We start from the raw sequence: 72,089 nt of genomic DNA on the forward strand, positions 1-72,089 counted from the left end.
GGGATGAGGCGATGCGCCTCTGGAGATTGAGAGCAGTGAGAGGACTGAGTGCTGAGGGTTGGAAATGACGAAATGAGGAGACTGAGAGCAGGGTTGTTTAAACCCTAGGCAGAAACGGCGCCGTTTGGCTTATGCCAAATGGTGTCGTTCCCTTCTTTTTTTTTTTTTTTTTTAAACTGCATAAGCAAAACGATGCCGTTTCACAAAACAGCGAAAAGAAGGAAAAGCCGAAGCTGACTGAAGAAGAAGAGAAAGAAGAGAATGGAGGAATGGAAGAATAAATTGCATAATAATTAAATTATGCAAGCACAAAATATATAGGCGGTTAAACCAGTCATATGCATGTATGAATATGCAAAATTAATTGTAAGAACATATAAGTTTTATTAAAATTAACAAGCTTAAAGTAATTACAGGTGCAAGGTAGTGCAGATTTGTACTTACAGAAATCAGGGTAAATAAGGAGACTCAAGAACAAGGTAGAGAGGATCAGAAGTGTTTCTCTCGAATGAGTTCTGATTTGAGTTCTGCCTCAGCTCAGAATAAAGTTCTCATTTTATAGCATAAAGAGTTCCTGTTTACAATCATTAAAGTAAAACAGTGAATCAATCCGTGAGTGAACAGTGGGAACTGTTTAGGCACGGGGCTCAGAGTATCATCATTGTGTCTCTCCAGCTGTCTTTGTGGGCTGCTGCTTTGGGCACAAGATGACAAAATAGCATTCGGTCATCTCTGTGTCTTCCAGCTGTCTCTGCAGGCGGCTGCTTTAGGCACAAAGTGACAAATATCTCAAAGAAGTTTAAACGGCGTCGTTTTAGAATGGATTTTATATATAAAAAAATAAAAAATAAATAAAATAAATAAAAAATTGGTTTAAGACGTCGGCCGGTTCAGCAGTTTTCTACTGGTTCGAGCCGAGACCGAACCGGCCGACGTCGGTTTTAATAAAATTCCATCGTTCGCCGACCGGTTCTCTGCCGGTTTCGATCGGTTCCGAGATCGACTGGCCGGTCTGAGTCGGTCTCGATCGGTTCTTCGGTTTCTTGTACAGCCCTAGAAGCAAGAGTTTCTATTGTAATTTTAGAGTTATGATACATACAGTTATTTTTACATATTTTTTATGCACTTCACTGATGTAATTGGCCAAAGTAGTTATTTTTTATTAAAAAAAAGTGAACATTAGTGGAGTGCACAAAAAGTACACAAAAGTGACTGCACATAAATTTTTTATAAAAGTAATGTTATTCATCATCTTTTGAGTTTTGCTACGTACAACCGGCATGCACAAACAGGATGTAACGGGTTGTACATGGCAAAGCTTATGTGGAAGAAAAAAAATAAAAAGAAAGCAAAAAGGCTACAAGTAGGGGTGTAAATTTAAACCGAGAAACTGGAAAACTGGTCCGGACCGGACCGATTGGGGAAAAAAATAAAAATTAATATTTTATATATAAGTTTTATATAAAATTAATATTATACAAAATATTTTATATATATAAGTTTTATATATAATATATAATTATATGTGAAATTCTTATATATAATTATATATCATATATGAAATAATTTCATATTATAATTTATAAAATAAAAGTTTAATCTTAAAGATGAAAATTTAATTGATCTTATGCTTTAAACATAAAATATATATACTAAATTATATTATATATGGTCTAATATATTATATAGCTATACTGATATATAAGTTTATAACTAATACTAATAGTCTAATATAGATTATAGTTATACTAATATAGCTATACTAAATCACTCTAAGTTTATAACTAATACTAATATATATCTATACTAATAGTATAATATTAATACTATTATATAGTCTAATATATTATATAGCTATATTAATATATAAGTTTATAACTAATACTAATAGTCTAATATACAATATAGTTATACTTATACTAATATATAACTAATACTAATCATTATAACTAAATCACTATAGTCTATTAAATGTATTACAAATTTTAGTAGTGCAGATTTTGTATTACAGATTTTAGTATTACAAATTTTGTATTACAGATTTTAGTATTGTAGATTTTGTAATAGGAACAGATTTTTAGAACAGTTTTTTTTTATTAACAGATTTTTATTTTTTAATGACTAACTTACATTTTAAAAAATTGGAAAACCGGACCGGACCAGACCGAAAACCGGTAAAATCGGAGATACCGGTTTATGAGGGTAACCGGTGTGTAATCGGTTTTAGAAAATGCAAAATCGATACATACCGGTTCGGTCCTAAATTTTATCCAAAATCAGACCGGATCGGACCGGTTACACCGTAGCTACAAGATTGGAGGTCCTGCAAAAAACAAAAAGGCTACGAGAGAGAGAGCATTGGAGCAGCTAGCAGACATCGATTCAAAAGATAATGGAAGAAAAACAGTACAAGATAGAGAGCTATAACCAAAGCAGTGAATTTCAAATCTCCACGCATCTTCTTTTATCATAAAACACACAACTTTCCTAGCTTTTCTTTATCCCTTTTGTTTTTTCTTTTTAACAATTATGTGTTGCTTCTCATATCCTGAAGGACCTCAACCCCAGTCTTGAGATCCTCACACTAGGACTCATGACCATGGAACTCAGTCTTGAAAACCCATTGACTAATTTCCACGAACCCAACTCCGACACAATCGCTTATCTCTTCCTTCTTGAATGAGATCACATGCATTAGAAAACTACTTTCAGAATCTCCAAACCAACTGTTTTTATATTTCTGTTCAACATGAAATCATTGCTGAAATTTCAAAGGTGTTCATTCTTTTGCTCGTGTTAATTTATTGGGATATTTTTACCTTTTTATTGAAAGAGAAAAGGAAAACATATGATGAAGGATTCGTGGAGACCATATTTGGGTGGAGAAGAGAAGGGGTTGCTTTGAGTGGAGATGATAAAGGGAGCTTCGATGGTGGCTTCACAGAGACCAGGTCTGGAGTGGGGAAGATGAAGGGAATGGTTTGGCTTTGTGGAGAAGACGTGCATTTTGAGAATTCAAATGAAACGGTGCGTTTCATCACCACGTGGGCACCAGTTCCCCATCGATTCCCCAAGGGCAATTGCACACAACATTTTTGTCATTTTTTTTACCATCATCCTCTTATCATTTTATGATGTGGTATTAAATGATTAAAAAATATTTATTATGTTTCATTTGTGAGCATATCATTTACTGTCATATCAAGAGATATTGAGAGGCCAACAGCCTAATGACCTAATGACATATGATTCAGTTCTCTAAATGAAAATTTTGGGTTTGAAACTCTCTACCCCATTGTATAAAAAAAAAGATATTGAGAGGATGATGATAAATAAATTCTGACTAAGTAATTTTTTTATTAATCATTTGAATTAAAATGTTGTCATTTGAAATGTATCGAATTATCGAATGTAACCGAGCATGAAATAATTTTAAATGGAGAAGAACAAAATTAACTATACTTTAAATTATAGATATTTTTAGTATGATTGATTTAAAATTTTAAACAATTAGTCCATGGGTAAAGACTTAGGACCGACCATACATGCCTTTAAATTGTAACACTTTGGATGTAAATTATACCATTTCTTTTATATTCATGTTTTTAAAGGATTATGATTATAATATTAATTTCTTTTATAATATATAAGTCAAATATCAATTAGGGGTTCTAGGCATGTGCCGACATCCACTCAGGGGTGTGCAACAGAGTCGGATTTTTTCTAATCCGGTCCGGAACCTGAAAATCCGGGTGAAATAACTGCCCGGATTGAACCCAAACAGGTAAGATGAAACTGGATATGGCATGGACCGGTTACGGATCTGATTATGTAACCGGTTATCCTTAATCGGATCTTATTTATTTAAAAAAAAAACACAGAAATATTTTTTTTTTCAAATTTTAAACAAAAATAATATACAAAAATGATATTCTAAAGAAATTATTTTGGTTTGTATGGAGCACATAAGGATCAATCGAACTTAAGCTTTTTTTTCCTCCTGTTTTGGATTCAAAAGCAAAAAAGAAAAAGAAATGATGTCTTTTTTCATTGTGCATGGAATGCAAGGGACAAGATCAGCATTAATATAAAAATCATATATGCCTGGTACATACGTACTGCAATAATATTAATGGATGGAAAAGATCAACATTAATAACATCTTGATATGATTATGATGTATTATTATTTATTTTGTCCTCTGTAAATTAATGTGCATGGAGATGTAAACAACAATGTAATATGTAGTGTGCATGTATTGTGTGTTGATGTATTATTATTTATTTTGTATAAAACAAATAAAAAAAATAAAGGCCTAAAAAAAAAAAACTCTTTGGAATTGTTAAAAAGATTTAAAAAAAAAACCTTTTAAAAAGTGTTTAAAATAGTTTTTTAAGAAAAATTGGGTATTAAACATGGTATCTGAATTTTTAAAAAAATAGTATTATAAAAACATTTTTTAAAGTTTTAAAATGTCTTAAAAAAAAGCAAAAAAAAAAAAAAAGTAATAAACCCGAAGATACCCGGTTACAACCCGAATATTCGGGTTTACATCCGGTTATCACTCGGATTTTTTTCAAGCTTATCCGGGCGGATAACAGCTCAATTTTTAAAATCCGGAATTGGATCCAGTTATGGCTAAATATCCGAAACTGGTTTTACACCCCTATATCCAGCCCACCCAGCCTCGACATCAAACGAATAGGCGGGTGGATGGTTCTTTAGGAAAAAAATAAATATATAGGTGGGATCGGTATGGATCCCCACTCGCCCGTGTATAAAATGTTGGTGTTAAAAAACTCCCTAAATGACACCTTTTGCACTAAAGATTTTCGATTTCTCTCCCATTCACCTCTCTCTCTTCCCTTTCTCTCTATCCTAGCGATATTGTCCTCACCCAGCACCCCTCCTCCTCTTCCCCTCGTCTCCTTCATCCTCTCCTTGGATCCTCCTCTTTTTTTAAAAAAATTCTCCATGACCTACGGCTCTATCTCCGTGGGTCTTCGTCTCTGTCATGGCGTGGTTGTAAGTTTGTTGAGAAACCCACGACTAGGTCTCGTTTGGATAGTGAAATAATATGAGATGGTTTTAGATGAGTTGAATAAAATATTGTTAGAATATTATTTGTTAATATTATTATTGTTTTGAGATTTGAAAAAATTGAATTGTTTATTATATTTTATATGAGAATTTAGAAAAGTTGTATTGATGAGATGAGATGCGTTGAGAGTGTTTCTGTATCTAAACGGGATCATATCTTCGTGGCCGACGTTGTGAAGTTTTCGTCTCTACCTCACTATATGTCCCTCTCTCGATCTATGCCTTAGGTGGCCAAACGGCCTGTGGGCCTGACTGTCCACCCATCCGATCAGGCTAGGCCACCCTCCTTCACCCTCCTTCATAAGATGAGGACAAGTAGCAAGATAAAAAGAAGCCTCCCACCCATATGAGTGTGGGGGTTGGGATGGCTAGCTACCCACATGCATAGGACGGGTTGTAGGCCTAATATAAACACATTCTCTATTGCTATATTCTCATATTTTAACGTACTTGTTTAAACGCTTACTAGTTACTAGGGATGTTCCCTCCATGTTCAGAATTGGTTGCATATGATGTAACATCAACCCACACAAACAAATATTAACAACTTATTATTCTAAAATACCATTTATGTTGGATATAAATAGAGAGAGTTATGTTATTTGCAATCTTGGTGTGTCAACACACCACTTGTTGTGGGATCTCTTTCAAATATAAAAATAAAGTCAAAACTCTATTTATTAATTCATAAGGCGTGTCTCTATATTATCCATTGGGTTTTGGTGTGTCATAACCATTAAAGATGTTACATCTTAAACTATCAAAACTGCATATTATACCTCAAACTATCAAAAGCCAACATTTTATACCATAATTCAAATAATTCAAAACTCATAATAATTCGAGAGTTTGAAATGTATTTATCCAAAATTATTTTTATACATCAGACTTGGAGTTTAACGGTCACCAAAAGAACAACTCTTCTACGTACAACTATAGTGGGGAACCGCGGTGTAATCATGTCAGACGATACATTAAAAAAAAAAAAAATAGACGAAAGGTTTTTTTCTTTCTTCTCTCCTTCATCGCACCTTCTGCTTGTTTATCCTTCTCTCCGAAGCTTCTCTTATTTTCTTCCACAAAGAAAACTTCATTCCCAATCACCATGGCCTTCATCTTTGTAGCTCCAAAAACTTCATTCCCTTCCTCTTCCTTCTTTGCAATCTATTTGTTTCTGCTTGTTACCCATCTCTCTCTCTCTCTGTTCTTTTGTCTTTTCCACCTTCTTCAACCTCTCGCAAGTGATCACATCAAAACTAATCCAAGCAGACCGCAACAAAATGGGCTCCACCGGAAAAACCCAAATGACTCCAACCCAAGTCTCTGACGAAGAAGCCAACCTCTTCGCCATGCAACTAGCTAGCGCTTCAGTCCTTCCAATGGTACTCAAATCTGCCATAGAGCTCGACCTCTTGGACATCATCGCTAAGGTTGGCCCTAGTGCGTATCTCTCGCCTTTAGATTTTTTCCTTTCCCCTTTTTTAATTCCTTTCCCTTTTTTTCCCCTCTCGTTGGGAAACCATTAATTCATAGGAAATGAGTTTGGATAATTCTATTGACTGCAAAATCTATCGGTGGGAGTCTACTCGACAATTTAGAAGCATTCACTTTTATTTTCATAATCCAATGTGTGAGGGCGAAGTCATATACATTCAAAGTCTTGTCGGTTGTTGACCATTTTCTGCTCAAGAGGATGAAGATGTTCAAGAGTCCACACAGTTGCAAATTTTGTTGGCCTCTTTATTTTATTTATTTTTTTTTTTGGAGGATTTGTTGTAGTCTCTTATTTCCTCGTATTGTAGTTTAATGCGGGAGATTGTGGTCGAGACTAGGAAAGAACACGAGGAAGTGGTTTTCACTACCGATTCAGTGTTGTTTGAATTTATCAATTGGGGTTGGAAGGAATGTGGGAATGAAGAACTAAAAGTGAATGTCTGGGATTCAGGAGAATGGAAAGACGAAGGGAAAAGGGTGGGGAAGAAGGGGATTTAGTGGACTGAACGCGAAACGACCCCGTTTTCAATTTATCCACGTCATCTCCGATTCTCCCTCGGTTCCCCCTCCCGGTTGCCTTCAGCTTTTTTCCCAAAAGAATAAACATCATTTTCAAGCTTTCTTTATTTTCCAGTTTTTGCCCTCAACACAAATTATATTTCTTACACCCCACTTGGAAATATCTCGACTTAACTTTACTATATGCGACTTTTCATACCGTTAGGTTCACATGAATTATGTTCACTAGCCTTAAGATATTTTTTTTTTTGATAATTAGCCTTAAGATATTTTAAACTTAGGGCAAGGATGGGGATGTCTTCTTGTCTGTTCCATTTGATATGTTAACCCTAGAAATGGATGACGTGATGTGATATACTGAAAAAGGCCAATTAAAGGACTTGGGATAGGTAAGTTCATGCATGGAACACAACCATGTGTCATGTCATTACATCATTAATTTTGTTCTTTCTCACTTATGAAATCTAACACATCTATTTTATAACTTTTACATAGTTTTTTTTTTAAATAACTGTGCTTGTATAATTTTGTATTCAATTTAGAGTAATTCTACTCATCATCTCAACTTCTATCATCTTATAATGTGATATTAGGTAATTAAAAATTATTTATTACGTTTTATTTGTAAACCTATCACCTAATGCCATATTATAAGATGATAGAAAGATGATGAAAATTAAGACGATGAATAGATTTATTCTTCAATTTATTCATGATTTTTATGTTTTTTTTAAGGTCGGTTCTAATAGTAGAGAAAAACATGGAGGTCCTTCCTTTTTTGTTTCCTTTCCAATGTAATTAAGGCCCAATATATTTTTTAGAAGTGCTTATATTTTAAAGAAATTCTAAAAAATAAATTTATAAATTAATATAATTTCGTATGTAAAATCTAATTTATAATAAAATTAATTTTATATATTATATTAAACGGCGTTAATTTATAAATTTATTTATATAAAATATTTTTATGAATGAAATTCTTTCTCTATATTTTTTGTAGGCTGACACGACAATATTTGTTTTGCAAATAGCCCCATTTTGGAACGACCCTCTTGAAAAAAATGACTTGATTGTTAAGTACTTTTACAGTTGTAAGACAGAAAATACGCTCTTTTGCCGTGTACGTAAGATTTTAACATGAAATTAGGATTGTGTATAGGTGTCTTTTTATTAGGTAGAAAAGATGAAATAAAAATAAAAGTTAAATGAAATATTATTATAATATAATTTTTATTTTAAAATTATATTATTTATTATATTTTTTATATAAAATTTAAAAAAATTATAATAATTATATAAAATATGACAAGATTACACATCTCGATAACCAGGCCATGAGATCCATCCATGAGGTTCCCACCGTCACTTGCCGAATTGTTGTCCACCCAGGCATTATCCTCTCCACCGGTCATCATTCCATCGACACACCTCGCTCCGATTGCCCTTTCCAGCTTGACACGTGGGCTATACATGTTACCATAACAGTTTGCCTATGCCTATGTATAGTAGCAGGACGTGCAGTCCGGCAGGGATAGTTGTGTACTTCTATATCAGTATTACTTGCGGTACATAATTTTATTTAAAAGGTAAATTTTAAAATTTAAATTTTATAAATTAGAACTTATATTTAAATGATGTGAATTATATATTCTGTATACCGATTTAAAATTATAATAACTCTTAGGATATATTCACGGAGAAGAAGAGGGGCGTGTAAGCCTTTCTCAAAAAGTGGCATACATTTTCTCAAAGAGCCTTTAGTATGAGTCATAACTTAGGGCATGTTTGGAGTTGCAGTATAAGTCTTAAAAAGTATTTAAATAATTTTAAAAGTTATTGAGTATAAGTCTTAAAAAGTATTTAAATAATTTTAAAAGTTATTGAATAGAAAAATTAGATTATTTGAATGTTACATATTAAAATATTTTTAATCACAAATAAGTTAAAAGTATATTTTGATACTTTTTTTTAAACGTACTTTTTCGGATAATGCATAATTTAATTCGAATTTTAAAAAGACTTCTAATAGATGAAAATGTTTATACAATTTTCAGATAATTATAACTTTCAAACTTTCAAGAATAATATCATAATTTTTAAAAATTCAAATAATTATAATTTCAACATTAGAAAGTACTTTTTAAATTTATTTCCAAACAAACGTAATATATTTGAAAGTATTTTAAAGATATAATTACTAAACAACAAATACTTTTTTAATAGTATAACTTATTAATTAAATTATAAGTTATAAATTCTAAGGTTATAAGGTATATTTTCTACCGTAATTCCAATCACTTGGACCCCAACCATACTACAAAATTAAACGGAATTTTATACCAATAATCTTGGGGGAATGAATATATATATATATATATATATTCATATTCAAATTCAAAGACCGAGTACATACAAATCCACTTGAGAGTAACCCAAAGATTATTAAGTCACCTCCTTCATTTTTTCATTTTGAAACCTTTTTATTGATGATATTATCAGATTGAGATATTTTTAAAATAATTTACTGGATGGATTTCTTCAAAGTTGCTTTTGAATCTTGTCATACATAATTTCTTGCAAAAAAGGCCTCAAGTATTTAATTAATTATAGCCTCGTTGCTTACCATATTTAACACATTAAATTTGGAATTTAACAATAATATGAATATTGACGGCTAAAAATTAAAAAAAAAAAAATTATTGTTCGATTCAATTCATCCAATAGAAAAATTATTATCATCAATTACTATTCATCACCTCACACTTTATAAAAAATATCCGGCATCTTATAAAAAAATTATATATATAAGATGTAGAAATGAATAATGATTGTTAGATAACTTTTTTCATCCTAAAAAATCTATCATTCCGTATAGCACACTTGTTCCTTCTACGAAGTCGCCCAACACTTTCGACCATTGCCTGGAAAATTCACTATTAATTTCCTCTGTTTTCATTTATTTTCTTTCAAGCTAAATACAAAAAATAAAAAAGAAAATGGATTAAAATGTCCAAATTTAATTTTTTTAAACCAAATTTGAAAATTCAAAATGAATATACAATTTTTTTTTTTAATTTCTTGATATTAAGTATGAAATGATTTTGGAGGATGAATGATATTCAACTTCAATTTTTTTAAAAAAATTAAAAATATTTATATAAGCATCAATGATAGGATTCTAATATCTAATAGATTTAATAATTAATTATTTTAAGGGGCCGAGGGCCCAAATTGTGAAACTGTTACTTAGTTGTGTTTCATTTCCTGCACCACGAGCGCTCTCTCTCTATTGCTCGTTCGGTCTCTCAGAGCAGTTCCTAGGGTTTTCTCCCCCTCGAAACGCCGTCGTTTCGACCGATTCGTGCTGCCAAGTCGCCGCAATGAAGCTCACCGTGAAGACTCTGAAAGGCAGCCATTTCGAAATCACGGTTCAGCCCTCCGACACCGTGCGTTCTGCTTTCCTTCTTTTCTTTTCGCTTTTAATTTAAATTTTCAAATTTCTTGTGCTTTCATTGTATCTTGTGATTTTATTGTAATCTTGTGCTTTTATTTTAATCTCTTTGGTAACCGTGAAAATGCGGGAAAAATGATTGTGGTATTTCGCTTTCACATTTTGTCAACAACCAAACATTGTATTATCAAGATTGTCACGCACTAGGTCGTTTTGTAATGGAATTTATGTTTTATTTATTACCCGATGTTTTCTGCGTATCAAGGCAATAACTTTAGTTTGAAGGCAATGAGATATACCTGGGAAAATTTTAATGTTGTGCTGTAAACCAATATGGGTTCATTTTGAAGTGAGTTGACTGGAGAGTTGATATTCGTGTGCTTTTGAAAAAAGGTTATGGCTGTCAAGAAGAACATTGAAGATGTACAAGGAAAAGATAATTACCCGTGTGGACAGCAGTTGTTGATTCACAATGGGAAGGTCTTGAAAGATGAAACAACCCTGGCAGAGAATAAGGTCTCTGAGGACGGGTTTCTCGTTGTCATGCTTAGCAAGGTATGTTTTCCCTGTTTCAGTAAGTTTTCTTGAAATGTTGTGCATGTTTATTTCTGTTGTGACTTTATCATTTTTTTTCTGTTATATGCTGGTTAATTGCACTTGAGGATCTGGTGAAGCATGCTAATTCCTAATATTATTATTAGCTTCGTTAGTGTTGTCTGATGTATATGTTTCCTGATAACAGAAATATATAAGGATCTATAAATGATACGTGATTTGGAAACCAAGCTTCTACATTCTAAATTTCGATATTCAATTGATAGATGCTCCATTCAAACCAGTTTTTATTTTTCCCCTTGAAACAATATGAAAGCTCTTTATCAGACACCCATGAACCATAGCATCTTCATATTCATTGTTTTTGATAATGAACTTGTTTTTGTACACTTTTTATTAGACGCCTATGAACCATCTTAGTATTTATTATATTTGATGATGAAACGTTTTGTATACTCTAATCTTATGATTTCAAATATATACATACTTTGTTAGTGGAAACACTAATAGCACCAACTAATTTTTGACCACCTGTATGCCATGATTGGTGGTATTGGTATTTAAAATGTAAAGGTAAGAAAATCGTATCACTTTTCTTTTTTTGAAGATGGTGTCTAATGTATTCAACGAATGCAAAAGCATCTGCCAATCTTGTAAAATTCATATTCTGTTTATTTAAAGGTAACTATGAGTTATTCATGATTAAATTAATATTGAATGATTGATCAAGACGTGGAGTCAAGTGAAGCAAGGATGCAAGGTTGACATGCCTACCATTTTTGGATCATTAGATTACAAAATGGAATCATTGGATCCAATTTTTAGGTGTCAAATAAATATTTTTTTTACACCGTTGGTAATTGTTTTTTTTTTTTCTCCAGCCTTTCTTGAATGCAAGATTTTGGAAAATTTGATCTTATGATTCTTTTTATAATTATGACAATATTTATACATACCTAAAGAGGATGTACCCTGTATATGGGAAGTATTCAATAAATCCTTTGCGAGTTAGATGGATCTCTCTTGTACTTCTTGTGTACTTGGGTTACACCCAAAAGAGGGTATAATACTATTTTGTTTGTTATAATTTTGAGGCTCATGTTTCAAACTGAGGTGTGTATGCTAGTGCATTTTTTATGTTTTAAACGTATCCTGTTGTAGTTAAACGCTCTTCCATTTGCTTTACAAATTGAATTAGCTTTAGGCAATGCACGTTTGCCAGTTATGTGTCGTAAATTTTTTGTTATACATGGTACTATTGGCATTACTGCTGGCTATTTTGCACTATTTCCACGATCCATACATTCAGGCAATTCGCCAGAGAGGATAATCTGTTGATGTGGAAAAAAAGGAATTTCTTTTATCGGTATGTAAGAATTTTATTGATAAGAATGATAGGCATAGCCCTACTGCCCAAGTACATGTGACGAGAAAAAGAAAAAGATACTCCCAACCACAGGTGCAAAATCGAGTAAATGTGGCTACAAGCTTTGATCTTTAAATTGAGTTTGATAACGACTTTTCATTTCAGTATAGTACCGGTATCCAGTTAATATGAGATGGTAGTCCTACCTGTACCAGACCAGCAAAGCAGTCAACTGTTAACTACAAAGGGCTTAGAATAGTGTTACTCAAATAGTCAAATGTAGTCTGTGTCCTCCTGAGGTGTAACTTTTACTGAGAGTGATTTGTTTTGAGCGTAATATATTTATTCAATTACTTATAAAAAAATATATTTATGCAAGACTGATAAAAAAATATGTTTATGCTAGTGTAAAAGGGGTCTCTATTCTCTTTGTTGTAATTTTATTTAATTTTGTTATGGACACTATGATTTGTAAGACACAACTTGGGCGGCATTTGCTGTTATGAGTTGGTGTTTGACGTGTAATTGGAAATTTACATATCTTCATGTGTTGCAATAACATTTTGGGTGGGTTTGTGCCTATAAAATAAAGGATTTTTTTCTGCATGCCTATAAGCATGTGGTACAAACCTATAACCAAAAATCTCGAATAGCTATCACAAAGAATCTGGAGAAGCATCACGTTTTTCTCCAATGTTGCATCAGATGTGAAAGATGAATTCTTGTGTTGATATTTCTTTTCCTGGACTGGTGTTGGCATCATCGTTTTATCCCTTGTGTGTGCCATGGTTAATTTGCTTTTGGAAATGAAGATGTTATTTTTTTTTTATAGTTAATAAGAGAATTTTATTCCAAGTAAATAGGCAAATGAAGATTTGTTATTAATTGGACCAAGACCGGAGCACTCCTGTTTAGAGTACTGGGCGTAACCTAGCAATAACTGCTAAAGAGCAATTGGTCCCCCTACCTATTTCATTACCTCTCTGCATCTATTTTATAAATATTTCTTCAAAATTTGTTTTGGTATTTTTTTGGACAATGGACGTGTTAGTTTTTTTTCTGTGGAAATGATAATTCCAATGCATTCTTTTTTCCTGTATCCAAGTCTGCTAAATGTTTCAAAAAGATTCGTTTTCTTTTATGGTTTAGTTTTTCTGCATAAATTCAGATACTGACTTTCTTTTTATACTGTATGTACCCTAATTCGATTTTATTTCTATGCCTGCAGAGTAAAACATTGGGCTCAGCGGGGGTGTCATCCACTCAGGTATTCTTGCTGACATTTTTTGTTTTAAACAATTACTTCTGGTTTCATGTTTTCTGTATAAGCCACTGGTTCACCTCCATTTCAGCCTGCTCCTATAAATCCACCTACGACTGCACCTGTCTCTAACTCTACTCCTGTACCTGAAGCTTCTGTACAACCGCTGTGAGTCTCTATGGCATGCGTCTTCAATTGTTGTTTTTGTATCAGCTGAATTTGGCTGAATTTGATTGTTGTGTTGCAGGGCCTTGAAGAGCACCTCATCAGCTTCAGACACTGCAACAGCTAGGTACAGGCTCTATTCTATGACATTTCTCTTGATATTTTGTGAGACTATTTTGTGGGAATAAATGACCTTGGTGTTGGTGAACCAAGGTTTCATGATAATCAAGACATGAAAACTGCCTTTGATCAGTTGCCTTGCAGGGGGAGAGGAGATGAGAGGTTCTTTGAATCACGGTGTATAACCTCAATGAAAGATTCAGACTGCAGATAGCAAATGTTTTTATTAGGTTCTTTGAATCACGGTGTATGTAAATTTGTTAAGACTGACTTATTAAAAGAAATGTTAAGATTACATACAAGATGATGATATTTCATTACTACAGTCGACAAATTAACAGCAGAAAACATGGTTTGAACAAGAATGTGTTTTCTCTTTGGGAACTTCCATATTCATATATCTTTTACTAAGTGAGGTTTTTGATTTTATAAAAGTTTATGGGCATGGTACAAGTCATGCAATCAGACATTAAGCTGAATCTACCATGCACACTTGGTAATGCCGACCACTAAGATGCATCTCTTGGGTGTCTATTTCATGGAACACTAAACATTCAATTGTCTAGCTTTTTTCCTAATTCAAGTACTAAAAAACACAAAAATAAAAAAAAATAAAAAAATAAAGAACTAAAACCAGTTCCAGTATAGTTTTTATTGTTAAGTCCAGTAGCTCACGTTTCTCTACTGTCACTTTAGCTGCTTGAAGTGGCTAACATGACCCTTGAGAATATTTATCTTCGTAGCCTGACCGTGACATAATCCTATAGAAAGCATCAATCTGAATCTGCCTATCATTATTATGGAAGATAATATTTTGTGCTTCCTTTTTTTTTCTCCTTTGAATATATAGTTGGCAGGCTAAAAATATGGAAGCTCAGTTAAGCATTATATTGCTTGGAAGAATTCTGATTTCTGCAATCAAAGCTTGAACTCCAATTTATTTGTGGTTGCTCTGTTTGACCTTTTATTTCAAGATATCATAAAGTATGTGCCATACTGCTTGTACATCATAGATATATTTCCAACAATTTGAAATTTGGTGGGGTTGAACTGATGTTCCTTTTGTCCTTCAGTATACATATTTTGAATTTTCTAGGTTCTAGAACAAGAAGTTTTATTTCTTTTGAGATATAGGATAAAATGCTGATACACGTATCATATTATATCATGACAGCGTTCCTACTGATACCTATGGACTAGCTGCTTCAAATTTAGTTGCTGGTAGTAATCTTGAGCAGACTATTCAACAAATAATGGATATGGGTGGTGGCAACTGGGACAGAGAAACAGTTACCCGAGCACTTCGAGCAGCTTACAACAACCCTGAGCGAGCAGTAGATTATCTATATTCTGTATGTTGAAAACTCTAGGTGTTCTGTTGTAACCCTAGTCTTGATTTAGATACTAACGTTGACCTACCTTCAGGGTATTCCAGAAGCAGCAGAAGTTGCAGTACCGGTGGCTCATTTACCTGCAGGTCAGGCAACTGAAACAGGTGCAGCAGCTGCACCTGTGTCTGGAGCACCTAACTCTTCACCCTTGAATATGTTTCCTCAGGTAAACAATTCAGTTGTGTAATGGATACCCATCATCTAAATTCATTATCATGTGTTTCTTAAGTTTAAGTAGATGGATTTTTCCAGGAGACCCTTGCTGCCGCTGCTGCTGGTGGAGGAGGACTTGGATCCCTTGAATTTCTTAGAAACAATCCACAGGTAGGGTTCCTGATTATATTCATATCTTTCTTTTTAATTTAATAAGCCTTTAGTTCTGTGTTTCAGAATCTATGGAGGCTGGAATTTCTCAATAATAGCATCTTTATCTCTTCTTAGTAACTGTAGCTCTAATATAATTATGGTATAGACTAGGAGGAGAAAAAAATTATAAGTATGTGTTTATCTGAAAATGCAAACATCACTCTTGTCATCTGAGCTTTTGCTGGTTGATATGTGAGGAAATTCTATTTTGCATGTTTGATTACATTATTGACCAAACAGTGATGATACCAAATGATGCTGTTTGGTTTGGACCCTGTTTTGCTAATTAAACTTTTACAATGTACTGAATTTCTTTCTTTGCATTTCAGTTCCAAGCATTGCGCTCAATGGTGCAAGCAAATCCACAGATATTACAGGTAGGTAACATCTTATAATATTCAAATCCTATTGGCTTTCCCGTGACTTGGAGTTAAAACTGCTGCTTCCGGTACAGCCCATGCTTCAGGAGCTGGGAAAGCAAAATCCCCAGCTTTTAAGATTAATTCAGGAGCACCATACGGAGTTTCTTCAGTTGATAAATGAACATCTTGAGGGATCTGAAGGGTGAGTACTTTATGGGCATCTTCGGTAAATCTGTAGTTATTAAAAGAGAGAGAGAACAAAAGGGAAATGCTAAAAGATTGCAAGGACATGAATTCTCATAAAAAAAAAGGAATCAAAAGGGAAATGCTGCTTTAAGATATCTTTGATCATTTACATGGAATGGATATCTTAAGCAGTTACAGTCGTCATTCTTACTTTTCTTGTAGCCATCACCTTAATCTGCTTCATTGCTTCTTTTTTCTTGTCATCAGCTTTAGTTAATATTCGTTTCGATGTCAGTACTAAAATTCATTGCCCTGGAGTTTGTGTTAGACTTTGTGGCATTCATTCTAGTAATTGTATAACTTCTGATCTCAAAGCCCTTAAAGATTCAATATATCAACTCTAGATCCTGTGGATTGTATACAGCTTTTTTGTCCTCTGTTTACCTGCCAGAGAGAGAGAGAAAACTGAATGAATGTTGATCACTCAATCCTTTATTACTCATAGTATCTCACCATAACAACTTTAGAAGACAAGTGTGAGAAGTAGCTCTTGGAAACATTGGTATAGCTCTTAGGTTGCACCTCAGAGATTGTACTTTGAAACAGGTTAAACAATCAACATTTTTTTCGCTGCGAAATCATCACGGATGAAATGAGAGGGGAGAAACAACAATTGACACTTTGCTTATATGCACGAAGATATAAGAAGTTTTGTACACTCCAAATGGCAAGTAGCATAAATTTCTTATCTTATTTTCAGGGATGCATTTGATGAGCCTGAGCAAGACATGCCCCATGCCATCAATGTCACCCCGGCTGAGCAAGAGGCCATAGAAAGAGTATGTGTTTTCATATTAACTGATATATGCTCATTTTATTTTTCATTTACAGTTGCTTGTTTCTTTTCTTAAATATTCATAATTATGTATTGATCATTTTGATGTTTCACATTTTATAGCTAGAGGCAATGGGATTTGATAGAGCACTGGTCATCGAAGCCTTTTTGGCATGTGATCGCAATGAGGAATTGGCAGCCAACTACTTGCTGGAGAATGCTGGAGATTTTGAGGATTGAATGGTGAACCTTCATTGGGTTCGTAGTTTTGGTTTCTTGGATTCATTTCGATATTATTTCTTTACTTGGAGTAGTGTTTGGATTAAATTATGTACTTTAATAATGAATTCCGGTAATTAATTCTGTGAAATTGATCTATTTGAGTATAGAGTTTGGCAAAAGTGGCATCTTTTTATTATCATCACTGCGCCACCACCATCCCTCTCTCTCTCATGAATGGCTTTGATACCACCGCTCATGAAGACTTCATGATTTTCACGAGTTTCATACCTCGTTCTTGATCTCATGCCATACTTATCTAAATTAGAAAACGAGACAGGCAACAACAACAAAAAAAGTTCAATTTTTTATTTTTCAAATCGTAAACAAAATCTTGCAAGAAAAAATGGTTGATAAAGCAAAAATCAGTGGTGAGGAAGTAAGCGTTCAGACTTCAGAATGAGTAGATGGTAATATCTTCCTGTCATGAAAATAAACGGACTGATCTCAAATTCTTCGTCACCGTCTCCACAATCCCAATAGACCCTGATTTATACGCAATAACAAAGAAAAGCATTTGTGAATTAAAAAAAAAAAATCATAAAACCACAGTTGAAACCATAAGAAGCATTGGATCAGGATTGTAATTTTGTGTTTTGTTTGAAAGTTTAAAATATTATATTTTAATACTATTATTGTTTTGAGATTTAAAAAAATTAAATTAAAATTTAAAAAAGTTGAACTGTTTATTATATTTTGTATAGAGATTTAAAAAAGGTAGAATGATGAGATGAGATAAAAATTGTGTTTTATCTTGTGCCCCAAACCAGCCACATCTTATCAGATATTTAGCTAACAAAAATGAATATTTATTACCTTTAGAGCCTGTTTGGGATTGAGTTTGAAAGCTTAAAAAGTACTTTTAACTATTTAAAAGCTATTTTAAAGAAAAAATATATGTTTGGTAAATTTATAAAAAGTGCTTTAATCACATAAAAAAACTGAAAGTCTACTTTTTTAAAAAGCACCAAATTGAAGCTTTATAGAAAAGCTCCTGTAGATAATTATATATTTTTAAAAAATTAATATAACTAACTTTAAAAGTGCTTTATGTTTATCAAAATGTAAACAACTTTTGAACTATAGAGCTTATTATTTAAGTTATAAGCTATAAGTCCTAAAGCTATAAATTATATTTCCCACCACAATCCCAAAAATACACTTAATCATGAGATATAATTTAATTTAAAAAAAAATTTTATATTTTAAATCTTTATAAATCAAATCTTACTATTTAAGTGATATGAATGATATACTTATAACCGGTTCTAAAAGAACTTTAGAATGGTTACTTAAAGTCTGGCTACGCCAATTATAGTGGAATTCGTAGGCATTCAAAATCAAATTACTTAATGTGGAACATATCAAATTACTATCTGAGACTTAACACCACAATCTGAGGTCTCAAAGAACATGTTCATCGTTTGGCTTCAAGTCTCATGCGGTTTTCAAGTTCAAGAAGAAATTATTCGAAGAATCAAGTTCAAGAAGAAACGAAGGCATCTCGGTCATGCCACCTCAATGACAAACCATTCTTTTTATACATTAAACAAACATCCTTCCGTGGTGGGTACGAAATAGCACACATGCCATAAGTTCAGTTGGCGATTGCAAATAATCATTCCATATAGACATTGATATCAAACCGTTTCTTTGGAGGTGCTCAGAACTCCCTTTCTGGAAACATAATAGGAGCAACCAGAGACCAGATGTACAGAGCTGCAGTTGCCCACCCCGTCACAATCCTGACCCATACAGACGGCCAGCCAACATCGACCAACTTGCCGCTCTCCCCAACTGAAGTCGACCACCCAGTTAGAAGCATAGCTGAATACATACTAGCAAGGGAGAAAATAATATGGAAGAAGGAATATGAATATGTGACTGGCTTGGCCCTCTCTTTTTCTTCCTGCTCGTCAGGCTTGTTGTCCAATGGAAGCAGCGGCTTCCCTGCACCTTCATCAGGAAACCAGAATGTCAGTTCTTGTGACAATTGAGTTTAGACACGCTTGTTTGCTCTAATTTACTATTAATGTAAACATCAACATAAAAATGTTTTTTTTTTCTTTGTTGACATTAACATCAAAATTAACTTCTTGGTGGCATGGAGCTGATTTCACAGACTACTACAAATTTTGAAACACAGACATCATGTTAAATGATTGCACAAAACACGCATGGCAAAAATCATACACTTTTAAGTAAACTTACCAGCACGAGGTGAACTTGGTTGAGAGAGCAGAGTTGTAGATGATCCAGCACGGACCGCAGAATAGACAACTGACAGAACTGTTGTAAGCAGGCCAAAAGTAAGAGTCCCAGTAGAAATAGATTTTGAATGCTTGTGTAGGCCATTACACTCGTATTCCCTTGGCTCGCTAGCAAGTCCAGTGTAGCAGAGGTATACACAGTACAGAGAAATAACTGAGGCGGGCAAAATGCTTCCACTTATCTGAAAACATAATAACATTGAGACAAGAAACCAAGAGCATCCACGCAATAGGAATGAACTTAGCAAAACTATAACCTATGAAGCCACCTACATGAACTTACTAATAACAAATTATAAATAAAAAAAAAAGCAAAGTAAAAACTATCAAGAAAAGAAGAATATGCAACTAGCAAGACACCCATGAGATATACAAACAGACTTGCATTAGGGGTCGCCTTAATGCATAGTGGGAAAGCGGTGACCCCTAGTTTCTAAGTTCAAATACCCAGATTCTAATTATACGAAACAAATGAAAGATGGTTGCCCTATACTCCAATATTATGTTGATCATGCTTAAAACCATCCTCTTGTTTAATAGTTTCCCCCTCCTCCAAACTCAGAAGCTAAAAGGTTGGAGAAACACCACCCCTCAGACAACTGACCTACATTTTAACTAAGACTTAATGAATGGATTGTGCTACTGCTCTCTGTTAATCCTCCTCAATCTGTTACAATGTAAGCAAATTCCAAGCAAGCTTTTTTCTTTTCAACAGTTTACTATAACAGGAAATAATAAACTACATGCTTACAGCAGGGTGGAGGGCCACTATAGCAAAAACAAACACGAAGATCAAGGTTATAACAATAAAGAAAGTGTTGAGCCCACAGTCTTGTCCAGCTTGAGTGAACCAATGGAAGAGAAGTCCCGAGAAGACAAATGTTGCTACATAACACACAAGTGAAACACTAAACAGGCCGATGTACCTACAGATAGAAAAAAGATAAAAAAAAAAAAAGGTTAAAATTCGGCTGAGGAATGCAAAAATATACTCGAAAAGAAAAACAAAGGGTCATCAAAGGTGACAAAGAGGACATGTTAAGGAAATGAGAAAGCTAAAACTAACCAGAACTGCTCATCATATCCGACCCATTTGTCATTCCATCCATGAACAAAATCTAACAAAAGCACAACTTGAACAAGAAGAAACAATCCAGCACCAAACTTTGATATAGATTCTGCAAAATGCAAAATCTAACAGTCAGCTTGAGTCAACTAAAGAAAATAAATTCATGAAATGAAGTAATTAAAATATCTCAATCATATGATTCCATTATTCTGTTCTTCTTAAAAGGCCATTCGCTGTGGCAACATTTCTGCCATAACATTAGAATGTTGTTACCTCTAGTGGGGTGGAAGCGCTAGGCGCACTTAAATGCAAACACTGTCTAAATACTAGTTGGAAAGTACAAAGCATAAGCACATGCTTGATTGAAGGAAAACACACATTTAAAAAAAAAATGATGTATAATCACACAATACATAAAATAAAATAAAAAAGGTTTAAAAAGCAAGATGATAATATATGTAGAGTATTAACTCAATTTATTAGAGTATTTTTTTTATAAGTAATTTATTAGAGTATCATGCAATACGAAAATCAACTAAACAACTAATTGCATTTTTTTATAGATAAGAAAATTTTATTAAGACAAGTAAAAAGGCATAGCCCAAGTACACAAGAAGTATACAAAGGCTGAAACCTAGTTACAAGTCAAGAACTAGAGAGAGAAACAAGGAAATCATGGACACTAGTTCCATTAAAAACAATGGTCGAAGCCCAAAGAAATAAGGTATTAAAGAAGAAACATCTAAGTTCATTCACTGAGCATTCCTTATCTTCAAAGCACCGATCATTCCTCTCGAACCAAATACACCACCCAAGACATAAAGGGATCATATTCCAAACAACGGCAATTTGAGAGTTACCCCTTAGACATCTCCACCACCCTCCTAGGCATCACCAATGCCACTCCAATCCTATTAAACACCTCATACCATAACTCACTTGCCACCTCACAATGAAGTAACACATGGTCCACCGATTCTCCACATTTTTTACACATCAATCCATAACAATTAATCCACGCTTCCTAAGATTATCCAAGGTCAGAATTTTCTCTGGAGAAGCTGTCCGGCCAAAGAACACGACCTTTGAAGGCACCTTACTCCTCCAAATACAATTCCAAGGAAATGAGTGTACCACATTCGGACTAGTCAACATCTTGTAAATTGAATGAACAGTAAATTCTTATATCCAGAGTGAATCCAGACCATCTGATCCGTCTCAGCCAGGCCAAGATTTGTAGCATACAACAAACCAAACAGATCAGATATTGCATCCATTTCCCAATCATTCACTGCTCTAGAAAAATGTACATTCCATTGAGGTAAACCACTAGAGCAGTCCAAAACATCAGCCACTGAAGCATCCAGATCCTGAGTGATGCGAAAAAAACCTGGAAAAACAGTACTAACTACTAAGGGCCCTACCACCACACTAGGTTCATGCCAAAAACTAATCCCGGAACCAGCACCAACCATGAAACTAACATGTTTGGCGAAATTGTCCCAACCACTCCTAATATTTTTCGACACCCCCGTGCCATGTGTACCTCTAACCTCATTAGAGCACCAACCTCTCCAAGCACTCCCATTTTTGCATCAATCACAGCCCTCCACAAAGACTCACTTTCCTGATGATACCTCCATAACCACTTCCCAAGAAGGGCTTTCTTGAAGGTCCTCAACTTCCGAACCCCCAACCCTCCACACAACATTGGAGTACAAATCTTCTCCCCACTAACCAAATGAAAATTGGTTCCTCCCTAATACCTCCCAAAAAGAAGTCTTGAAACATCTTTTCAATCCGGTTAGCCACGCCAATTGGTAGGGGAAACAATTAAAGAAAGTAGATTAGAAAGAGTGCTTTTGATTAAGGTAATTCTTCCCCCTTTTGACAAGTACAACCTCTTCCATGCCGCCAGCCTGCTCTCTACCTTTTGTCTACCTTCAATCCGGTTAGCCACACCAATTGCATAAAATTTAAATATTCACATTTTACATAATTCTATTGTGATTTACTACATATACATATCTATGATATTTGATAGCCATTGTGGCGCCCCTGACCCTCATGTAAGGAAACATGGGAATCGAGACGCCAGGATGATGACAACACGGTCACACATCCCAACGAAAGTGCCAAGTGTGTACATGCAACAATGTACAATAAACAACGCAACGGATAAATATAAATAAGTCAACTAAGTACCAGAATTTTTAATACAAACTAATATAAGTAAAATGATTTAAAAGACTTATACAATTATCCCAAATAAAATATAACACAAGTCTCAAACCAAATACAAGTGATCTCAATCACTCATCGGGCGGAGCCGAATCCTCAGGCTCACCCTCATCCTCCTCTGAATCAAAATCTGCGTTACCATAGAATGGTACCGCAGGTAAGTGTAAACCAAATAACTACAAGATAAAAACATATTAATGCAACCAACATGCATGCATATGATGGAATATGCGTCAGACCCAAAAATATCATTTTTCCCGAAAGTGGATATTTTTCCAACACATGCCAAAATCTCATTTTGCCCAAAAATAATAATCCGTCATTTTTTTAGAAAATGACCTAAATCAATAAAATATCATTTTCCCAGAAAATGAATCACATAAAAATTCTTTTATTCAACACACGCTATTTTCCTATAAAACAGCCCATTAATCTATTTTATCATATGCACCATGATCTCCCCTAGGGACCATCCGCACGTCCTGGCTTCATAGTGATGTCCAGTTCCGCGCCCAGCGCATTCATGGCCAACCATCATCTACGCAACGAGCGATGCCCAGTTCCACGCCCAACGCGTTCATGGCCAAGCATCCTCTAACCCCCGCCAGCAGAGGGGCCACAAAGTCGACACGAGACCATCTCGTCCGATCCCGTTGTCGCCTAGCGACAACCCAAGGGACGTCACTCAATATATTCCGCTCCCGAGTGACCAGAGGAGCTCCACCGAGATAATGCCTCATCTCGGCTTGGGGTCGTGATACACACGCACCCAAGAATCCTTTAACACATGAAAACCCAGTTTTCAATAAACACATGAACATGAATGCAATTACACGAAAATCCAATTTCATTTACAAACATGATCATGCATGTAAATATGCCATGTACATGAAACGACGCCTTAACCAACAATCATCAACTCACAACACCAACCAAACACACAAACAACTCCGTCCTCCCATCCATCCAACCCCCGTAGTCCTCGGACTCTGTTCGGCATAACCAACCAGATTACAATAAAATGAGTTAGTGCAAAAATATATTTAAATAGTTCTTTGAAAAAATATTTACAGCGCTATATAATAATTTCTGAAAGATCACGGAGATGCAAGAAGTGGCAGCTCAACAACGTAACAGTGCAAAATACACTGTGGCCGTGGGTCTCAAAAACTCACTTTTGAATGGGGACAAACTAAGACCCGAAATTGATAGGGTAGAGCTTAAGATGTCGGTGAAGCTAATGGTGGTGGTGGTTGGCCGTGGGTGGCGGCGTAGAGGGCAGTCGAAGACCACAAAGCCCAAAACGGAGATGGAGATAGATGAGCTTCACCGGCAGTAGATCGGGGCTAAGGATGGGTGCATTGGGTTACTAGGATGTCGAGGATGAAGTGGTGAAGAGATGGTGGCCGGAGGTGACGCGACGGAGGCGCTGGAACAAAGAGAAGGCCGCTGTTTAGTGTTACGCATGGGGGCTCACGGCGGCGCAAAGGAGGCTGAGGTTGAAGAGGGGTGGTCGCCAGAGGGTGGGGAAGGTTGTGGGTTGGGCGGTGAGGTACACTGCGGGGCCGCGGCAACGGGCTGGGCAAGAAGAAGAACGCACAGGGGAGAGAGGGAGAGCGGCCATCGTACGGGAGAGGAGAGAGAGAAAAGAAATGAAGAAGAAAGAAAAGAAAAAAAAAAGGAAAAAATGGAAGGAAAAAAATGAGATCCAATCCTCACATCTTGGGTCACAAAAATGATCCAACGAAAAAGATTTCAAAACAGCAAGTCAATTAAAATAATTTAAACGTAATGATAAAATGAAGAGAAAATAATTAAATCCCACAATAAATTAATTTAAACAAAAAAATAAAGAACAATTTAAAAGCATAACAATAATTAATATTAAGAAACGTATCAAATTTAATTTTTACAATTAAAGATCATAAAATAAACCATTTAAAATCCAACAATTTTAAAACAAGAGAATAAATTTTTTTTGAATTAATAAAAATAATCTTTCAATAAAAATACACTAAAATATGAGGTGTTACAGCCATAATCAAAGTAAAGTACATGGTTGAGTCAAAATGTTCCAAAAATTCCATGACCAAAAAAGCTCAAAGAATTGTAGGGACTGACTTCTATGCTAACATAAACAATCAAATATTAATCCAACTAGAAAGCCAATTGGACTATCATATTGCACTCAAAGCATATACATCAACTATGATAACATGTGGTGCCATGGTACGTAAATTATCTTCAATATCAACTAAATAATTAACAATATTTGTTTACGTCATTTTCCTGGTCTTGAATAGAGATTTATATTTTTTTTTATAAAATAGCAAGCTTTTCTTCACTTAAAACTTACACAAAAGCAACACAAAGCATGCTTAAAGTGCACTTTTGTAAATGCTTCAGCCTTAGTACTTTGCACTTAAGCACACTTTTACCAACACTGCTAGTGACACACTCTAAGAAATGCCAAATAGGTGCATTACCGCTTACCTATAACTAGTCTAGGTCAGGCATAGTAGCAAGGGATTAGAAGCTCAGTTATTGGGAAGTGTTATTTATTGGTAGACATAAGCTTGGTTTTTTCCATTCCCTTTCTTAGAATATCCTTAGATGGAAGTATCCTATCAACTAAAATAGAATGTTTTCAGATTCATAGTACATTTAATTGTATGAGTGTTACTTTTATATAAAGCCTGTACATCAAAGTCTCTCCCTGCAATTTTTCAATAAAATTATATGTGATTATCTAAACTACTTGTAGTCTTTTTTTTTTTCATCGGTAAGGAGGGGTGCAACAAGAACTTGTAGTCCTTAAAAGACTTGAAGTTCCATATATAAACTTTAAAGCCTTACCAATACTGGTCCAAAAAGGTTCCCTAATCCCAAATACATTACAATGTTATCCAAAAAATGAGACCATGTGTTGCAGCCTTATATGCTTAGCATTTCCAAAACAAACAAAATTACTAGAACGGTTTAGCATGGCATATATTATATACCAACTTGGGAAAAAAAAAAACTGCTCACCATAGAAGCTGATAATCTCATTCGGAAGGAAAAACATAAAGATGACCAAAAGAAACCAACTAATAACTTTCATCATCCATCCACCATGGTGCACACTATCACGAGGATCCTTCTGATTTTTGACACCGATCATTAAAATAGCTAGAATGGTGAAAAAGAGAAAATTTCCCAGGCTAACTCGCAGCACAGCATCTGTTTCGAACCACTCCCGGTCAGGTGTCTTATGAAAATGATTAATCCCTGCATTGATGATAAAATTGAGATCAATTTCATCCTTAAACAGTCATTAATGACATGACCAAAAATTAAAGGGTCACATTTAGTTTTGAATCCATCTACTTGCTAAGTGTTATCAAACTCCATATGAAGAGGAATTGATTTGCAGATATTCCACTACCATTATGAATATTCAAATGCTTGAAACACAGAATGAAAGAACATAGAGAATGATGGAACATCCAACACTTGCAGACTTCTGTCAAAAAACTACAGACTACCTGAACAAGGAAAGAAACAAAACACCCAGGAAAAAAAAGGCGATATGGGACCATGGTACCCTCTGATATATTGAATTCCCTATGCTGGAAACTTGGCTGGGAAGATTTTACGAAACAGATGCTTCACTCTCCAGCAGCAATATATTGAATCAGGATGAGGGCTCTCAATGGTACATCCTATGTAAAAGCAGTTAACTATAAAAACTTGGCCATTTTCTTTTCTTTTTTTTTTTTTGATAAGTAAAACTTGGCCATTTTCTTTACTTACCCAGGATAATGAATTCGAGGACACCAGCAAACATCTTACAGGATTCACAACTAAGTAATTTAAGTACAACAATGCAGAGACAATTGACAGTGAAGCAAGTTTTAGCTTCTAAATAGATTGGGAGTAGATTATTTTGCATATTTTAGCTTCTAATATTCACCAGCAGATGGAGGAAGACCACTCTTCAAAACTAAAAAATGAGAAAAAAAAGAAAAAGAAAAAGCAAAAGCGCAAACCCCCTAGAGCATTTTCAGAAGGCTTACAAGGGAGCTTTTCCATTAGAGGTGCGGCAACCTCACGGAGAATCCAGGAAACAATCAGAGAAAGTGCAAACAGGCCACAGTATGCAATCCTTGCAGACCGCCGACTAATTCCAGACACCACCGTCCGGCATGCATCGCATGCACAAGCTGCGCAGCATGAAGCGAGGCAAGAAGCTGCCCACATCTTCCCTTTTCACAATCAACCCACAAGTTTTCAAGTATTCTACAAAAAGAGCACTTATCATCATCAACAAAGAGAAATTAACATTATTAACATATAATGTTAACAAAGAGAAATTAACATTATTAACAAAGAGAACTTAACATTTGTCCTGTGGCCTCTTTGAATAAATTATTACTTATAAAAAAAAAAACAAAGAGAAATTAACATTTATAAACCTGATCAAAGTTCTATTTTTATATAAAAATTAAAAAACTGATAATTGTACGGGAACAAACGAACAAGCCGGTTTGAAATCTGACAAAGAAGGGAAAAAAACTGATAATAAGATACAAAGGAAGAACCTCCGACTCAACTGACTTATAAATTTAATTTCGATTTACTAATTGAAAGTAGGTTATTTACAATAAAAGTATCTAATTAAACCCTAAAGTCAACAATCAATGATTCTCAAGATTTTTTCTTTTACGGATCGCAAAAAAAACTGAAAGAATCCAGATTTCATCGCCTACCCTAATCATCCTTTATAATTCAACATGCTTGTGAAGATGACGATAATTCCCAATCCCCTCGTTCGGTTGCTAAGAAAATAACAGAAAGAAAATTATTTATCTTTTCTTATCTTTCCGATTTCTAGGCACGCAAAAGGGAACAAATCAAAGGGAAGAAAACAAAAAAATTAAATAGCAGATTAGGCGTTTACCTCGATCGAGAGAAGACGAAGACAGAAGAAAGAACCGAGGTTTGCTTCTCAGTGGAGACTCGTATATTTATTTGTTGTGGAGTTAATTGAGCGGTTCGGATGGATATTTTTGACCGGATATTTGGGCGGGTTGAAACCTAAATCGGATTTATTTATTTATTTTATTTTTATTTTTTATTTATATATATATATATATATATATATATATATATATATTAGAAGCGGTTTGGATACAATCGTTTCATCTCATTATTTTAATTTTTTTAAATTTTTATATAAAATATAATAAACAATTCAATTTATTCAAATTCTTAAACAATAATAATATTATAATAATATTTTATTCAAATTTTAACTTTTATATTAACTTATTTCATCTCAACTCACTATACAAACCTCACCTGATGTCCCTTTTGGATGTTGAGTTGATTTCATTTTATCTCAACATTCAAACACATTTCAAATACAAATATTTTTCAATTTTATTTTTTTTATTTAATCATTATAATTGTCTCAAATTTTCAAACAAAACACAAAAAGTAATATAATTTTTTCAAATCTCAAAACAAAAATAATATTTTAACAATATTTTAACTTTATATTTTTTTCAACTTTTTGTCTCACATTCCCCAAAACCCTATAAAACATATTAATTTAAACAATTTCGCTACTATTTACAAACTATTTAACTACTATTCATAAATTTTTCATATCATCTCAATATCTAAATAAGGCCTAAATCTATGTAGAAATCTCACAAAAGTATACTGCACCTTATATGATTTTTTATGTTAGATAATAAAACTTTTTTTACAATCTAACATAAGACTATATAGTAAATATATCGTTATATATCAAGTTACATCAGTTTATAAGTTTATTTTTGTGAGATATTTTCATAGATGAAGTTTTCTCAAATTTTTTTTTTTTTTTTGGTCTATGTTCTTTGAAATTTATGATATCATGCATGTATATACATGCATACATGATGGGATAATTTGGGGAACCATAAATGTTATGACAAATGGAGATTTTAGGATTGCCAAGAAGTAGAAAAATATAAGAAAAACTTCATCAATTATCGACATATCAAAGAAAACTATCGGTCAAAAGATAGAGTACAAAAGAATGGTAACAAATAACTCAAATCCAAAGCCCCAAATGCACCCAAGCCTTACAATCTCATTATAGAGAAACACTCAGCTAGACTACAAACACCTATAAAGTCCAAACAATGCTTGAACTTGAGCACTAGAACTAGCTTAGCCAAACTATCAGCTAGATTTTTTGTGGTAGCAATCTTTTTTACTATAATAGCTCATTTCATCACATGAACCTTCCAAAAAAAAATGATATCTAATATCAATATGTTCGATCTTTTCATGACATATTTGATTTTTGGTCATATGCATTGCGGTCTGGCTATTACATAACACTGTGGTTACCTCTTGTTGATTTATCCAAGATAACATCTCTACTAATTATGAGCTTGGGTGATTTAGGTTTAGTACACCATAATCTATATTCTTTCACCCCACTAGCATATCCACTGAATATGCATTTCTTTACCCTAAACTCGTGCAACCTCATTCACATGAAAATAAGTAAGAAAACCAAATATCTTCAAATTAGAATAATTAGTAAGAGTACCATACCATATATCATTAGGAGTTTTTAATTCAATAGCCGTGGATGGATAAAGATTCACCAAATAGCAAGTTGTGTTCATGGCTTCAATCCAAAAATCTTTAGACAAATCGGCATTTGAAAGCATACTACGGGCTCTTTTCAAGAGAGTCTTGTTCATCCCTTTAGCTACTCAATTTTGTTGTGGAGTGTGTCTAACTGTACAGTGTTTGATAATGCCTTCATTTTGCAGAATTCATCAAATTCACATACATAAAATTCCATGTCATTTCCAGTTATGAGTCGGTTTATTTTCTTACTTTTCTATTTCTTAATCAAAGCCTTGTACGGTGTTTGACAATGCATTCATTTTTGCGGAATTCATCAAATTCACCTCCACAAAGCTCCATGCCATTGTTAGTTATGAGTTGTTTTATTTTCTTGCCTGTATTTTTCTCAATCAGAGATTTTCATTGCTTGAAGTTGAAAAGCACCTCACTCTTTTGCTTCAAAAAATACACACATACTTTTCTTGATTAGTCATCAATAAATGTGAGTAAGTATTAAGCACCACCTTTAGATGGAATATGAGAAGAGCCCCAAAAGATCATAATGAATATAACTGTACTAAACCTGACATTGCACTGTTTCCCAAAACTACATTATTCACGAAAGTCAAGCTTTTCTCTCTTTTGATCACAAAGTAGCCCATACTTGTTTAAGATTGCCATACCCGTTTCACTCATATGGCCCAAGTAAAGTTAGAATTTGGATCATTTGAAGATGATACAGCAACTGAACTTGTCGTTGTATTACCCTAAAGAAAATAAAGACCATAAGCTATATTTCCTTTTGTCACAATTATAGAGCCTTTGCAAACTTTAATGACTCCACCTTCACTAGAATACCGATAGTCAAGGGAGTCCAGAGTGTCCAAAGAAATAAAATTCTTCTTCAGATATGGTATATATCAAATATCAGTCAAAGTTCTAACAATCTCATTGTACATCTTTGTTTTGAGTGTACCAATCCTAACCATCTTAAAGGCCATGTCGTTTCCCATCAAAACGGAACTGTCATTGATTGATTTATAGGTAGTGAACTAATATCTTTTAGGACACATATGAAATATACAAGCAGAGTTTACAACCCATTTGTTGCTAAAACAACTGTTAGAACTATTGACTATTGGGATAATTCTGGATTGTTAGAAGTTTCTTCAACAACACTAGCAATATTAGAGGAACATATTTGGTTTCCTCCTTATTTTTCAACTTTGGGCATTCATTCATGTAGTGATTGAATTTATGACAGTGATAAGATTTAACATTTTTTTTTGTTAAATTTAGATTGTGAATGGCCTCTAGAATTTCTTTTACCTTTATCTATGATTCTTTCATTGGATTGACCTCTACTAAAGTAATCTTTGACAAATAAGTCCTAATTAGTGTCTTTTACACTAATTTTGTTCTCAAGTCCTTAGAACTCAAAGTAGATTTAACATTTACCAAGCATATGGTATCTATACCATACACCATTGACTTAACAAAATAATCAAAAGAAATAGGCAATGGACACAACACAATTAAAGCTTGATCCTTCTCTTCAAGTTTTATATCAATGTTCCATAGATCCATAATAACTTTATTAAATTCATCAAGATGTTCATATAAAGGTATATATTCCTTCATTTTGAGAGTATACAACCATTGCTATAGATATAAATGGACATCGGTAGTGACTTATTCATGTACAAACCCACTAGCTTCTTCCAAAGTCCAGCGGTTGTATGGTTTCAGTAACTTTTTGCAAAATCTATATGAAAGAGGTAATAAAATCACACTATGTGCCTTCTCTTCAAGTTCTACAAGATCTTCCTTTGTTGACGTAGAATATTCTTCTGTCACATTGTCATCCAAAATCTTTATCAAGCCTTCTTGTCGTAATAAAGCACTCATCTTGATGTGCCATAGCCTGAAACTAGTTTGACCATCAAACTTTTATACTTCAAAGTTTGCAGTATCATCCCTATAAAGAAAAGAACCTCCACAAATGCTTTGATACCAATTTATTATGACAAATTGAGATTTTAGGATGGTCAAGAAGTAGAAAAAGATGAAAGTAGATTTTAGCAATCATACAAGACATCAAGATTTAAGTGGGCTTGAAGAAAAGCCTACATCTACTAGCGGAAATGATATCAAAGAAATTGCCTAATAAAAAGATGGAGTACAAAATAGTGATTACAAACCACTCAAACCCAAAGCCCCAATTCACCCAAGCCTCACAATCTCATTACAGAGAAACATTCAATTGGCTATATCACTCTACGTATATCTCTTGTGTTCCATGTTATTTGCTCTATATTCTCTCAACTTTCAAATGCATGCTTTTATAAACGAGAGTTACACATTTTAGGTAGGCAAATCAAGTTTTGCACATTTGCTAGCCTCCAATAGTTATTTGATGAGAATAAAAAATACTACACATCTCTAGCCCATCCAGTTGGCCATGTTTGGATTAGGAGACATCATCTATGTAACCCACTTTTCCTCTACCTTTTGGCTGCCAACTTCCCATCCAAGAGCCACTCAGCCACCCTCATGTCAGACTTGCTCTCTATATTGCATGTGTCCCTCATGTTTCCATCACTTGTTTAGAGAGAAACCTAGAGAGCTCTTGACGTAGATTTCTGACAGTTTTTGCCTTTGTAGTTCCAGCTTTTTGTAAGTCGATTTATATGACACCATTTTCATGTATTTCGTTTCTTTTTAGTCTAGTTTATGTTGGTATATGTCAGTAATTGCCAAGAAAGAGATTCTTTGGATAAGTGAAAAAATGCCTTTCATTTCTTTTTAAAGGCGTTTGTCCTACTTATAGTATTAGTCTTCTAGTCTATCGAAATTATTTTTTTATTAACCAACAACACCTTTTTTGGAACTAAAAAAAGGGTTATTCAATCCACTAGTGCAATTGAAGGATTTACCTTTTCTGAACTGGAACAAGAAAGAGCTCATAACCACTGCTTGTGAATAGCTCTCCTCAATGGAAGGCGCACCTAATATTATTAGAAGTCTAGTCTCTCTCAGATCTATAAGGGTTTGATTGGTGAAAGTTTGGTTTGATGATGAATAGGTCACAGTGGTGACATTCTTTATGTTTGTGTGAAACTTTGAAAGTTTTGTTAAGTTTTTGGTGAAATCCTGGGTAGATCTTGCTATGGTGAAGTGTTAAATTATTAATATGCAAGTTAGGTTTGGATTTATAGCATGTTAATATTTTTGTTTTGTAGATTTTTGCATATTTTGAAATGTTAGAAATTGGATGACTCAAAATAGAAACTGTTTCAGTAAAGTTGTGATATCTGGTTATTAAAACATGATCTAATGGCTTTGATCTTCATATATGTTATTCTTGAGGCTTTGATCTATGTTAGGACTTAATTTTTGGAAAATATTGGTTTATAACTTTGATAGAATGATGTTATACATGCAAAAGTTTGTTTACAGCTTAGTCAAAAGGCTCTCGAGTATGAGTTGTTGTTTGGATGAAATTTTTTCCATGCGATGCTAGATTTAATGCTTAAATCATATTAGAACTTGAATTGAGGTATATGGTTATATTTTTAAAGGTTTTATTTTATAAAAACGAAGGATCTAGTATTTCTATTTTAAGTTTAAAGTATGCTATACACGGTTTTGGGGTTTTCGTGCAAACCAATTATGTAGGTTGTATTTTTGGTTATTTTCTATATCATGCTATCACTTAGATTTGAGTTATGAATATATTAGGATTGTGATTATGGACTTTTGGAGTCGTTGGATTTGATTTGCAAAGGATTAGACCAAGAACATCAAGAGTTGATTTTTTTTTACCTAAACTTTGGTGTTTTGACATTTTTGTGGATGTAGTGAATTTAAGATTTTTAAGGAATGTGTATTTTTATGTCTTAGCATAATTTTAGAACCTAGGATGTGGTTTTTGAATGTCTTAAAAATCGGTTTAAGCATATTGGTTTGATGGTTGGTTAAATTGCAACAAAAATAAAATTTTTGGCCTATATATAATCGGCCTAAGCATGATTCTCCTAGTTTTGTATTGTTTTAATTTTTTTTGACTAGATATTTGGTTTTAGGATAAAATTTATGAATTATTTTGTTAAGACTTGCGGTTAGTATGCAAAATCTTTATTTTAGGGATAAAATTATATTTTCCCACAAGTAGAGGGGTAACTTTGTAATTTTTTGCCATAAGTCAGTAATTTTTATATTTCTAAGTATTTAGTGAGATATTCCCACTATTAGAAATATCTCATTTCAGTTCAAGCTTTTTCACGTTATGTTTTGTGTTATGCTAATCATTGTAAGTTAACCTCTAATTTACTCTCGATGTATTGATGTATGTATGATGGTAAGATTGCCACAACTTGATTCTTATCACTTATGATCATTATAAATTGTTATATCATGTCATGTCATTTATTTCAAGTACATATTATCTGTTACATGCCATGATATGCTATGTCATCTATCACATGTTCATTTTGTCACATGCATTGAGTATGTCATGAAATATTTTCAAGCATTTGGAGTCTTTTATATATATATATATATATATATATATATATATATATTTTTTTTTTTTATCATGGCCCCAAGTGTTAGGATGATGAGTTATCTTAGTTGAACTCATTTGTCCATGTAGGATTGCTTAAATTAGTGTGGAATTTCCTAGGATGACAAAGTATTGTCAATAGGCATCGAATGAGTAACTGGTTATCAGAGCGAAGTCATGCTCCCAACACTGGTGGTGCAAAGTACTACATGTTTATCAGTTTTAAATCAATTGAGTTATTGTGACGTATTCATAGCTGGTGCAGATGCTTGTGATGTGATGTCGTACCGACAGGAGCACGACGTTCAAGGAGACCCGTTTAGCATCCACATGTTTCACGTTTAATAAATCATGTATATGTTGAACAAGATCTTATGTTCATGTCAGTCAAGTCATGTCTAGTTTAGTTAAGTCATGTCACATGTGCAGTCACGTTATTTTCATGTCAGTACATGTCATGTTATTTTCCAAGTTATGTCACGCAAATTCATGTTTATGTCAAGATGAATCCATGACATTTTACTATCATGCATGCATAAGTATATTGTGATTCTAGACATCATAGTCAAGATGAGCGGCTTAACAATTTATTATAGTAGTTTCATGTCAAATCTATATTTATGGAGCTCTATTTTTAGTACTTATTTTGTTATAGACCTGTTGGATAAGTGTTGTAACCCTTTTGGATATCTGCTTAACATGTTAATTTATGAAGTATGTTTATATGTTTGAGAAATAGTACTTCTGGTACATTATATTGCTTAAAGAAAAAATTATCTGTTGCGAATATTACATACTGTTAGATGTATGCTATGTGCATTGCATCTTTAGCTGTCATGAATGGGGGTATAACCTTGTATTGCTTGTCTTGATACTTCAAGCTCCGTCAAATCCTAAGCAGGGGTTGAGGGTGTTACACTTAGTCTTGTTCTTAGCAGTTTGTTTTCCTTAAGTAGGGTTGGGATATCCGTCGGTCATAAATGAAAATAAGAATGAAAAATATAAAAAAGTAGTACTACTCTTGGTTAATTTTTGAAATGTCCCACATCATTAAATTGATTAGAGACGATAAAATTTAAAATAAAGGCAAAAGCTTCGGTTGCCATAAAACATGAGTATGAATTATGCAATCAGGAAAATTTGAAGAAGAAAAATGGCAACTTCATTTGCAAGAGAGGCAAGATTACTGTCAATGCTTGACAATTCGGTAAATGAAAATAATAGTTGAAAGGATCAAGAATACTTCACATGCAATCCAGTGATTCTCTCTCAAACCTATTGCATAAGCCCCCTTGAAGATTGGAGGAGCCAAAAGACCTTGCCTTGGAGACAAGAGGAGCCGAAAGGCCTTGACCCAACTTAAAGGGATCAACACAATAGACCACCTAAAAGGTAACAAAATAACTTTGGGTTCATTTTGATCTCTCTAGAAAACTCTACAACAAATCCACTTTATATTAAATCTTGAAACAAATTTCAAGAGAACCAAAATTCTTCTCCTTGTTTTGGACATTAATAAAATGTTAAATAGAGCATTAGCATCACACTTTTTGCTAGTTGCTTATCTCATTCAAAATCTAATTTATAGGGGTGACAAAAAAATCGATGAACTGGTGAACTAGGTCGAGTTCAAAATTGGTTCAGTTCGATATCGATTTCATTTTTCTCAAAACCGATCGAAACTAATCCGATTTCGATTTTTCTTTTTCTAACATTGGATCGGACCAGACTGGACCAATTCATATATATAAACATATATATTTTCATTTTTTATATTATATAAAATATTTTTATATAATTTTTATATAAAACAATTTTATATTATATGCTAAATTGCTAGTTAATATAATATTAAACTTTAAAATCCTTCATTCAAGAATAATATAAAATTAATATAACATTTGATATAACATAAAATTAATTTTATAAATCTTAATATAACATTTGATATATCATTTTATGTTTAAGATTAATATAAAATTTTAATTTTAAACATGAACATTTGATCATATGTTATTAATATAAACTATATATATATATATTAAGGATAAATACATTTTATAGCATAATAAATTATAATATATATTCTTTTTGATAAATACATTTCTATACATTTGATCATATATACTCGTATAAAAAGTGTATGTAACTATCATATTATCACTAACATATATAATCAGATATATAAATAAGTTAGACACTAACATATTGTCACTAATATACATAATACATATCACTATATGATGCTACTATATATATACTAATACTTATAATATATATATATATATATATATATATACTAATACTAATACTAATAATATATTAGTAATCCAGTATATATAAATAACTATATAAATCACTATAATATTAGTAGTAGTTATACAAATACTATATCACTATATAATCCATTATATATCACTATATCACCATAGTATATTTATACTAACTATATAATCTACTAATACTATACTAAAATTTGAAAAATCAGACCAAACCAAATTGGAATCGGTAAAATCGAAAATACAAGTTTATGGATGTAACCGGTACGGTATTAATTCTTCAAATTTCAAAATCGGTGTATACTGGTTCATTTCTAAAATATGTCCAAAACTTGACAGAACCGAACCGGCTGCATCCCTACTGATTTCACACTGAATTATCCATTGAAATTCTATATAATAATAAAATATTATTTAATTTTTAATTACTATTTTTATTTAATTTCTTTTCGTCATATTTTGCATATCTACTACTTATATAATATTTTTTTTATTCAAATAAAATCTTATTTTAATTATCATAATTTATATCGCACACTTTTTTTTTTTATAATTTTATGTTTAATAACATAACGGTCATTTTGCTCATTCTGACTAAATCATTATTTTTATTGATATCTTCAATGACATTCTTTTCTAAATCTAACGGTAAGATCTAAAATTCTATGATTCTACTCATCTAAAATTTCACTTAAATGTGTTAATTTTCCAACCTTTCTTCTTGCATTCAACTGAATATGTACATTTTGCTTATATATTTTTTTGTCAAACTTTTTTGCAATCCAACAATCATAAGAGTAAGAATGAACCTTAAAATGATATCACCAGGTCAAATAAGAATAAGAAAGGGAAATAAACTGAGGGAAATGGTATTGTTTCGGCTAGGGTTAAATAAGAATAAGATAATATGATGACTTTGCTACAGTTGAGATTAAGGATCTATTTGCCAACACAATATTTTCTAATATTCTCAGATATTTTATTCCCATACATCAATAAAATATAAAATACTTTTTAATTTCAAATATTCAATTTTTTTATATAATCATTACCTAACTATTACAACTTTTTGATCTAATCATTACCTAATCTTTATAACTTTTCCAAACTCCAAAAACAAACACAAAAACAATACTATTTTTTTCAATTTCAAAGCAAAAATAATATTAAAAACTTATATTCAAACAACTTTTTAACTTCATAGTACTTTTATTCAATTTTTTTTTTCTCTCATTTCCAAAAAAATAAAATAAAATATTTTAACTCAAACCATTTTATTACTATTCACAGATATATTGAGATATTCTAAGTATCCAAATGAGCCTAATTTGTTGAACCATCTTGAGTTGTCGTAGCTATATTTTTTTTTTTTTATGGAAAATAGACTTCATTCATTTATGAAAGTGAAGTTACAACTGTGACTGATACATATAGGAAAAAATCCAGATTACAAGCCAACTACTCATGGTTGGGGCTCCACCAGTATACAAATTTCTTTGTGACTGATATGGTCTTAACTTTTAGAACTTCTTATAGACAAACCGTCTGAGAGACCACACTATGCCTAAAATAGAGATTTTAGACCTCACCCTCTAGAGGAGGAGATGACTTTCACTCTATAGACAAAATGTCCAAGAGACTATTTCTTTTTTATTATTAACCTAAAAAAAAGGAAATAACAGAAAATGTAAACAATATATGAGAGAATAGAAAAATATAGCTTGAAAAGCTGTAGATCCACATTTTCAACCTTAGAAGAAATAAAAAATGCAAATACAGGATTATGGTGGCGCATGAGGGACACGTAGCATCCTGGGAGTACGATGGATAGTTGAGTCTGAAGAAACCGGTGGCTCTAGTCCCAAAAATGCCGCACATGGCTGCGATAGAGCTCCCCTTGCAGTGGCACGTAGTTGTCACGCACGCACTTTGGATTGCACGTGTCGCTCCGTTCGACGAGATTCTTTTCCTGTTAGAAAGATTGGCGTCTTGGAAATTTTGCAGTGGGGCGCGTGGTGGTCGTCGGGCTCTGGAGAATAACAAACCGGCATTTTGTCCTACTTTAAACAAAAAACAAACAAAACCAGAAAAAATTAGAAAGAAGAGGAAGGAGGAATGAGGGAGAGAGGAGCCGAAGCTCCAACCCCCCCTCTAGTCTTGGCTTTTTGAAGGGGCGCTCTAGAGACAAAAGGGAGAGGGTGAGAGAGGCTAGGGTTTTCATATAAACACTGGTGATGGGTTTTTAGAGGGAGAAAATAATATAAACAAAGAGATAACTAAGTTACCGTACACATACGAATTTGTTGGAGCACTGTAGCTCATAACTAAAGTTAGATTGTTGTACTTAATCCGGTACAGATGTTTTTATATCAATTAGTTAAATTTTACCTAATACTAGCATATGATCAAGACAATGCAGTGCTCTAACCGATAACTTTACATTTCTTATGTACATAGGCACTTATTCATACACTGGCATTTCATTATTGAAATAATTTGCCACGGAATCATCTTTATCATAAGCTATTTAGTATTAGACGTTGGAGGAGATAAACTTGAAAAGAAAAAATGGTTTCATACATGGAGGTTTAGAAAACCCCAATCTTCACTAGTCACGACTAAGCTCATTGGTCCTTGGAGCATTATCATGAGATTTGATGTGTACTTGATATTCAATTCTAATTTGAAGATGGATTTACTTCAGACTTTATTTTTTTTTTTTGATAGATTTACTTCAGACTTTAGTACGCATTAGTCGCTTGAGAATTTGTTATATTTTCTAGGAAGAACTAAGATCTAGGTTATAGATCAAACCTACGGGTGACGAGTCATAAGAATTCGATTATATGAATCGAACCTATCCCTTTTAATCAAACGGGATAGATTCTAGTATTCTAACATGACTCATATAAATAACGTGTAACACAATACCACCTGTATAACCTTTTTAATAATATACTCTTATTAGGTTAACATAAACACAATTCATTTTATATAAATGAGTTTAGCATACCTATGTATTTATTTTGATCCAACTAACATAATTTTATATATAATTCAAAGATAACTATATAAATTATTCACAATTATAACTAGATTCATGATAAAATATTTTATGATAAATACTCAAACCAATAATATATAAGAAAACTAACATCTCCAAAAAAATTAAATTGCATACTCACAAAAAATATTTAATAGTTTGAGATATTAAGTAATCAAATACTAATATTAATATTACATTAAAACAACAATAAATGCATATAAAACTAAACATTTATATAATTTGAAAATAAAAATTATTTGTAGTTATATGATTTGATTATGGGTTTTCTTAGTATGATTAATCACGTCTTATTGTGTTAACATGTTTTGATTCAAATTCATTTATATTAAATTCAAATATGCTAATTTTGTGTCATGTTCTTGTTGAATTTACAGATTTTGCTATACATTGCCACCCCTTCTTAAACCCAACTGAAGAGAGCAAGCTTTCCATCATCTAGGCCCCTCTTGTTCGGTCCCCAACGCATGAAGTGTTACTATGGTCATGCTGAAAAGGGGTGACCACCTAAGGATTCATTGTAAACTATTTAGTATTAGTTGCCTAATCATTATCCAATCTTTCAGTGGAGTTGCGACCTAGGTTGACTCAAACCTGACTTAAGGGAACACTTGTGACTTCTTACCATTAGGGCCTTTTCGTTTGGTCCCAAAAATTTATTTTTTCTGTAATTTTCTTTCTATTATGATGTTCCAAAATATTTAAACAATTATGATATTTGAATTACATTTTGTGTAATATTAGTATGGTATTTTTAATTAAATTCTATTATATATGATTAATACCGTTTGAACTATAAATAACCAGTTCGAACGGTAAATTACCATTTATAAATTCATTCGAACAAAAACAGACACATTCGAATAAAAACTAACCCATTCAAATGACAATCAAGAAATACAGTCCGTACGGCCGTTCGAATAAAAAAAATATTTATTCGAACAACATTAATATGCAAAATCCCATTCGAATGGACAGAATTTCCAAAAATAAAATGCCTGTTCGAACTCCAGAATTTATGTTTGAACACAAATCATTTGAAAAATTTATTAGTTAGAATGCATAAAATCTGTTTGAACACTCAGTCCGTTCAAACAGGATAAAAAACGGTTATTATTTCGAATCAAAATTTCTTTTGTTCGAAGGTATGTGTCGGTTTGAACTGTAAGGATTCCATTTGAATGGTTTTTTGAGATGAAATTGGTTCGTCTAAAAAAAAAAAAGTCCGTTCAAACAGTTTTGACTGGTTCCGCCTAATTTCATCCTTAAAAATTATTTTTTGAGATAAAAATCAATTTTCATCTAAAAAAACGTTTTGAGACAGGCTTTTCGAGACAAAATTTTTTCTTCTCCAAAATCATTTTGGGATGAAAATTAGGTTTTTTGAGACAAAATTATTTGTCTCAAAAAATCCAATCTCTAGTAGCGAATGCATTGAAAATATATCGAAATGGAAAACTCGACTTTATGTAAAAAATAACTAAAACTAGAAATAACTAATTACCTTTTTAAGTTATAATTAATGTGTGTAAAACAAAAATAAAAAAGAAATCCAATATTCATCTTGAAAAATGCATGCAAAATACACAATGCAATCCACTATATATTATATTATTTCATGGTATTTATATATTATATTACAAAACACATGACTACAAAACACGAGTTACACAATTAGTACCATGGGCATATCCCATTATATAGCTTTTCTTTTGAAGATGAGATTTGACTTTCCTCTTGAAGATGGACCTTAGCTCTTCATTAGCTTCAATGCCTATTGATCTCCTGTTCACGTAAAAAATCCTATTAATATTCGAAGAATATATAAATAAAAAGCCAATATATATCATGGAGAAACGATGACATGGAGCTCTGTAGACATTAATGCTCTTACAGTACTCATGCAAAGACAATAATATTCGGAAATTTGGATAATGGACCTTCCTTTTTGCCCACAAAGACACTACTTTCAACAATAGCCCTCGTAGATCTCACCAGGATATACCTGAAAGGAACAAGTAAAGCATCACTTCCTGATCTACAAAATTCTGAGAAATTCTTATTATATATTCCCAGCCTTTATGTTTCAATTACCAAATAGAAAACCCCCACACACTTTTCTTACTTTTATGGACTAATTACATGATATCCGATAATGGTGATCTCCTAATTGTTCTTGTTTGATAAAGTTACAAAAACAATTAATTAAACATTAAGAAATATGAGATTATCTTGAAATTGAGCACAGCTCTTTATAAAGGGCTTTTCTTTCTTATTGTATACATTAGTATCTAGATTTAAAAAGGTGTCCTAGCTACCTCGTCCAGAAAATGAGCTATTTATACAGATCCAATCATCCAAGGTTCCAAACAAATAAGGAGTTAAAAACGGTAATACTATATACAGTCTTGAATTCATGTGCAGTTGCTATGTACTTTATTTGAAAAAAAATAAGGGCCACCAATAAAAAATAATTTTTTTTATGTAGGTCTCAGATTTATCTATTTTTTTTCAAAATAAATATACGAAAAATGCATTTTCTAAGATTATAAATATAATTTCTCTTTTTGAGATGATCTGAACACTTGACAGTACATTACACTTGATTTAAAGAAATGAAAAATCATTTTTTATTTTTTTTGTCGTAAAGATATATGTATATAGAAAAATAATATTAGATGACTAGAATTTCTTTTTGCGAATTTTAAAAACACACTATCAATCTAAATATTCGAAAAAGAAAGAAAGAAAATTTAAAGCCAAACAAGCCGAAAATACTTCCTGCCGAATAGGACATTGTACATCATGTATACATGATACAGTGCCAAACGGCTCAAACCTGGACACGAGTCTTCTTGTCGTGATTGGTGTTGACTGTTGAGGGTCCGAGTTCAACGTGCTTGTAATGGATTCCCAATATATGAACGGAATGCTCTTAACGTGTTATTTAATTTTCATCTTTTTATTATTTTATTCATGCAGGACCAATATTGAGAGTTGGTTGTGTCGGATAATTGCATAATTTTAATTTTAATTTTACCTTATTTATTGATTCGAAATTAAATTATTTAAAACTATTTATTATAGAATAATTCAATTTAAAAGTACTTTTTATAGTTTATACTACACACCATTTACATGTCATATATAATTTGATTTGAAAAATAATTTTAAAATTTGAATCTTACAAATCAAATTATGCCACGTGAATAATGTGTGAAGTAAAAAATTTCAAATAGCATTACTTTAAATAATATTTTTCATAATTTGAGTTCGAAAAGATTATGAGATATATATAGCAACTTGTTAGCTTTTCTCTAATCATATATGACACCCCATATGATAAGGATAAGAGTAAGTGGTGTATGCAATCCCATATTAATGCTTGAGAAGGAGAAGTTCGTGCTTTTTATAAGGTTTCAATGGAGCTTCAATTGTATCATTGACTAGTTCTTTTGGAGTACAGGTTATGTGATTTGAGTTTTCCAATAGAGCATTACAAATAGTATTAGAGTCTATCATAACCAAAAATGTAAGACTTGAGCCGTGCCAACTACGACGAACCGGCTCAATGAGGACGTTGAAAATTTAAGAGGATGAGATTGTGATACCCCATATCATAAAGATAATAGAAGGTAGTGTATGAAATCTCACATTTCTTGAGAATGAGAAATTCTTACTTTTTATAATAAGGCTCCAATGGGACTCTAATTGTATCATTGACTAGTCCTTTTAGATTATAAGTCATGTTGTTTATGTCTTCCATTAAAGCGTTACATCATGTCTCTTCACAACTTTTCAAAATATAACTAAAATAACCATTTTATTGAAGAAAACATAACTAATATATATATATATATATATATATATATATATAAATATATATAGATAGGTGTATATGTAATAATAAAACATCCGATACCACTGCATGAATTTATTTGAGAATTTTAAGAAACCCCAATAGGAAGATTGTTCCATACCATGCATACATAAGTTTGATTCTTTTTTTCTCGTTTAAATAGTTTATAAAGATTAAAAAAAAAAGAGAAGATTGTAGATAAAATGAGTTGGATATTTTAACACTTCACCGATCAAGATGACTTGATCTTTTTTTTTTTTTCAATTACATATACATTTAAATTAGGAAAAACCGCTGTTTTTCCTATATTTTTACTTTCTGGACTTGACTGCTCATACATTTTAAATTCTTTATCGTTATTTAATTTTTAAGAATGTGACTATTAATGTAGTTATATATATATTTAAAAAATTTAAAGGTATTTAAAAAATTATGAAATTAAGAAAAAGAAAAAAAAGCAAAAATACGTCAGAGGGATATCTATCATGAATCTTAAAGTAGTTCTAGGACGGCCATGCACCGCCCCTAGCAAGCTACCTGCCTCCTACATTTTTCCTTATGCTTCACGTGCACCATGCATTACATGCCTTTGCCCCCTCTTCAGTTAGCCCAGCGTTTCCAACTAAAACACCTATATAGACTTCTCTCACCACCTCACCGCACGACTTCGAACAATACTACTCTATAAATTCGTGTCTTTTGGTCTCCATGATTTCAGAGATAAGTCAGGGCAGAAAAGAATCCTCAGCTCGAGAAAGAGTTCAGCTTAGTGTCTCGACTTTCCTGAAGTTGTCATTCAAATAAAGTTGGTTCTCTTGATCTCCTGTATGCATTAACTTATAACCTACCAAGCATATACATTCGCAAACAATGTACGTAGAAAAGAAGCAATGTTTTATTCCTTCCTGATCTTTACCATGAGGGACGTCAACTATGGTTATGGTGAAGAAGTTTTGAGAAAAAGTTATCTCACGAGTTGAGATAGAGAGGGTGTATATTATTGACATATATAGGATGATTACAGTCTGTGCAACTAAGTAATTACAATCTGTTACAATCTGCTAACACTATTTCATCTTGTGGCAAATAGTGTTACCAGATTTATATATTTCTCGTAGGTTATTAGTTTTAGCGACGACATCAGTAGCTTTTTGCGCAACTATTTCTTGTTGCAAATAATCTTACTTGAACACAACTTTTTTAATCTGGATTATTAGTATTTGCGGCGACAATATTAGCTTTTGCGACGATAACAACATGCTGCAAATACTAATAAAATTAAAACCCTTATTCATTTCTTCCTCCTCCACCCTCGCGATAATCTCCTCCCTCTCTCTCTCATAAGTAATTAGATTATATATTTAATTATAAAAGTGGTATGATTATATTATTAGCTAATACATATATATATATATATGTATATATACATAAGTGCATGTATATATTTATCAATATATGAATGGGTTTTAATTGAGTTGAGCTAACGAATCGACTTGAGCATAAATGAGCAGGTCTTAACGAACCTTAGCCAAGTCGAGTCGAGTTTTGTCGGGTATGTGTCATTTACAAATCAAGCGGGTATCTGCTTTCACGAATGAGTTTTTCATTTTTTTTCACGAGTCGAGTTCGATTCGAGTTTAACCGAGCGAATACCGAGTGGGCTATCGAACAGACTGGTTCATTTATAGCCCTAATTGAGAAGAAAGTGTGTGCACAATCGGCATGCTGAGTTTAAAAGAGGGAGATTTCATATTCAATTTCTGCTCAGTTGGCATTGGGATTTGCACAACCTCATCATCGGGATTAAACATGGTATCTGTTCTGTTATGATGTCGTGCATTGATGCCTATGTCAAAGGAATTTTGTATATCATATTATTGTAAATAACTCTTTCTGAAGTGTTGCTCTATTATCTTGAGAATCAGTTTTGTTCTGCATTCTGTAATAGTCTCATGTTTACATATTAGTACATGTTCATTGTTAACTGAGTCAGTGGACTCACCCTTTATCTCCATCATCTTTTTTTTTTTTTTTTAATTTTTTTTCCTTCTTCTTCTCAATTGACTTTGATGGTTATGACAGTGCGAATATATGGTATATGATAGGAAAATTAAAGTACTCACCTAAGTAGATTGCTCTATGCCGACAATTCCAATGTGCCAAACGTCAGAACAAAGAAGCCGCACATATTCAATTAAGAGGAATATATCCACATATAAATTGCGTATAAATAAAAATTTTTACTTATCATTTCTACATTATATATTACACATGATTTTTTTTTATTACCAAATATGTGGTGAATAATGAGTAGAAGAACTCAATTAATTTCGAAGGAATAAAAAAAAAAAAAAAATATGGTGTATATTGTGTAAAATGATAAGTAGCAAACTTATAAAAGTGAACAACAAGAAGTGGTGTAGAGATGTACATCTCTTTCCCTTCTTTCTCTGGGTTGGATTCCATCATGGACGAGGCCAAGGGAGCAAGTGGGGCCTTGGCCCCCAAGGCTCTGACTCGCAATATATATATATATATATATATATATATATATATATATATATATATTAGAATATAATGTAATTTAGATATCTCTCTTAGTTTTTGATACTTTTGTTCTTATTTTTTTTTACCACAATTCATAACTGGCATTTGTCGATATTCTTAAATAATCAGTCTTAAGAGTGTCTTGCAAATTGTCAATAGTGTTTTAATATATCTTTTTTATATATCATCAAATTAGAATTTGGTCGTATTTATAATTAATGTAACTACATTTTATTTTTCTGTTTTATTTCAAAAAATTAAATTAGAATATAATATTCACATTAGATTATTTATCTTTTAAAACTTGTAATTATTTAGGTGAAATATATTTAACAAAAAATCTCACTTTAACTGGATAATAAAAGTATCTGAATGCTCCAAACTTATTATTTATGGATTAGGGCGAATACCCTCGCCAACTAAATTTCATGCAAGGAATGATCCCTAATGACGCCTCCTGGCTTTGTCCCTAGATTTCATGATCCCTTATCCCATAAATGAGCTTCAAAACGTCCAGTCCATCTATGCCTGAGTTGTACCCACGTATAAGCTGCTTCTATTTCTAACCAACAAGGTGGATGATATTATAAGATAAAACTCACTGCAAGGTTTGAATGAAATAATTTCCTCTCACTATATTAACTAATGAATACATGTTATTTATACATGAGTTTTACAAAGCTATTTTAGGAAACAAGTACAGCATTTACAAGGACATTTAAACATTACAGAAATCTTGGCTATTGACTATACAATCTCGGATTTGATTTGCAACAGATCAGGAAATTATTGACAATTTGATTTTAGACTTGATTCTTGATGTTTGACTTGTGCTTGATTTTGGCAATCTTTCTTAATACGCCCTTGCAAGATTGAGCTTCTATCGGCAAGGCCAATCTTGTTACATATCATTTATATGCGCTGTCTTGAAAGAGGCTTGGTTAACAGGTCATCAAACCAATCTTGAGTATGAGCATGTTGAACGTGAAGTGTGCCACGTTGCACAAGTTCTCGTACAAAATGTAGATCAATTTAAATGTGTTTCATCCTGGAGTGGTTTACTGGGTTAAAACTTAAATGTGTGGCTCAAAGGTTGTCACACAATAGTAGTGGTGGCGCCTTTAGAGGAAATCCAAGTTCTTGAAGTAATGCACTAAGCCACATTGTTTCAGATGCTGCATTGGCAAGAGCACGATATTCACCTTCTGTTGATGATCGTGCAACTCATTGCTTCTTAGAGCTCCAAGAGATCGGATTTGAGCTAATGAAATTGATGTAAGCCGAGGTGGAGGTTTGATCGTCAACATTTCCGACTCAATCTGCATCTGAAAAAGTTGTTAAAACTGAATTTGTAATTTTATTGAGCTGAATACGATGAAATATGGTTTGTTTCAAGTATTGAAGGAGCCTCTTGGTGGTTGTCCAATGTGTTGTGGTCAGCTTATGCATAAATTAAGAGAGCTTGTTAAAGGCAAACGAGATATTGGGATGTGTTAATGATAGGTATTGAAGACTGCCTATGATACGTCGAAATTCAGTGCTATCAATCGATGTGGTGCCATCAATCAGCTTAAGAGAATTAGTAGTAGATAAAGAAGTAGACACCTTCTTTGCACCAAGCATATTTGTGGTGGACAACAGGTCACAAATATACTTGTGCTGGGATAAAAATAGACTAGCTTGAGTGGGAATAACTTCCACTCCTAGAAAGAAACTCAGAGTGCCCATGTCCTTTAGTGAAAACTTTTCTCCTAATTGTTGAACAACATAATCCACAAACTTAATGTCACTGTCTGTAATCACAAGATCGTCAACATAAACCAAAAAATAGCATGTGATTGAACCACTTTTGTATAGAAATAAAGAGGAATCAACCTTGGAGTTATGAAAACCAATGTCTAAAAGTGCATTTTTCAAGGTTGTATACCATACCTCAGGGCCTTATCTAAGCCCGTAAATTGCTTTTGTAAACCTGCATACATGATTGGGCTAAGTCATATCTTTGAAACCTGGAGGTTGCATCATATAAACTATCTCAATGAGGTTTCCATGCAAAAAAGCTTTGTTAATGTCCATTTGTCTCAACTTCCACCCATTCATCACAACTATAGTCAAAACACATCGAATGATGACTGGTTTAACCACTGGGCTAAATGTTTTTTTATAATCAAGTCTGTGATGTTGATTATAGCCTTTTGCAACAAGCCATCACCTTTCCTTTTTACTCTAAACACTCATTTACAGCCCAATGGTTGGTAGTTTGGAGGAGATGGAACTAGTTCTCAAGTTCCATGCCTCATCAGAGCAGTAAGCTCATTTGACATTGCATCACGCCACTGAGGATGGCTCACAACTTGACTCACACAAGTTGGTTCAATTGTTTGGGGAAGAGAATGCTTAGAAATCGAATGAAGTTGTTTGTGTTTGAAAATATTATTCATGGATCATGTTGTCATTTTGTGAACACAAGGATGTGCAATTTCAATATGAGGAGTGGGAGTTGTTTCGGGCTGACCTAAATTGGGGAAAATGATTGTGTGTGAGTGATTGTGAGAGATAGATGAAGATGGATTTTGAAGCAAGACATGGTCGAAATGTAATGGTGCATCTGAATGTAAAGGAGAAACATTTATACCATCAGAAAAATACAAAGGAGGAGAAGAAACACAAGGGTTACTTGGAGGTGATGCGAGATCAACGAGAGCACCATCCAGAAGCACTAGTGGTCGCACCGAAGCTTGAGGTTGCGGCAATGAAGGAGATGACATCTGCAGGGGCACATGCACATGATGTGAAGAAAAAGGCTGAATGAATGTTTTAGAGCACATATGTGAAGGTGGAGTTTGGGCTACGGGATGAGAGGAGTGTTGGGTTGGTATGGGCTGAGATGGAGATTGGGTTTCGTCAAAGAACACATCCCGAGATGTATAAAATTTGTTTGACTTGGGGTCCATACATATGTATGCATTTTGGGTCTATGAATATCCAAGTAAAGGCAAGGAATGGATTTGGGTTGCAGCTTATGAGTGTTGTAAGGCCTTGTGAGCGGATAGCGGAGAGACCCAAATTTTTTTAGTTTAAAATAATTTGATTTTTGACCAAAAAGAGTCTCAAATGGAAATTTGTTGTTGACAAGAGAAGTGAGTTGCCGATTGATAAGATATGTAGATGTACAAATGCATGGGGCCAATAGGAAAGAGGTAGGGAGGCATCATGAAATAATGTGAGACTGGTTTCAACAAGATGACGGTGACGATGTTCAGAAATTCCATTTTGTTGAGGTGTGTAAGGAGCGGTGGTGTAATGACTAATGCCATGAAGGGTAAAAAAAAAATTTGAGAGTTATGAATTCACCTCCATTATCAAAGTAAAGGCTTTTGATTTTGGCTTGAAAGCAGTTTTCAACAAATTTTTTGAATTGCGGAAAAATAATGGACACACCCGATTTTGTTGCCATGGGATAAAACCACATGTATTTAGAGTATAACGATCCAGAAAAATGAGATAATAACATGAACCATCAAGCTCGGTAGAATGTGCGGGTCCCTAAACATCAGTGTAAATAATTTCAAGTGGTTCATTAGTTTGAAGACTAGTGGCACAAAACAGTTGTTGATGTGCTTTATTGATAGAACAAGAGCTACATAATGAGGACATTTTATTGTTTGTGGTAGGAAGAGAAAAAATGGAAACAAGATTTTGAACAATTTTGTAAAATGGAAGTTCAAAACGCTTGTGTCACCCGTCAAGTGATGTTTGGTCATGCACATTAGCAACCATTTTAGAAGAAGTTCCCACTAGTGATTCGGGAAAGGTGTAGATGCCATTCTCACATGAACCTTTTATTAGGATTGCCCTCATGGTCGGTTCCTTCACAAGAAAATAAGATAGGTGAAATTCAACATAGACATTATTTTGTTTGGTAAAATGAAGAATCGAAATTAATTTTTTTTAAAGATCTAGAACACAGAGTATCATGCAAAATAAATGTCCATTGAGGTAAGTGTATAGCTAAAGAACCAACATGTGAAATAACCAAACCTGAATCATCGGTTAGAACAACTTCATTAGCGCCATCATATTCAAAGTGTATTGACAGATTAAATCACCAGTAATATTATGTGAGGCAGCGGAGTACAGAAGAAATTTTTATTCTTTTGTTGTAGAAGTGGTGGCACTATTTACTGTGATGTCATTTAAGTTCAACTGAGGACAATTCTTGGCCGTGTGACCAAACTGATCACAGATTTGATATTTGGGCTTATAACGCTGTTGATTGTTATTGGGCCTACTAGACTTATTTGAGCGCCATCTATCACGATTGGGATTGCGAATTTAGACTTGCTTAGATTGACGTGAGGAACTAGATTGCTTGTTGAAGTGTTTCGGCTGGCCTCCCGACGAACCAGATTTCTTCGTAGTGAAGTTTGCAGTAGCAACAAGCTGTTGGGTGGCAACTTCAAGGTTGTGCAGATAGTTTTCGTGGCCAACAAGGAGATCGTGAAGCTCCTTAAAAGAAAATGGGTTTTCTCTTGCCCAGATTGGCGCTGCAGTTTCCTGAAAATCAGAACCTAAACTATTCAAAAAATAGACAGTTAGGTCATCATCCAAAATTGGGTGATCAATAATGGCAATTTCATCTGTCAAGGCCTTCAAAGCATGCAAATAATCAAAGATTGACCGATTTTCACACTGGATTAAGGTGAGTTCCTCCTTTAATTGCATTGTGTGTGTTCTTGATTTGCTAGCATACCAAGCGTTTAATTTTTTCCATGCCTCATGGGATGTTTTTGCGATGGCTATAAGTGGAGTAATAGTGGAAGAAGTGGAGGCAAGAATGACATTGAGTATGAGTTTATCTTGCCTAACCCAATGGGTTTTGTATAATGCAAATATAGAGGAGTCACTCGGGGAGGGGCATTGGGAGATGTCGGTGACATAATCGAGCAAAGCATAGCCAATGATAAGGGCTTCAAATTGAGTACGTCATTGAAGAAAATTGGAGGGGGTTAATTTTTCATTGATTTGAGCAGTGATACTGAGAGCGACAAGAGTGGTTTTGGTAGATGATGTTGGATGGGTATTGAGATGAATGGAATGTTGCTCAAAGGAAGAAGACATTGTATGAATAGAAAATTGGTCTTGTTTGAGGCTGGTTCTACTGATACCAAATAAGATAAAACACATAGCAAGGTTTGAATGAAATAATTTCCTCTCACTATATTAACTGATGAATACACGTTATTTATAGAGGAGCTTACAAAGCTATTTTAGGAAACAAATACAGCATTTACAAGGACATTTAAACATTACGGAAATCTTGGCTATTGACTATACAATCTCGGATTTGACTTGCAATAGATCAGGGAATTATTGACAACTTGATTTTAGACTAGATTCTTGATGTTCTACTTGTGCTTGATTTTGACAATCTTCCTTAATAGATATCACAGGCGCACAGAGACGCACACACATTTGTATCTTAAAATGTATGATACTCGATGTTGTGACTAAGGTTGATTAAATCAAGAATGAAAATGATTAGTAATATTTAACTTGCTTACACCACGAAATCATGAAATCCCGAACTTTTTATTCTTGGCCTTTATGTTTCACTTACCAAAATGAAAACCCCCACAAAGTTTAGATAGATATAGTTTTATGTTTGTTGACTGCTAGATATAAATTTTCTTTGTATTAGTTTGGAAGATGACAACAGGATGAATAAATTTTCTTAAAATTCCTACAAGTCATAATTCACTTTATTTCAATAAAAACCACATATTATATATGTATATAGAGTCAAAGATGAAGAGAAAAACAGAGTGAGAACCAATATATTTTTCATCCATTATTATTTAACGTTTAGGTATTATTAATTTTCTTGTTTATGTATGGATGAACAAGTTGAGAAATTTGTTTGATAAAGTTTAAAAACAATTAAACATTAAGAAATATGGGATTTTCTTGAAATGGAGCATATAATGTTATGGACATGTTTCGTAACTCCTCCCACACGATTACCTACAACCAAAGAGAAACAAGTTTTGGGGGTTTGTGGGAACGCCTCCGATTGCCATCTTGACGGGACTCTCGAGTCTTTTCCTGCACATTCATACTGGAGTACTGTGTTCGAAAGGCTTTTGCTCGTCTCCTTCCTTTCCTCATATTGACCCTTCTTTGTTTTGAGCTTCCATGTCAATCCCTTTTCAAAGTTCCTTTCTTCACATGGTCCTCTGATCGTTCCATCTCAAAGCGTTTAGGTGCTGTTAGTGCTCGCAGTGTATCTTCAACATCGACAAAGTTGTTGGTTTTGTCCATGAACTCCCGCAAAGTGGCCGAAGTCTTCCTGGCTAACTCAGCCATGTAAGGGCTCCTCGACCATATTCCTCCTAACAAAGCTGCCAGTGTTATCTTCTTGTCCTGATGATCAACCATCATCCTTTCCCTATTAAACCATGCGAGGTACATTTTCGAGCTTTTGTCTTCTTTCTACTTGACAATTAGCAAATACGTAATTGGTCTTCTCCTTCTTTGACTTGCCATAAACTGGATCAGGAACTGATGACCTAGATTCTCAAAACTATCCACTGATCCTAGCTGCTGGGCTCCAAACCACCCCCGAGCAGCCCCCTTGGAGTTAACGGAAAGGCTCGACATGTAATTTCACCAGAAAACTAGTGAAATGTCATGTAGGCCTCAAAAGTCTTCAGATGCTCAACGGGATCTTTGGTGCTATCATACATCTCCATTGCCGGGACATTGAACTTTTGCGAGATGTGAACCGCCATAATTTTGCACTGTACGGCAGGTTTGTGCTAGTCAACAGTTGATTCACTGAAGAAGATGCTCTTATTCTTCTCACCATCTCTTCATACTTATCCATGAGAATTCGCAAATCGTGATGCATTTTCTTTGCCTCTTCTTCGTGAGGAGGTTTGCCTGCACCTTGCAACTCCCTTTATGTTCTATCCACTTGACTCGATGCAGCATCCTCTCTTGAAGCTCCATCTCTTCATTTAACAACCTTATTTTCCCGATGTAAAGCCTCCAACTCTGACATTACTTTCTTCAACTGGTCTTCCAACTCTATCCTATTTTCCATGTTGACCGATGTGGCTTCCTGATCCCTTGTTACTTGAGATCGTGTGGTCGCAGGCATACGAAAATCACATTACTGAGAAACAAGATCCCACAAATAGCGCCAACTGTTATGGACGTATTTCATAGCTTCTCTCACATGATCACCTACAACCAAAAAGAGATAGATTTTAGGGGTTCGTGGGAATGCCTCTGATGCCTAAATCAGTATAGTATGACTATTTTCTTAGTGTGAAAAAGATGGTCTCATGGTCATACTTGAGTGATATAAATAGAGCTCATGTTATATTCTATTTGACGTGATAACCGCTTGATCCTTCATTTAAAATTTAAGTCGTGAGATGTCCTCTTTGTGAATTAGTATGTCGAGGTTCAAGGTTCATGGGCAAGACTATTGTCTGGGCCTATGACATGGCCCAACAAGCCAAGAGGGGGAGAAATGATTAAAGCCCTTCCATAGATTTTTAGGGCCTTTCTTTCTTAATGTACACATTAGTATGTGGATTGGGCAATGCTAGAGATCTTGTTGGGAGATCCTGTTCAAGCATCCTGTTACAATTTTTTTTTTTTAGTGATTAAGAAAATGTTATTTAATAATATTGTGAATTTTATTTTTTTTAAATATTTAAAAGTATTAAAAAAATGACGTGGAAAAAAAACACTTTTAAATATTTTTTTCACATCATTTTTTTTAAATATTTTTTTTAAAAAAATAAAATTTAAAATATTATTAAATAATATTTTTTAATCATTATAATAAAAAAATTAAAAAAAAAAATTGTAACGGAAAAAATGAACGGGATCCCCCAGTGGGATCCCCATCATTTTCCATGCGGAGTTAAAAGGGTGTCCTGCCTTGTCACGACCTAGCACTGCTGGCCTACATATTGGAAAGATAATACAAGTCCAACAAACCTTTTATTTGTTGCTATGTCATATTCATATTAAAGAGATTCCCAGAAACAGAAATTAATCAGTTACAACTAAACTTAATTTTTTTTTTAAATAGAAATCGGTTGCAGATACCAAATTTTAAAATTCAGGCCGGAAAAAATCTGATCCGAAAAAATAGTTAATCATTAAATCAATTTTCAATTTTATCTTTTCCATTTCTCCACTCCAACTCGGTCCATAACAATTTAAAATATCAATAATTACAGAACTACTTAATTGATCGACTTAAAAAAAATAAAAATTTATTTTTTTAAATTTTAGAAAATCATCTCAATCTAAATATTGCACTTTTTTTATTCATTTTATTATAAAAAAAAAAGAAAAAATTTAGAAATTTATTAATAATCACTTTTTTAATTATTAATTTTTTTAAAAAATATTACACCTTTGGAGTCAGTACCCAGTTATTTTCCATTTTTTCATTTTCTAAACTCGAAAAAAAGAAAGAAAGAAAATTTAAAACCAATTAACAAACGAAAGACATTAATTACATCCTGAAAAAGACATTATTAATTGTACATACAGTGCCGAACCTGAGTGCAATGCATGCATTTAGTCACGGACAGTACTACTCCTGAAAACTAAAGAATAGTACTTGTTGTCGGGCATGATTGGTGTCGAGGGTCTGACTTTCACGTGCCTGTCCCATTCGATATATGGACGGAATGCATGCTTTGAACGTTTTATGTAATTTTCATCCTTTTATGACCGGGTCAGTGTGCAAACATCTTCTATTTAATTGATATTGCAAAATTTGATTTGCTAGAAAAATTCAAAATAGGATTTTTCTTTGATCATTATTTTATTCATAGACCAATGAGAGTTGATTCTATCAGATATTGCATAATTTTAATTTTAATTTTAATTGTGCCTTATATTTGCATATCGAATCAGGAAATAATTTACTTTTTGAATTGATATTAAATTATCTAAAATTACTTATTATATTTTACTTAATATTTATTAATTATTTTAGATTACATTAAGAGAGAATAAAATAAAGATAATTAAAATTAGTGGGATAAATAATATTTTTCACAATTTTGAGTTATTATCATGAAATAGCAACTTGCCAGCTTTTATCTAATTTCTCTTTCACAAATTTTCAAAATATAACTAAAATCAATTACATTTTATTGAAGAGATCAACATAAGTACGTACCATGTATATATAATCGATCATGTGTATATGTAATAATCAGAAAAATTCCAATGGCACTGAATTTATTTGAGAATCTTAAGAAACGCCAAAAATGGGAAGATTGCTTCATACCATACATAAGCTAGACTCATTTTGTGATGGATGATTTGAGACGATAACGACTATTTATAATAAAAACAAATTTATTTTAACAAGAAATAATCATTTTCGTTTAAAATAATCCGTTTCAAATAAATAATTTTCTTACAATGACACTTATAATTGTATAAAACATCTTAATAAAGTTTGATTATTTTTTCATCGTTTAAATATTTTATATATAAAAAATAAAGATTGTGGATAGAATGATTCGGAACTTCACCGACGAAGATGTCAAACTTTTTCCTTCTCCTTCACGTGCACCATGCATTACATGCCTTAATTTGCCACCCTGCAGCCTAGCGTCTTGCCGCTTTCAGCTAAAACACGTAGACTTCTCTCACCGCACGACTTCGAACCATACTAATCTATAAATTCGTGTCTTTTGGTCTTGATTTCAGAAAAGAATCCTCAGCTCGAGAAAGAGTTCTGCTTAGTGCTCTTTCACTTCCTGAAGAAGTTGTCATTCGAGTAATCTCTTAAGCCCTACATGCATTAACGTATAGCTCATCAAGCATATACATTCGCAAACAATATACGTAGAAAAGAAACCATGTTTTATTCCTTCCTATTCTTTACCATGAGGGACGTCGAACATGGTTATGGCTCCTCAGAAAAAATCATGTTGCCGATGCGCTTAACCTTGATCTCTGCCTTTCTTACCATGCTCATTATTCTTTTTCCTCTCATATTATTCAAGTGGAAACCCCATGGAAAAACCTTCAAGCAAACTCCAGCGCTCCCACCGGGCCCAACTCCGTGGCCAATAGTTGGAAACCTCCCAGAACTGTGGAGGAATAAGCCAGCATTTCGGTGGATACATGGCCTTCTGGAATCACTCAATACGGAAATCGCTTGTATACGTCTAGGTGGTGTTCATGTTATTCCGGTAACTTCACCGGAACTTGCCCGGGAGTTCTTGAAAAAGCACGATATCGTGTTTGCATCAAGACCTCTTTTTATGTCGAATAAATATGCTAGTCGCGGCTTTAAGTCGACAGCTTTGGTGCCGTGGGGAGATCAATGGAAGAAGATGAAAAAGTTGGTAGCTTCTGAGATAATTAACTCAAAAACAACTCGGTGGCTACTCAATAAGAGGACCGAAGAAGCTGATAATCTTGTTCGTTTCATTTATAGTCAATGTAAGAATGCTGCGATTGACAGCCTTCCTTATGATCAGTCAATTAGTGGTTCAGTTGTGGACGTGAGACTTGTTGCACGTCATTACTGTGGAAATGTCATTAGGAAGATGATATTCAACAGAAGGTACTTTGGCAAAGGAAAGAAGGATGGAGGACCTGGAGTTGAGGAAGAACAACACATTGAATCACTTTTCACCATACTCGCCCATCTTGGTGCATTTGCTTTATCGGATTACTTGCCATCCTTAACAGCACTAGATTTAGATGGTCATGGGAAGATTGTAAGTGAGGCAATGAAGATCGTAACCAGTTATGAAGATCCGGTCGTCGATGAGAGACTACGGCAATGGAGAGACGGGGAGAAGACGGAGGCCGAGGACTTGCTCGACGCTTTCATCTTGGCAAAGGATTCGAAAGGGAAAGCAGCTTTTTCAGTGGAAGAGATCAAAGCTCAAATCACGGCAAGATAAAAATTAAATATTAATAAGAATACCTAATACCATGCATGCATTTTAACATATAACATTGCAAAATACTTCACGTCTTTCACAAACCCTAGATGGTGTTTTTCTCTCCTATTCTAAATATCCATACTAATCTTATAAGTTTTGTAGAAAATATTTAAATTTAAATAAATGAAGTTTTCAATCATTAATATCTATTAATCATTTACTTGAATTGTTTTCAATCATGTACGTGCAGGAACTGATGCTTGCAACAGTGGATAATCCTTCCAACTGCATAGAGTGGACACTAGCAGAAATGCTCAACCAACCGGAGCTCCTCCAAAAAGCTGTAGAAGAAATTGACAGGGTAGTGGGAAAGAAGAGATGGGTTGAAGAATCCGATATTCCACAGCTGAATTATGTCAAGGCTTGTGCAAGGGAAGGTTTCCGGCTTCACCCAATTGCACCATTTAACGTCCCCCATGTCTCAATGCAAGACGCGACTGTGGCTGGCTATTTCATCCCGAAAGGAAGTCATGTCATCTTGAGCCGATATGGTCTCGGCCGCAACCCTCGCGTTTGGAAAGAACCCTTGAGGTTCAAACCAGATCGACATCTGAAGAAGAAGGAGGATGGATCGTCGATGGCCGATGATCAGGAGGTGGAACTTGCAGAGCATGAGCTGCGCTTCATTTCGTTCAGTACTGGAAGGCGAGGTTGCATGGGCATCGCGCTCGGCTCTGCTATGACTGTGATGCTTTTGGCAAGGCTTCTTCAAGGATTTTCATGGAGTTTGCCGCCAAACCAAGAGGAGATTGACCTCTCTGAGACCATGAATGAACTTTTGATGGCCAAACCCTTGCGTGCTCATGCAAACCCACGTCTGGCGGCTTCACTTTATCCCGCTTAATACTAATTATCTCGAAGAGTAGTTCTATTTATAAGCCAGGGTTTAGAACACGTCGTATACGTACCATTGACATGTCCTTGGTATTGAAGTTGTATTTTATACCCCGACTACAAATAAAATTCTTCTACTCAGAAGACTAATTCAAGGCACTTGAGATCTCAGTTGGAAAGTTGTATCCGTGCCTACAATATGCTTTTTTATTGGTTAAGTTAGCAGTGTTTGAGTAATAATCTCATATTATCTGTAGATAAAGTCTTAAATATATTTATAAATAATAAATAATTATTTTTTATTAAATTATTTTTATGAGATGAGTTAGATTATAAATTTCTTTACCCGTACTTTTTAGTTGATTGGTCCTTAATTTCTACGTTTTAGTTGGAAGCGCTAATTGTCTGTAATTTGCTGTACGTACGTACGTCCTTGGAATGTGCGCAGTAATCTATAAAAATATGTACCTTATCAATAAATTATTTAGTTTATAAACAGAGCATGACATGCAATTATGTTAAGAAATATTTCACTTGTTTCGTGAGAAGACACGATCGAGAAACATGTTGATCAATATGATCATTTGATTGAGTGCTATTTATGATTTAGAGAAGTCCATGCATGATTGTTACAAGAAAAACACTAATTCGAAATCAGATATTTGCGATGAAGGTGAGTTCATTTTTTCAGTTATGGTTAAAGCGAAAGTATATATACAATCACAAACATCAAAGAACCCCAAGTTAATGGCTAAGCTGAAGGTGAGGAATAAAGACACGACAACCATTTTCTTACAATTGATGACGGAATCAATGACTGGAAAATAAAAAAATTGCATTCAATACAATAGAAACTCTCTTTGAAAGGGTGGGATTTTCGGCCCAGAAGACATTAGGGATGACATTTTGTCCCTATTTCATCACAATAGGTATGTCGCGGAAGACAATCTAAGATGAGAAAAAAAATTTTGTCATGAAAAATATCTTTTGAGATGAAATTTTCCCGACAATGGGAAACTTTTTTGAGAAAAAGTCATTTCGTCCCTAACAAGCATTCGTAGAATATTGTTGAAACTATTACGATATGCCACTAGTATTCGAACACTTTAGTCACGATTGAAGGGGACATGAGGTCGTTCGAATATTGAAGACATGATTGTTCAAATAAGATTGACGTCCATTTGAATCACTACAACAAATTTCAGATTTTGGGACGAAATTATTTAGGGACAAAATTTTTTTCATCCCTAAAAGTCATTTTTTGAGACGAAATTTAAATTTCGTCCCAAAAAATCGATGAATTTAGAAAATTGTTCGAACATCAAAATAACCGTTCGAACAGTATTTTCTGTGACGAATTAAATCGTCTCAAAAAAATTTTCCCGTTTGAACGTGAAAAAATACGTTCGAACAGTAAAATTTGGTAGATAATTACTTTATTATGGCGGGGAAAGTTCAAAAACGTTCGAACGAGAATTTGTTGTATTCGAACGGAAAATATTTGGTGGCAAATCCTGGCGGGAAGGTTTCTAAACCGTTCGAACGGAATATATTTAGTTAGAACATATTCAAGCACCACATTTATACATTCGAAGGTATAATATTAATCTCGGTACGAAACTCAAAATATAAAAAATATCTATCATATATACAAATTCATTAATTAATTTTATGTAATTAATTTTAAAATATTTTAATGATTTCTTTTACGTTAAATAAGATTTTTAGTTAAATAAATATTATCAACCACATATATATTAATCAATCAAATAAAGCAAATTATCAAAATGCCATATATATTGTTCATAATTACAACAAAAGAAAATATAAATAAAAGATAAAAACTATTGTGATGCGAGGTCTCTACACACATCCTCGACTGCAGCTAATTGTGTCTCTACCTATGTCAGTCGAGTACTAACTGTGACCTGAGTTGCATTATTGGCATTAATCGCTATACGTAACTCATTAACCTCTGTACGTAACCCAGAGACGGTAGTCATAATCTCTGTACGCAACTCAGACATGGCAGTATGCACTGCATCAATCACTGCTGATGTGTGTACGCTGATCTTAGCACGCAATATGTCAGCCATCTCCTCGCGAATATATGTGTGTGATGTCTCAGCCTGTGTAGATGTCTCACCAGCCGATACTCCAGAATCTCCCGACTGCGCATCTCTCTGAATCTTAGCCCTGTCAGGAACAGCTCCACGAAAATGAAATCTGGAGTGTCCCGTGCTCCGTGATAGGGTGGTGCTGTTGATGGTGCCATCGGAAATTGGAAACGCTCGGCAGGTTCGGACACAACCCCAGCATGTAGCAAAAATCGAGTGATGAGGATCCCAAACGGAAGTATATCTGTCGTAATGAACCGTGCCTCTGATCGGATTCTCTCAAATATATAACCAACGAGGTCGATCGGGATGCCACGAGCGACCAGTATCATAAATCTCGCTCGATCCATGCCGACCTCGGTCTTGTGCTGCCTTGGGTCAATATTATTGGCAATGAACAAATTCATAATCTTGAAGAAAGAAGATAAATCTGCCTGCCTAATACTCTTGGAGCCATCGTACACTGGAGCATCTGGACCAACAATCAAGTCTCTGACCTCGTGATCAGCAAGTGTATCGATCTCATCTATGTAATCTAGTCCCTCGTCCTGAGACATAGCTGCATCACCTAAAGGACCAGACTCTCTAGGCGGCAGGTTTGGATAGGCATCAAGAAGCCTAGGAATACCCAGATATGCAGCGAGTCCGTCTGCTGAAAATATAACAGGAGCTCCTCGGACACAGATCCTATATGCCCCTCCATCGTTTGGGCTAGCAGCACCGAGCTCTTTATAGAACTCAGTAACGATCTCAATGAAGGAAACGAGCTCCATTCATTCTTCTCGCTGATCTAAGATTGATGCCCAACCACGATCATTGAATACTGATGGGAGGGAATGATCCTCCCATATAAGAGCGACAAAATAAGACAGTTTTACCTGTCGCTCAAGTAAAACGGTCCGCTCTCGAACTGTTTGGATGGAAGGTTCTCCTGATCTACCACGTTTACGGCCCCGATAAGACATTATTATGATCCTAAAATTTTAAAAATAAAATATACATTCAAGATTAGTGATAAAATCTAATTACGACTAAAAGATTTACAAAATTATATACTAATAGCAATTTAATAAATTCATTGATAGAACATATAATCAATTAAACGATGAAAACAATTTAATAAGCTAATAAAATGTTAATGGATTGAATTTAATAATTAGCATTCGAACGTCTAAATATATGGTCGAACGGACAATTAATAACGTTCGAACGTGTCGATCAAGTTCGAACGTACAGGTTTACCCGTTCGAACGGACTGGTTAATACCTTTCGAACGTAAAACAGATCTAACTCGGCCATGGCTGAGTCAACTCAGTGGCCATGAAAATACTCAAAAATTAATCGATTCCGTGGTTTCTTCGACTAAAAACAAAGTACTCTTTATTTCTAAACATCTTACGATAGATTTATGATGTTCTACGGTAATTATTGATGAAAAAATGTAATTTAAAAAAAAAAAACAAATAAAACCATAAAATTATAAAATAAACGGTAAAATGAGTTTGAAAATACATACCTTTACTTAGGAGGAAAAGTGATTGATGTATGTGCTGATCACGACGGCAGACGACGGTGAATGTAGTGCGTTCAAACGTTTTCTCACTTTTTCAAACGGTGGGGACAGCGGCGTGAGAAAAATCGCTGCCTGCGATAACTTATACGTGCATAACCGTTCGAACGTTAATAGTTAAAGTTCGAACGTTAATATAAAACCGTTCGACCGTTACTATTTCACGTTCAAACAGAAATTTTGTAAGATTATTAAAAAATATATTAAATGTATACTATATTTATATTCCTATAAATTGTTATAATATATATACTATTATAGTAGATTATATATACTGTAATATATATGTAATATTATAATATATATTATGATAGTAGAATACTTTAAATGAAAGAATAATAACTTATAAAATATTTTTTTATAGTATAATAGTAATATATCATAATACTTTACTATCAAAGTGTTATATATGAGATATTAATATATATATAGTACCATATAATAGCATGTAGTGCTATATGGTATGAGTTTATACTTAACTAATATATGTCATATTATATATTCCATTATACTTTACCTACTAAAGTTATATATGATATTATACAACATATATATATATATATAGAGTATAGCTTACTAATATACTATCATCTTATAAATTTCTCTACACTTTATTATGTGACCTTAGTATATTTGAGGCTATATATATGTGAGTATATATTACTAATACATATGATCTTAATAATATATATGATAGTATAGGTCACTATATATATGATAATATATATTACTATATATGCTATATATTTAGTATAGATTACTATATATATGATAGTATATATTACATTATATATGATAGTATATATAACTAATACATATGATGTTATAGTACTTTTCATTTAATGATGAAAAAAGTTATATTTAAACATAAAGGATATGTGTTCGAACGGTACTTGTAAACCGTTCGAACACATATGTTAACGTTTGAACATAAAAAAAACATTCGAAGGGACAAGGCAAATGGGGGGAAAACATCCCGCCAATTAAAGACAGCTGGATTACCGTTCGAATGTAATTTGTTATAGTTCGAACGGATTATTGTAGTGGTGGGAAAATATCCCGCCAATTAAACTATAGTATCATCTAATATGTCTATATATATTAATGTTGTTCTTTTATTCAAAGGTATAATGAAAAAAAAATATAAGTAAACATTTACAATACCGTTTGAACAGTTAGAAATTAAAGTTCGAACGGTTAATTTTTGAGCGGTAATAAATCAATAACGTTTGAACATACTTTTGTTACGTTCGAACGTGAAAATTAGGAGGGAATTTTCTCCCGCTTAATATTTTCACGTTCGAACGGTTATTTACTAACCGTTTGAACATGAAATGTTCTTCAAAAACACGACAGAACCTCACAATTCTGTTTCTTTCCTCCTGCGCTGTCGCTCCGTGTGGTCGCCCGAAGATTACCCCTTCGCATATCAGAGGTATTCTTTCTCAAACTAGCCCTTAAGCTCAAAACAATTGTTCATCTCACTCCATTATTCTCGGATTATTACTTGTAGGATAGTTTGTGATTATTCTCGGATTATTCTCGGATTATTTCCTTTTTATCTTCAAAAATTCAGGTATTTCTTTTAAAATAGAAATGTATGGTTTAAACTTAATATTTTGCAATGTTAGAAAGTTGTATGCTTTGAGATTGTTGTTTGTGTTTGTTAGAATTTGTAATTAATGAAGTTTTCGGCGTTGTTGAAGACGACTAGAATCTGGAATGAATACGTTCGAACGGGTTAGGATTACCGTTCGAACGTATTTATTTTGTTCGAACATAGGTTCTCATCGTTCGAACATAGGTTCTTATCGTTCGAACGGGTAATGACATTACATCAATAACGTATACAGAATACAAATAGTTTGGGATAGTTATAAATTATATGTACTACTAAATCACAAATAATTAGGACCAACTACCATTTAATATTGTTAATTCTAAATAAATAAAATTAATATTCAAATTAAAATACTACTAAATCTTTAAATTAAAATAGAAATAGTTAAGATTTAATAATACTTAAATACTTAAAGATAAATTAATAAAATTAATATTCAAATTAAAATACTACTAAATCTTTAAATTAAAATATAAATAGTTAAGATTTAATAATACTTAAATACTTAATTATAAATTAATAAAATTAATATTCAAATTAAAATACTACTAAATTTTTAAATTAAAATACTTAATTATAAACAGGTAAAACTAATATTTAAATTAAAATCTGGAATAAATCTTGAAATAATACATACTAATTAAGTTTTTGATGTATTGTTGTATAAATAATATGTTGTTATTGTTTGACATATATTAGCATATTTTGCATTGTTTGTTCATCAAAATAAACCTTAGACCCGTTCGAGAGTTATTAATCCGGATGAATGCTTGATTGATAACTCTTGAATTGTCCAAAGTGGACAGTTTGGGATTGTAAGATCATTCTCGCAAACTATAGAACTATATCTATTGTCGTCCAACATTATGATTTTGGTAGATTCATCCATTGTTCTCTGGATATGCCGTTTCGGTAATGGTGCAACGACGTGTTAATCGTCAGTGCACACAACCAAACGAGCATATTTGGAGAACTATGGGGAGATGCTGTCGAAATTTTGTTGGACGTGACAGATAATAGATCATAGGTTGGCGACTATGATCTTACAATACCGAACGGGATAGGACCAACTATCCGGTGAAAAGTGGCATACTCATTAATTGGTACATGATACATAGATGTTTGCTGATGCATTACAATATTGTTTGTAATGAATATAGTCGGCATGGATAAGAGTTGGATGAGAATTAGCGATCGATTGGGTCAGAATTACAATGTATATGCTGAAGGTGTTAAGAAATTCTTGGAGTTTGCATTGGGTACATGTGATAGTGATGGGCGTATCAGATGCCCATGCAGAGAATGCAGGAATTTGCGTTCTCATAAGATAGACTTGGTGAGAGAGCATCTGTTTGTCAAAGGTATTGATAAGGGTTATACTGATTGGGTCTTACACGGCGAACCATATCCAACTTCATTTGAAGCTCCACATGAAGAAGAAGAGATCGATGAAGATGTACAACCAGAGATTGTTGGAGATGATTACGATGAGGATATGGAGGAAATATTAGGTGACATCGGTGTGAGAATGTTTATGGATGAAGGTGACACGGACACATCAAGCTCAAATGATGGGGGCCATAACACTTTTGCACGCTTGTGGAATGATTCACAGCGTGTGCTATATCCAGGATGCAGAAGACATAGTAAGTTGTCGTTTACCGTAAGATTGCTTCACATAAAATCAATGTCTCGATTATCTATTAAGGCAGTCAATATGTTACTTGAGCTGTTTAAAGAGGTACTGCCGACAGACAATACTTTACCTTGTAACTTCTATGAAGCAAAAAAGTTGAAACGAGGACTCGGATTTGATTACAACGTAATACATGCATGTAAGAATGACTGCATATTATTTTGGCAAGAGAATGAGCAGTTGAACGAGTGTCCTATATGCCACGAGTCAAGATGGACATCGGACAAGGCAAATGTTCCGTAAAAGATCATATGCCACTTTCCATTGATACCTAAATTACAATGATTATTTATGTCACGCGCAACGACTGTAGATATGACATGGCACTCATCAGACAGAGTAAGGAACGATAATATTTTGTCACATCCTGCTGACTCTCAGGTGTGGAAGGAATTTGATTAGGAACACCCATGGTTTGCTGAAGAACCGCGTAACGTAAGACTTGGGTTGGCAACAGATGGATTTAATCCTTTTGGGAACATGAGTACTAGTCATAGTACTTGGCCAGTTGTACTTATGCCGTATAATCTACCACCGTGGAATGTATGAAAGATCCATATTTCATGATGAGTTTGCTCATCCCAGGTCCGAGGTCACCGGGAAATGATATAGACATACACTTACAGCCATTGATTGCAGAATTGAAAGATTTGTGGGAGAATGGGGTTGTCACATTTGATTCGTCAACAGGCAAGTCGTTCAAGATGCATGCTGCGGTGTTGTGGACAATAAATGATTTTCCAGCTTATGGGAATTTGTCAGGTTGGAGTACTAAGGGGAAAATGGCATGTCCAACTTGTAACAAATATACCAAATCTGAATGGCTTACGTACGGGAGGAAATTATGTTTCATGGGTCATCGTCGATTTTTACCTGGTGACCATAGATGACGTGGAAATTCTAGAATGTTTGATGGAACTGTTGAATGGGGCCAACCTCCACCATATTTGTCTGGCGAAGATGTACTTGCACAATTTATAAATGTTGGTTGTAATGAATTTGGTAAAAAATAACGAAAGAGAAAACGAGTTACGAATGAGTTGAATTGGACAAAGAAGAGTATATTTTTCGAACTCCCGTACTGGTCGAAGTTAAAATTGCGACATAGCCTTGATGTTATGCATATTGAAAAAAATATTTGGGAATCCGTATTGGAAACATTGATGACAATTGAAGGAAAAACAAAGGATACAATAAACTCAAGGAAGGATTTGAAGCTTTTGGGAATAAGACGGGAAATGCAGTTGCAAGAAAATGGTTCGTCTGTCTACATGCCGATTGGGTGGTATACATTGTCAAGGAATGAAAGGGTTACATTTTGTGAGTGGCTAATGAAGATCAAATTACCGGACGGTTATACCTCGAATCTAACAAGGTGTGTGAGAACAAATGATTGGAAAATAATTGGATTAAAAAGTCATGATTGTCATGTTTTCTTACAGCGTATCTTGCCTATTGGTATCCGTGGGTACTTGACTAGAGATGTGCGCGTGGCTTTGACTGAGTTGGGTGCATTTTTTAAAGACTTATGTGCTAGGACGTTGAATGTAGAAGCTTTGGATCGAATGGAACGAGAAATTGTCATAATATTGTGTAAACTAGAAAGTATTTATCCACCGTCATTCTTCGATGTCATGGTTCACCTAACCGTTCATTTGCCACGTGAGGCTCGACTTGCAGGACTAGTTCAATATAGATGGATGTATCCCAGTGAATGATTTCTTGGAAAGTTGAAACGTACAGTGGGTAACAAGGCCCGTCCAGAAGGATCAATTGCAGAAGCATATATTGACGATGAGTGGCATACTTTCTGTTCCAAATATTTCCATGGAGTTGACACTCGGTTTGATCGGCCAGAAAGAAACTTTGACGTTGACCGAGCAAGACAACGGAATATATTTTCTGTGTTTTCCCAACAAGTTCGTCCAATTGGTGCAGTGCGTGGTTATGACTTATGTGGAAGAGAGTTCGAGAAAGCTCAGTGGTACGTGCTGAACAATTGCCCTGAAATAGAGAACTACTTGAAGTAAGTTATAACTTTTTCTTAATTTAAATTGCCTCATTAATTTTAAAAAAATACAAAATATAAAATATTTATGGTAATCATCAATTTCAGTGATCATATTAATGTGCTCAAGGAATTAGGAGTAAATGATATAAATCAAAAACATGAAGAGGAGTTCCCGAGATGGTTTGAAGAACGGGTAATGAAATTACATATGCGTTACTCAATAACAAATGAAAAAATATTAATTTCAACTTTGATATAGTATATGCTTTACTCAATATATAGGTTGTACAATTGCATGCGAATAATCCAAATGATATATCTGATGAACTGTATGCATTGGCGCGTGGCCCATCGAGACGCGTTGCTCGATTTTCTGCATGTATTTCTCGGAGAAGTAGGTATCACACACTGGATCAAGATTGTTATAGGAAAACCCAAAATAGTGGTGTCTTAGTCGAAGGAAGTCATGATGGAGAAAATATTGATTTCTATGGGGTTATTGTCGATATAATTGGAATGAAATATTTGGGAGAGCTTGCGGTGTATCTGTTTAAGTGTGATTGGTGGGATTTAAGCAATCCTCGTACTGGAGTCCGTGATGATGAATATTTTTTGAATGTTAATACATCAAAAAAATGGTATGAAGATGATCCTTTTATTTTGGCTTTTCAAGCATCTCAAGTATTCTACTTAGATGACCCGAAGTTAGGAAATCAATGGCGAGTAGTTCAAAAATATTCTCCAAGAAATACATATGATGTTATCCCTCAGGCAGAAGGACAAGATGAAGAAGAAGATGACTCTTCTACTCAAGAAGCATACCAAGAGAGTCAACCCGCCTTAAATTTGTTTGTGGATTTGAGCCAGTATGAGATGATTCCATTAAATAGAGAAGTTATTGAGGCTGAAATTGTTGATGCGATAGTTGAGGAAAATGTTGAATCATTTGAAGTATCTTACAGATGATGAGAGCGAATTGTCAAATGAAACTGATACAGATTCTGATTGACCAATTATGTGTTAACATTACACTTGATGACAAATATTTTACTTATTGAATGTATCAGTAGTTTGAAATTATGCCGCCAAAGAGGAAGGAAGTTCGGAACCCATCTCCACCTGTTCCTAGCTCTCCTTCATTGTCACCATTAGAGATTGATTTTACAGAACAAGGTAAAAATCTAATACTCATAAAGTTATTAATTAAGGTCCTATAATAGAGATATAAATGAAATTGATTACAATGTTATATTTTATAGAATCTACAGTATAATCTCGTCAAGGTCGAGGCACCACTAGAGGGATGACGTTGGAAAAATATCGAAAGGTGGGTAAGATCAAGGTTAACATTCCTGACGAACATACTGGGGGCGAAGGACAACCAGCAGCTTGGCTTGCATCACATGTGGGTGCTCTTACACGAACTTACGCACATTTGGCAACGACTTCATGGAAGAAAGTCCCCCAAGATGTTAAAGAGCTTATTAAGAAGTGTTGTTTGGTAATGTTTAAAACATTGATTTAGTAGAATAAATTTCTATATTTTACTTAAATTTAGAATATTATAAATGATAATGTGTTTGTGACTATTTTTTTAAGGATGATTTCGAATTAAATTTTGGTCGGAGAGAGGAGCGTAAGACTGTGGAAGAGCTTATGGGTAATGCATTTCGCAAATATAAGGCGAGGTGTCATGAGCATTATAATGAGTTTGAGAAGAAGGAAGATCCACGCCAACATCCTTTCCAGGATGTTCGACCTTCTGAGTGGGAAAAACTTTGTGACATGTTTGAGGATCCATCATATCAGATATAATGAAATTTAATTATTTTACTTGTCCTATCTGTCATTTCGCTTCATAATATTTTCAATTTCTTTGCAGGAGCGAAGTTTTATAAACAAAACAGATAGATCAAAATTGAAGATTAATCATCATGCAGGCTCAAGATCTTTCCATCGCCTTTCTAAGAAATTGGTATTGCTATTTTTTTTATTGGATATAGTTAATTATTTGGATGAATCATAATGACTTTATATCTTAACACATTTATTATAGCAAGATTCAGATACTAATTATGATCTGACAGAATTATATGTTGCATCGCACACTGATCGTAGTGGAGAGTGGACTCATCCTGATGCCCGTGAAAATTATGTAAGTTTTATAACCTGTTTTAATTAAATATATTAGAATATTTATGACGATATTAATTCTTTATCTTATATATAGCAAGGACAAAATGATTGCCCTACGTGCTGAATCTGCGTCATATCAAAATTCCTCAACAAGTGATATTGAGATTTTTACACAAGTCCTGAGTCAACGTTCGGGATATTTGAGGGGTTTGGGTCGTTGTGTAAAGCCTGGTCCCTCTTCCTCTTCTTCTGCGAATGCATCTATGACTTCTATAGCGCTAGAGAATGCGAATTTCAGAATCGAAGAATTGACTACAAGACAGCATAAGTTAGAGGCTCAATTGGCAAAACAAGTAGATATGGAGATGCGCCTCAAATAACATGAAGAACAACAAGAAGAGTTCAGAAGACAGATGCAACTCCAAATGCAGCAGCTTATGCAACAGTACAGGCTTCCAAGCAACTGATGGATTTTGGGATTATCTATTTATGTACGAACAATGCCCGTCTCGACTGTTATTTATTTAGTTTGCGCTTATTTTAACACTTTTGTGAGTGTTAAACAGTTTCTAATGTATTTTTTCAAATAGTATGAATGTCTATTTGGTTTTCTATTATTGATTTAAATTAAAGAGATATCGTTCGAATGAACGTAAAACGTTCGAACTTTATGTAACGACAATAGCGTTCGAACTTTATGTAACGACAATAGCGTTTGAACGTAAACGTAATGTTCAAACGAAATTTATGTTCGTAGAGTTTGAACGATCACACAACGTTCGAACGTAAATAATTTCAGTCGTGTTCGAACATAGCCTATACCGTTCGAACCCATATACCGTTCGACCTGACCATTTAACGTTCAAACACAAAGACAATTCATAACGTTTGAACGAATTCATGTGTGTTCGAACATATTTCGAAATCGTTCAAACACGTCACTATTGTTCGAACTTAAAATTTTTTCCGTTCGAACTATTTTCTAGGAAGAATTTAAACCGTGACAAAAAAAATTTTCGTTCAAACGTGTTTGAATGGTTTCCTTCAATTTCGTCCTAAAAGAAATTTTTTTCAAAATACCTTTTGGCACAGTGATATTGGACCGACTTTGGGATGAATTTTTTTCGTCCCAAAAATTTTTTTGGGACAAAATTGGGGTCTTTTGGGACGAAAATTTTCGTCCCAAAAGACCCTTTCTGTTGTAGTGAATGTCAAGGCTTCTACAATAAGAAGTAAAATTAGATTGACGATAACAGATAAAAAAAAGTGAATGAAATTAAGATAATGAAATAATGCATTACCTGGTATACTAGCTCTTTAGTATATGGAGAAGAAAGTTTTGTTCGATATAATTTTACTTATTCTTAAATGATGTTTCTATTTTAACCTGAGTAATTTAAAAAATTGATCTAAACATGATTCTTATGCCAAAATTATCATGTCATCACTTCTCAAACTTTAGATAATATTCAGTACTTATTATTACTGCATTTGTCCAGGCTTGAGAGATTGTGTAGTGAAGTAACGAAGAAAGCCACACATTTCTTCCAGATAATTCTTCGTACGAACATCTACAAGACAAGAAGCCGATATATACTTATTATTAGTCGTCTTGTAAATTAATTACTAGATATTAGCTTTTTTTTTTTTTCGGTGACATGTTATATGTATTAATATAGTTTTTTTTTTATCTACTTAATGGTTTTAGACAATGGGCATCATGTAAAGATGTTTACATATGATCAATTTGTATATTTAATCATGAAACTAAAACATTGTAAGTAAGAAACCTATGAGTTTGATCATTGTGTAAAAATGGTCCAATACTTCACGCCCAAACTATATACAATTCTCTTGCCAAAATGTCCATTCAAACTACCGTTAAACGTTTGAATACAAAATATATGTTAGTTCAAATGTTGCACCATCAATTCGAATAGTAAATTTATTTGGGGACGATACATTATGGTCGCAAATTCTTCCGTTTGAAAGTCAAGTATCTTGTTCGAGTGATAATCGGACTGCTTGGATTTTCTGGGACGAATGTAGAATTTCATCCCTAAAAGTCACATTTTGGGATGAAAGAATTTCATCTCAAATTTTTTTCATCCTAAAAGATCAATTTTTTTTATAGTGATACACCTAAAGAGTGATAATATATATTACTCTTTTTAATTAGAGATCAATAGATTTGGAAATAGCTATTTTGAATATGATTTGATTATGATAAACGACGTCATTCAAGAATGTTCTTAAAAAATCAATTCAAATAAAAGAGAAAAAAATCAAGAGATTGATCAAGAGATCAACTAATTAGTTGTAGTTGTGGGTGCCTTTCTTCATCTAGAAAACTTTCAATATTGCATTCTCTCTAAAACAATCCCAAATAACCTATGCCTTATTTCCTCCACTGAGGGAAAGGCCTCCTCTCGTTTCCACCTTATTTCCTTATTTCTTTTTCTCTTTCCACACTAGGTTAAAAGTTACTAAAATTTGGTAGAAAATCAAGCATTGCACATAAGAGCCATTGGTTTCTCTTGTAGCTATTGTAAAGCATGCTTGCATTAAATGCAAGCAAAAAAGAAAAAAATGCTTCCTCTCGACAAGATAGGAAGACATTGATGTCCTGATTGGTCATGTTAGGATCCAACTTTCGAGTTCCTGTAATTGGATTCCCATTCTATGAACGGAATGCTTTGAACGTTTTATGTAATTTTATCTTTTTATGACGGGCCGGTCAATGTGCAAATTACATCTCCTATTTAATTGATATAGCAAAATTTGAATTGTTAGAAAAATTTAAAATATAATTTTTATTTCATTATTTTATTCATAGACCAATATTGAGAGTTTATTTTTTTGATAGAAATGATAATATCAGACCAAAATTGAGAGTTGATTCTATCAGATATTGCATAACTTTAATTTTAATTGTACCTTATATTGCATAATTTTATTTCTTGATTCGATATTAAATGATCTAAAATTACTTATTATATTTTACTTACTTAATAATTTTTTTGTATTATATTAAGAGAGAATAAAAGAACCATAATTAAAATTAGGGGATAAATATTATTTTTCACAATTTTGAGTTATTATCTTGAAATAGCAACTTGCCATGAGCTTTTATC

The 72,089-nt window shown here is 33.6% G+C and overlaps 3 protein-coding genes across 4 annotated transcripts; 2 read left to right on the forward strand and 1 right to left on the reverse strand.

Moving 5' to 3' along the window:
* Positions 1 to 10,364: 10,364 nt before the first annotated feature.
* Positions 10,365 to 17,549, forward strand: LOC121239434 (ubiquitin receptor RAD23b-like). Its single transcript, XM_041136686.1, has 12 exons — positions 10,365 to 10,559; positions 10,958 to 11,119; positions 13,714 to 13,752; positions 13,838 to 13,914; positions 13,994 to 14,038; positions 15,206 to 15,383; positions 15,457 to 15,588; positions 15,675 to 15,746; positions 16,118 to 16,165; positions 16,243 to 16,352; positions 17,097 to 17,175; positions 17,295 to 17,549. The coding sequence occupies exons 1-12, from the start codon at positions 10,494 to 10,496 to the stop codon at positions 17,409 to 17,411; spliced, it is 1,125 nt and encodes a 374-aa protein (XP_040992620.1). The 5' UTR covers positions 10,365 to 10,493; the 3' UTR covers positions 17,412 to 17,549.
* A 1,383-nt stretch (positions 17,550 to 18,932) lies between these two features.
* LOC121255140 (probable serine incorporator) lies at positions 18,933 to 28,065 on the reverse strand. Of its 2 annotated transcripts, XM_041155421.1 has the most exons (8): positions 27,974 to 28,050; positions 27,782 to 27,845; positions 27,089 to 27,311; positions 26,061 to 26,300; positions 20,787 to 20,898; positions 20,472 to 20,646; positions 19,662 to 19,902; positions 18,933 to 19,406 (listed from the first exon to the last, which is right to left on the reverse strand). In XM_041155421.1, exons 3-8 carry the CDS (start codon positions 27,270 to 27,272, stop codon positions 19,114 to 19,116), a joined length of 1,245 nt encoding a protein of 414 aa, XP_041011355.1. In that variant the 5' UTR covers positions 27,273 to 27,311; positions 27,782 to 27,845; positions 27,974 to 28,050; the 3' UTR covers positions 18,933 to 19,113. The 2 variants fall into 2 exon arrangements, with proteins under 2 accessions (XP_041011355.1, XP_041011361.1); XM_041155427.1 differs by lacking the exon at positions 27,782 to 27,845 and having other exon boundaries at positions 27,973 to 28,065.
* A 27,841-nt stretch (positions 28,066 to 55,906) lies between these two features.
* LOC121251238 (tryptophan N-monooxygenase CYP79A68-like) lies at positions 55,907 to 57,884 on the forward strand. Its single transcript, XM_041150604.1, has 2 exons — positions 55,907 to 56,919; positions 57,161 to 57,884. The coding sequence occupies exons 1-2, from the start codon at positions 55,939 to 55,941 to the stop codon at positions 57,812 to 57,814; spliced, it is 1,635 nt and encodes a 544-aa protein (XP_041006538.1). The 5' UTR covers positions 55,907 to 55,938; the 3' UTR covers positions 57,815 to 57,884.
* The last annotated feature ends 14,205 nt before the right edge of the window (positions 57,885 to 72,089 follow it).

The sequence above is a fragment of the Juglans microcarpa x Juglans regia genome, chromosome 1D (assembly GCF_004785595.1).
Source record: "Juglans microcarpa x Juglans regia isolate MS1-56 chromosome 1D, Jm3101_v1.0, whole genome shotgun sequence".
Taxonomy (NCBI): domain Eukaryota; kingdom Viridiplantae; phylum Streptophyta; class Magnoliopsida; order Fagales; family Juglandaceae; genus Juglans; species Juglans microcarpa x Juglans regia.

What these genes read in the sequence shown, in the direction of transcription:
- LOC121239434 (XM_041136686.1), top strand. Translation starts at nt 10,494, where the DNA reads ATGAAGCTCACCGTGAAGACTCTGAAAGGCAGCCATTTCGAAATCACG. An exon ending in CAGTAGATTATCTATATTCT is followed by an intron (nt 15,384 to 15,456) that starts GTATGTTGAAAA and finishes ACCTACCTTCAG; the next exon opens with GGTATTCCAGAAGCAGCAGA. An exon ending in AGCAAGAGGCCATAGAAAGA is followed by an intron (nt 17,176 to 17,294) that starts GTATGTGTTTTC and finishes CACATTTTATAG; the next exon opens with CTAGAGGCAATGGGATTTGA.
- LOC121255140 (XM_041155427.1), bottom strand. Translation starts at nt 27,272, where the DNA reads ATGTGGGCAGCTTCTTGCCTCGCTTCATGCTGCGCAGCTTGTGCATGC. An exon ending in TCTAATGGAAAAGCTCCCTT is followed by an intron (nt 26,301 to 27,088) that starts GTAAGCCTTCTG and finishes TCATCAATGCAG; the next exon opens with GGATTAATCATTTTCATAAG. An exon ending in TGAGATTATCAGCTTCTATG is followed by an intron (nt 20,899 to 26,060) that starts GTGAGCAGTTTT and finishes TGCATTTTGCAG; the next exon opens with AATCTATATCAAAGTTTGGT.
- LOC121251238 (XM_041150604.1), top strand. Translation starts at nt 55,939, where the DNA reads ATGTTGCCGATGCGCTTAACCTTGATCTCTGCCTTTCTTACCATGCTC. An exon ending in AGATCAAAGCTCAAATCACG is followed by an intron (nt 56,920 to 57,160) that starts GCAAGATAAAAA and finishes ATGTACGTGCAG; the next exon opens with GAACTGATGCTTGCAACAGT.